Source organism: Equus caballus, chromosome 11, assembly GCF_041296265.1.
Source record: "Equus caballus isolate H_3958 breed thoroughbred chromosome 11, TB-T2T, whole genome shotgun sequence".
Lineage (NCBI taxonomy): Eukaryota > Metazoa > Chordata > Mammalia > Perissodactyla > Equidae > Equus > Equus caballus.
In genome coordinates this window covers 37,173,018-37,245,106 of record NC_091694.1, presented here as the reverse complement: position 1 = coordinate 37,245,106, position 72,089 = coordinate 37,173,018, and the positions used below count along the sequence as shown (strand labels likewise).

Sequence of the window (72,089 nt, the reverse complement as noted above, 5' to 3'; positions counted from 1 at the left end):
GCACATGCCTGGCACTGTGCTGAGGGCTGGAGGTAATTAAGGAGAGGTCTACGATCCTTAAAGATCTCACAGTAATAGTAATCAGTGCCTTTCCAGTTGATTCCAACCCCTCACGAACCTATGCACAACAGAGCAGAACCCTGCCCGGTGTTTTCGCACCATCCTCTCACCTTCCAGCGCTGACTGAAACAGTGCTCCACTGCTATTCCTGGCCGACTTTTTGGAAGTGGGTGGCCATGTCCTTCTTCCTGGTCTGTCTAGTCTGGAAGCTCTGCTGAAACCTGTCCACCATGGGTGACCCTGTGGGTAGTTGAAATGCCATTGGCATGGCTTTCAGCATCACAGCAACACACACCAGCACAGTATGACAACCGACAGAAGGGTGGTGTGGTTCCCTGCCCACGAAACAAACCTGGGCCACAGTGGGGAAATCCTCGAATCTTTACCACTAGACCACCACACGGTAATACTGGTAAACAGATAAACCAACAATGATGTAGGAAAACAGCGTATGTATGTGATTTTACAAACATGGTGTCATGACATCATCCCTAATCAATAAATAGAACTCTACCACACGTTTTAAATGGCTCACTGCTTTCCAGTAGAGGGATATGCCTTATTTTCCACACCTTCTTCTCCTCTTACAGATTGAGATAACCTGTCATGTTGGGACACTTTTTAATAACTAGTACAAGATAAATGTCCTTGTGCTAAATCATATTTCTTTAGGATAAATTCCTAAAAATGGAATGGCCAAATATGCATTTGAAAGCTTCTGATGTGTATTGCTAAACTGCTTCACGAAGATTTCTTTCAACACGAAAACAAGGCATAGCCTCACCCCACATAACTGTAATTTAGTAGACAAACATCTACTAACATTTTATGAAAACGTATGTGTGTTAATGATGTGCTTGTACTTATATTTGTAAAGCACAGAGAAAATTCCAGAAGGAGCCACAGGAAATAGAAGCTACCTCCTGGGAAGTGGACTTGATGGGTTGAGGAAAAGGGAGAGTTACTTTTTACTTTATATAGTTGAGTACTGTGTATCTCTTAAAAATAAAAATGTAGTACATTTTTAATCATGAAAACTATGTAGATATCCTAGCTACATATTTTGAATTGGACAAAAGGCTAAAACAAATAAGCCCCGTCACAACCTTCCCCTGCTATCCTGCCAGGATTAACAGTTTTCAGCTGAACTTTTCTAGTGGCAGATGTCTGTGTGGATCGATGCTGAACACACCAGGACTGTGCTGTAGGACGTCTGTGTGTCGGCAATGGATGCGGCCATGTCTGCCGGCCAGCCCAAGACCAAGGTAAAAGCTTCAAGTTCCGCCTTCTGCATCCCTGACCCACTGAATGCTTAGCCCTGCCGGGACATGGCCACCAGGCCCCCTGCACAGAAAGAGAGAGAAGGTGGCTACAGCTGGGGCCAGTGGTAGCCTCTGTGAGAATTAGAAAAGATGCTCCTTCCTCCCTGTCTAGAAGGTCATGAAGACAGATTAATAACACTTGTTTTGGAAGAATTTGTAAACTTGAAAAGCTGGAAATACTATTAAAACACCAAATTATTCCTCTGCAAGGGCTGGAAAGAACGTGTTTATGGACAAGTTAGCCTGTTTCTTGTACCCAAACACACGTTCACACTGCTGTGACACGATAGTCTGTTCATTCATTCCACCAATATTTACGCCTGCCCAGGCTGCTGCTTGCAGCAGTGGCTGACAGCTGCTGTTTCACCACAGAACCTTCATTTCCTTACTTTCCTGACTGAAAGGTAGCGATTGATTGAAACCACCACAAGTTTGGTGGGTGCATGAAAGTGGACTGGGAAGGAGGGGGATGTAGAGGAGTTAGGACTGTGTGTATCAGCCAAAGAACAGCTTGCTAACACACCTATACATTACCTGAGGCTCCAGGGCCACCATCAGACATTTTGGGAAGTGAGGTATGGGAGGTGGAGGAGTGCGTAAGGGAATCCCACAGAGGGAGGAGGTCTCTTCCCGCATAGAGTAGAAAATCATCACCCACCAGATCTACTTCACTTGCCTCACAAATGTAAGAGCCAGCCTGCATTTGCCGTGCCCCAACTTGATAGGGTAGTCCTTTTTGGTGGTGCTGTATAACAGGGGTTCTCCAACGTCAACATGCATAAGAATCACCTGGGAGTCTTATGAAACTCAGATGGCTAGAACACAGCCCCAGAGGTCCTGTGTCAGTAAGCCTGTGGTGGGGCTCAGGGATCTGAGTTTCTAGCAAGCTCCCAGGGGATTCTGAAGCTGCTGATTCATAAAACCCACTTTGAGTAGCACTAGGTGCAGGACTGAGGTTCTCTTTCAGGCAGGGAGCAGGGGCAGGATGTGGGAGTCAGTTTTAATTGGCACCTGAAGGCAGATACATTGGTGGGAGGTTGGCTGTTTGTGATCTGAGATTTAATTGTCTAGTCCCAGAAGAAACAAAAGAAGTGTGTTAGCAGCAATGCGATCTCCTCTTCTCCCAGGATGCTGCAGCTGCTGGCCATCAGTTCATTATCCCATGAACAAAACAGTACTGTGTGCCTTCAAAGTTGAGAAGGGAGAAAGATGGGGGGTGTCAAGGAGGGAAGAGGTTAAAGGTCCACCAGGGAGCAAGGCACTTCTGCCCTCTCTCTCTCAACACCAGGTCCCACTCCCTCTACAGAGGCAGTCTGGGTTCTGAAAACACTGTTTTGTTTTTCAGTTGGAATAAGACCCAGAAGTTGTCCAAGGCTGCCTCCAGGAATTTTTGGGCTTTGTGTTGAACTGTGTCCAGGAGACTTGTCTTGTCCCAGGGGACAAAAATGTTGCAGCAATGGTTGTGGCCACTCCTGCCAAACCACTGTTCAAGACGTGAGTATAAGATAGAGAGCTGTGTATGGGAAACATGGGGCCCTATGGCCTTTACAGCACAGGAGGGACCCAAATCACCTCTCTCCTCACTGAAGCCTGGGTGGCAGGTGAAGAAAGCTGGTTGGGAGCAAAGAGCAGGCATTTCTGGAAAGTGTCATGATTACCTTTCTTTTTTAGGAGGACTTCCCTATCCCTTCCGGTGATCAATGAAGCTTAGCCTCCTTCAGTGACCATTCACAAATGTCATCTTTCTTCCAATACCTGGTAATGGGTTTTCCCACTATGTTTTCCTGGCCGCTCTCCCTTCCTGGAACCCCAGTACCACAGGATGAGGATCTCAATCAACTTTGGCTTGAGTGCTCAGTTCTGGCAATTGTTGGAGGTATCATGGGGTACCTGCTTCCAAAATTATTCTTCTTCTGAATAAAATTATTTCTGTGGCATTATCCAGCCAGAGTCATGATTTCTATGTGAGATTCTAGCTCACTTACAGTACCTCCATCTCCAACAAGTATTTAAACCCAACCCGTGGAACATGTCTCATTTCCATTATCCCTCACCCCTCATATCCTCTCTGTCCCCCTCATCCTAACTCCTTATATCAGATATTTATAGTCACAAAAACAATGTATAACAAGCTACTGAAAAACTCTTGGCCTAAAATAACAATCATTCTCCCAGATCTGTGTGTTGGCTAGGGAGTCGGTGTATCTAGGCTGGGCTCAACTGGGCAACTCTGCTGATCTTGGCTGGACTCACTCATGCATCTGAGGTTGACTGATTCAACTGGGGTTGGCTGGGGCGACTTGGCTGTTTCATCCTTCTCCAAGCCAAAGACCAATCCAGGCACTCCATCTGCTTAGAAATCTCACCACATAACCCTATAAAATTCACTTCCGATTCTCCAAGATGACTCTTCCATACTTCTCTTTCCTCAAATCTCCATCCCATCTACGTGTCACTCCAGCCTCCACCATGCAGGTCTCACTGACTATCTCGCTACATCCTTCATTGAGAAAATACTTGCAAGTCTGAAAAAATTCCCTCCTCTTTTATCTCTATTTGTACCAATTGACCCTAGTTCATCCTCTGTAATAATGGGAAAAATGATCCCTCTTCCTACTTCAGTCCAACCCCGCCAATTATATTTTGAATGTTTCTTATCTAATCAAGGACTTCACTCCTCTAATTATACCCTCCAGGGTCATAGTTGTCTCCCTTGTTCCTGGATCACTCCATAATTGTCATCCAACTATGCCTGGACTCCATTCTTCAATCCAGGTACCATCCACTCCACAGCTGAAATCCCAGTCACCACTAGGTGTCAGGACTTGCTTCTCTGCTTCCTCACCTCTGCCCACCCCAACTCTCTCCTCAGGGAGCAGCCTCCCTCTTCCCTGTGATTGGCTCCAACCACTACCTCCCCTCACTCCAGCACTCCAGTCAAGCCTCCTCTGGCCTTCCACACCCTGGAACTTGGCTAATGCCACTCATGTAGCCTGAATGTCACCTCATAGTGGAGCCCTCCACGCAGGGCATAAGGAATGGGGTGCTAGCACACCTCAACACAAATGATCTCAGGATCTAGTAGAGTACCTGAGGGCCCTGTTGGGCCTCTGGTCTGGAGGACGGTGCCCAAGGTAGGGACAAATACATTGCAGCTCTATTCACCGTACCAGCGCTCCATAGAGGGTGTAAAGAATAGCCTGTTACCTTTGGGAGTTTAAAACCTAACTGAGAATAAGGAACATATCTGAAGGAGAAAGAAAATATTTATCTGATACATCATTAGGTGTTAGACACTTTCCCTACATTACTTCCTTATTCTTACAACAGCCCAGGAGTTGAGCATTCTGAGCCTCTAATTCTTGATGAAGAAACCTAGGGAGATTAACTGTCAAGGTCACATTGCCAGGATGTAGTAGAACCTGATTTTACATCCAGATATTTGTGGCTCCAAAACCCACTGCTTTTCCTACACTCTGCTACCTCCAGCCATGAAAATGCAGGACGTATATTTATCTGGGAATTTAATTCCAGTCCACCACTTTGAGAGCAGTTGTACTCACAACTCTCCCACAGTGTGAAGCACATGTAGCGTTGGGGCCTTGAGAACTGACACTAAAGGGTTTCCTAACACTTGTTTAGTGACTAGTTACAGGACCTTGGTTAATGTTTGCGGGACTAAGAGCTTGAAAGACTTGGATCAATGATACAGTCTCTGTGCCAAGCTGATTGAATGGTCCTTGAAATAGAGGCTATGGGTCTTGGCTACTCCTGTAACTTTGAGAGGTAAAGAGGAGACCTCTAAGGGGGCATTGTGAGAATAGCACCATCTCCCATGACAGTGGGTTGCAATGTCCCCGGAGTCTAGAGGCTAAGTGATGCTGCTTGGGGAGGCAGCTGAATTCTGACTGGTGTATTTGGATCCATGCAATGAAAAGTCACTGGCAGCCCCAAAATCTGTGCTTATTTCAAGCTAGTCCAAACCAAGATATTCGTCCATCCTCCACTTTTTCTTCCTCTTCATTGAGCTTCACTTTCTCAGTCTCATGCTGAAATCCCAGGGCTCTCAAACATTCCCTCTCCTATGCCAATCAAATGCACAGTGCTGTAACCCCAAAGTCCTCGAGCCTCATCAGCCTGTAAAGAAGGAACAAAGTTACATCTGAATCACTGCATGGGCTGGCTCTCCTTAAAGAATAAGAATGTAGAATTCCATAACAGCTGCACCACCATCATTATTCAGGAAAAATTAATGCTAACTTCAAGAAATTAGAATTCCCAAAAAGGACCCACTCCCTTTAGGAGGGCAGTGTTGGGGTGTGTGTGTGTGTGTCTGTGTGTGTGTTTGTGTGTGTGTGTGTGTGTGTGTGTGTGCGGCAAGGTATGGGCATGATGGATAGGAGGAAGAGATAAAAAGGGTTTGTCAAAAGTGATGGGACTAATTAGAGTTCACACTGTATGAAGTAGTTGATGCAACAAATCACCCCCCCCAAATCTTACTGACTTAATCTTTGAGGTTTATTCCTCTCCGGTATGAAATCCAAAATGGGTCTTCTTGAACACCAAGCAGCTTTCCTGCAGTGGAAATTTGGGGTCTGCGCTCCAATCTTGTATTCACCAACTTCAGCACTTGGCTTCCAGGACCATCTGCCTATGTATGTGATCAGCCTGGCAATAGGAAGAAGGGAATGGAGGAATGTGCAGGGGTGGGGGAGGGCAGTTAGGGTCTTCGACCCAGAAGTGGTGCACAGCGCTTCTGCTCACATTCCATTGCCTAGAACTCAGTCTCACGGCCATAGGTACCTGCAGGGAAAGCTGGGACCTGTAACCTGCTGTGCTCTCAGGAAGAAGAAAAGAGTTTGGTCAGTCAGTCTGACACCCATATGGAGGCTGGCCTTCCCGATTGTGGCCAAGGTTGAATAGACCTGTCCTTAGTGACCAACATTCCACAGAGTCATCCTTGTAAAATGATTGTTCTCCCAAACAGCTTTGCAAAAGGAACAATGAAAACTTATACCAAAAGCTGGATCAATGTTTCTGAGAACCTGTAATAAAGAAGGCTTGAGGATTCAGCACAAGGCGGAAGGAGGAAAGAAAGATGTGATACTCAGATATGGGGTTTACCCCACATCAGAACTTGGCAGGAGGCTTATTCACCCAAGGGAATCTCTCTTTGTTTGAATTTCAGGTAGTGTGACCAAACGAGGAATTCTAGATCATTCTATGAAGATTAGGGGGAGAAAAAGAGAGGATGCTAGTCCCTGTCCTAGACCAAGCCCTGAGCCCTGTACTATTAATGTTTGGATGTGAAATCTGGAGAAAGAGAGTGTGGAAGGAAAAGATGTAAACAGTGTCATGTGCAGGCATGGGATTTGTGGTCAAAAAGACTTGGGTAATTAAGAAGCTGTGTAACCTGGGGAGTTACTATCTCCTCCTGTGTGAAGAGGAGATAATGCCTGAGAAGACCTTAATCTTTAAAAGGGGTGTAGATAATATATATTTTTATATGAAAGATTTGTGTGTGTGTGTATGTGTGCGTGTGTGCCGTAAAATCTGGCACACAAAGTGCACAATAAATGCCAGGTCCCTGTCTCCTCACCCCATTTCCCCTGTCATTCACAGTGTCCTCCAGTCTTCAGTAGCCTTAAGTATTAGGAGGAAGAACCTATTTCTCTTAGCTCAGAGACTTGATTGAAAATACATCATTACTCAATGGTAAACACTGGTCCATGTCATCCAGAAAGGTCAGCTGCCTGTCAGGACTCAAGTTGCCAAATATACATGACTTCACCCCAGTTCCACATGCTGCCCAGCTCACTGCAGGGAAGATAGAATCGCAGCCCATCTCTTTCATCTGTGTTGTCACCAATGGAGACCCCACTCAGCAACATGACATGGGGGCTTCCTCCTCCTTACAGACCTCTCCACTCAGCACAGAGCTCAGGGGCCGCCCTCAAAACTCACAAGGTGATTGGTGAGTCCAGGCAGCAAATGGCCTGTTAGTGTCAGGAGAAGGAACTAGATAGAAGGAAGTCAGGGCCCAGTGTGTACAAAAATGGGAAGAAGCGGAAGGGAGTGGGAAGGGCAGGGGACACAAGACATTCCACATGAACAAGGGCAGGGGGACATCTCCAGTGCCACCTCCGCATCTGCTCCCAGGCTCTCCTCTTCTTTTCCAAAGCTTGTCCTTCCAGCTGCACTCCCCACCCTGCCCTGGGCCTTCTCTACTCCTGCACTCGCTGTATTCACTATGGTGCCTTCTGAACATGTAAGCAGAGCTGAATAATACAGAGTTCATTTCCTTTCAAGGAAAAACATCCTCTCTCATGTCCATGTGAAGGGAAACCTACACATCAGTGCAGTTTTACTCTAATAACTCTTCTTAGAGATGAGGAAACTTGAGTCCTATTCATAGAGAGGGCATGACTTACCCAAGGTCACACAGTGGTTAGTCTGAGGCTTAAACTTGGTGCATTTAATTGTAAGTAAGACTTCTTTTTTTAAATAATGTTGTCATTAATCCTGAAAACAGCAACATTTGTTGGGTGCTTGCTCCCTCCCAGGCATTGTGCTGAGTTCTGAATATAATTATCTCATTGAATTCTCACCCCAACACTGGGGAGCAGGTACTATTCTTATCTTTATCTTACAGGGGAGGACACAGAGCCTCACAAGGTTCAGTGACTTGTCCAGTGTCACACTGCTACTAAGCTGGAGTCGGGGTCTGATCCGCTGGTTGGGCTCCTGAGTTCAGACTCTTGCTACATTCTCTAGGTCTAGTTCAGCACAGAGAGGTCTAGGTGGGAGGGCACACGCTTATCGTTTTCATGGTGTCCAGATCTTACCCTGTGGTCCCTTCTTGTCACTTCAACTTTGGACTCACGCTCTAGTCTCAGAGCACAGGGAGCAGCAGAGCTGGTATTTGGGGCAGCTGGTTATTCACTAGTCATTCTGAGAATGAGCCCCTCACCTTGTAAAGGCTTTCAGTGGGAGTGGGAATGTTATAAACCAGTGTCACCTCAAGAAGGAAGGAAGGAAGGAAGAATGCAAGGAAAGAAGGAAGGAAGGAAGAAGGGGCTCTGAAGACCCCGCTCAGCCCTGAGTAACGCAAAGGACTAACTAAGCACGTTCTTAGGACTCCAGCAGAACAGGGCACCCAAAATAAGATGAGAAAAGAGGATAGCAAAAAAGAAACAAACTGAATTTCAACATCCCTGTGAGTTTTGTGCAATTTCAAAAAATAGTTAGCATTTTTTTGAAAGTTTGTAATTATATATTAAGAATATTACTACAATACTCTTTTTAGCGTTTCGGATCTCTAAAAATTTCTTTCTGGCTCTGACCCTGTTACAGAAATGAGACACCAACCATCTCAGCTTTGGGATAGGCAGGCTGGAGTTAAGGCAGTCTTTAAAAGTGCTTTATGAATAACGTGTAACTGTACCCTTAAGCCCACCTGGGGGAATTAGCAATTTATGAAGTCAGTCGTTTGCCCAAGGGACCTCTAACTGGTAGCATTTCAGGGACTGTGACAAATGAAGCATAACAGGGAGAGTCTCTTCCTGTAGCTCCAGAATCAGGAACCAAGGCCCTTGGTAATGCATCAAGTCCTCCACTTTCAAAGAAAAGTCAACCATCTCCCCAGGGCCTTATTAAGAGGCTGCAAACAGGTCCTGCCATTCCCAACCAATCCTGCCATCTTTCTCTCACATGAAGTAAGACATCTTATGGGACATACTACTCATGGTAAAAAGTTATACATGCCTCCCCCTATTCCTGCTGCCACTTGGGAGGGAAAAGGGCATATTCCTAAAAAAAAATCAAGGGGAGCGTGTGATTCAGAAAATCGCTAATCTAGATGAGAAGTGCTAAATGAAGAGGGGGAATGAAATCTCACTCCCCAGCTGGTTGGCTTCTGCAGCCCCGCCCCACTCCCACCCCAGTGCTGCACGAAGACAGACATCCTGGAAGAGCTTAACATGTATCTGGAGTTTGGGTTCTCAGAAATGAAGGTGGACACAATTAAGTGCAACTCCATCCCCAGAAACTTACGTGTGTCTTATAGGCAAAGACCACCACACCTGCTAAGTCCCAGGCATAGAAAGAAACAGACCAGCCAGAAGGAGCCCAAGGTCGCCTCTGCATCACCAGAAGGTGACTTGGGAGCACCCCTGCTGGCTCTCCTACTGCCTCTTCCTGCCCCCAGTACCAGAGGCGCTGGGGCCCACGGCAGGGAGGGAGGAGGTGAAAGAGGGCTCTGCATCCTCCTCAGCCAGCACCCAGTTCCTAGATTGTGATGTCAGTAAGGACGTATTCCTGATGCCTACCACATTGTTGACCTAGAGAAAACATTTGTTACTTGTGTTGAAAAATGAATGAGTGAATGAAAGTACATAATTAGAGGTAGAGCCCACGCACACCTCCTTTCTCAGTCATTCAAGGCTTTCCTAGTTTAGGAGTCTTATTTGTCTGTCAGAGGAGCTGGGGGTCCTTTGGCTCAGACACCTGCTTAGGAAACAACACAGCAGTACCCAGGGTTCACACAGTGTGCAGTGTGAGTTCTCCTCATGTCAGTTTCTGGTCAGGGCTTAGACTCCTAGAGTCCCTAGTCCCTCCCAGCCCTGGCCTTGCATTGCAGCTCAGTGGGTGGAAGAGCATAAATTTCCACTGCTCTCAGCCCTGCTGTATTTTTACTGAAGACTTATGACAGCAACATTAAGTTGAGAAATTCCTCCTCCTTGCGACCCTCATCACCGTCAGCTTAGAGGTACAGGAGCTTCAGGCTGCACTGAGACCCTTTCAACATTTGGGTGAGTCCAGCAGAAGGCAGCTCCTTTCCTCTTTGAATGAGGGAGCCAGAAAGTAGGACATCACGGACCAGTGTGTGCAGGGGCAGGAGGGGAAGAAAGGAGCGAAGGAAAGATATTCTAGTTAAGGAGCCATTGCAGGGACCCACCTTGATGGCAGAATCTCTCTTCTTCTGCCTCCGCTTTCTCTCTTCCTTTCCCTGGGTCACCTCTCCATCTGGACTCTCCACTCTTCCCTTTGCCCCCTCATCATCGACTCTTTATCTCCCCTGCATCTCCCTCTCCACCAGCTTCTTTGTCTCTTGCTAAAAGTACATTGGATCACCTAGAGAAAACATTGCCTTAATCATGTGAAACACAAATCATTTGAATCTCTTTTATTCCTTTTACCACCAACATTCTCAAAGGAGTAATCTGAGTTCTCTGCTCTTACTTCCCCATAACTCATTCCTTAACCCCGTGAAGACTGATGATAGTCATTCCTGCCCCCAGCCCTCTCCTGAAACTTCACTCCCACGTCCTGTTGACAAATCTCTTGACTCTCTTCAGGAGCCAAAGGCTTTATCCTCTGCAGCATCTGACATTGTTTCCCACTTCATCAATCTTCAAACTTTCCTATCCTAGATTCTCTTCACTGTATCTTTCTCTTCTCCCTAAAGATTATTGCATTCAACTGCTACTTCTCTCCCTACTTTACTCTTTCCCCTACACTAAACTGGTTGCTAAATTCTGTCCATTCCAGAAATTGTCTCTTGCATGTGTTCCTTCCTCTCCACCCTCGTGGCCGGACTGTATTTCCAGCCCTGACTTCCCCATCTTGGACAGCACAATGGCTTCCCAGCAGCTCTCCCTTCCCCTCCCTTCCTTCTGAAGTTTGCCTGCTTGTTGAATCCTGGTCCATTCTCTGCTCTCCCACCAGAATAATCTTCATAAGTAAACTGCAACCATATCCCTCTCTTGTTCTCCCAAAGGAAATCCACACTCCTCAGGTCCTCAAGATCTGCCCAATGTAACTTTACCTCCTGCCTACATTTTCTGCTCAGCTTCCAACTCTTCCCTAACACTTATCCAGCCTTCCATTTTCCACTCCTCCTGGATTCCTTGTATTTCAGGGTGTGGAGTGACAAGGTGAGGCACCTCGGGTGCAAAATTGAAGGAGTTCACTCTCAGTGCTGTACAAGTACCTCCTTAAACTTTGTGCCCTATGTGCTTCATGCGCCTCTCCCTGGTCCTGCCCTGTTGCATTTTCCCCTTGTGAACTTTTGCTAGGAGTTCTTTTCTGTCTCACAACACTCTACCACCCCCGGTCAATTCTGCCTTGTAGAAATCCTTGTACTTCAAGACCCAGCTTTTCTAATTAATCCCATTGGAAGTAACATCTTCTCTCCTCTGTGCCCCTCAGTCCTTTGGATGTACCTCTCTTGGGACACTTATCACAAATTGGTTTGTTTCTAGTACTTTAAACATAAGTCTTATCTCCATTGTTAGACTCTAAGCTTCTTGAAGGTAACGACCCTCTCTTACATCTTTGTATTTCCTGAATAACATACCTCTATACTTTATATATAGTAAGGAATCAATAGATGTAATACGTGACTAAATTGCTATGAGTGGGGACAAGAAGTCTTCAACCCTCTCACCATAAACTAATGGCAGCTAACAGAAACATGGCTGATTGTGCTAACCTTCTCTCAGGTCAGCAGGTACATTGTAGACATCACCCGGCTGGAGACACTGGAGAACAAACTTCATTTCCCGTGCTGGATCCAAGGCCTCCACTTTACATATGAGGAAACAAAGCCTCAGAGAGGTCCCTGGACAGAATCAGAGAAACTCCTGGTAACAGTTGAGCAGCCAACCAAAGCGCATCACACATTTCTCCAGAGTCTTCCTGTGTTTTGCTAGAAGCCCCTGTGGGGTCTTGATCAGTTTCTTGGATCTACTTCATTGATCCTCAAAGACTAACTTTGATGCTTTGGGAACCTGGGGAGCCTCCAGTCAGGTCAGGAGTGACTCCTTGAAATTTGGAGATGTGCTCTTCATTTCAGGGTCAGTTTCACCATGTGGGGACTGCAGAGGGAGCCTGGGCCTAGGGGCCAGGCAGCTTCCTCAAAAATAGCAAGCCGATCCCGAGAGCTCTTGACGTAATGGTATCTCTTTAGACTGATCACCAATGTTAGTCACACTAATGAAATTAAACCAGATGGCATGAATAATACATTACTTGCACCAATCAATATTATGATGTTACAAGCTAGTGGAAAATAAATATTCAGAGTGAAAACGGAGGAAGAAATTCCAAATGCAAGTACAATACAGCAATCCATCTAATATCTTCTCGGATCTGGATGTGGGAGAATGTTGTTGCATCTCTGCCAAAGGAATGCAAACTTGGTAGCAACTGTTGCTTTCTACTGCCCAATTGTCTTCTACCAATGGTGTGTCAGAGCAAAGACAGTATACGGATGACTGCGATTGAAGGTAAATTACTGGTGAATAGACCCGTGTTTCATGTTATTACGTGTGTCTATCAACAAGGACACATGGTGATGCTAGGAAGGGCAAATTTTTAATTGCCTATCTCCACAATTAATATAAAATTATATGGTATATGTTAAAACAAGGAACAGATATAAAAGAGTTATAAAATGAAGAGATCAGAAAACAACCCAAATATGTATCCTGAATTCAACCAAATATGTATCAGGCCAAAACATAGTCAAATGATCTTGACATTAATCCAAATATTAAGTTAAAAGAATCAGATTATTATCAGAACACACACACATAGGTGATAGATAGATAGAAGGATAGATAGATAAATATAGAGACTATCTTTAGAAGGAAACCCAAGAAATTATAATAGGGGCTCCTTGTGGAGAGGGAACAGGGTGGGAGGGAACTGAAGTCAGGAATGGGGAGAACAACTACAGGATTGGGGTTCTCTTTCAGACGGGGAGCATGGGCAGGCTGTGGGACTCAGTGTTAACTGGCATCTGAAGGCACATGGAACTGGTGGGAGTCTAGTTCTGTTGTGATCTGAGATTTAATTATTTAGTCCCAGAAGAAACAAAAAGAAGGGAGTTAGCAGCAATGCAATCTCCTCTCCTCCCAGGATGCTGCAGCTGCGGGCCATCAGTTCGTTATCCCATGAACAAAACAGTACTGTGTGCCTTCAAGGTTGAGAGGGGAGAAGATGGGGGGTGTCAAGAAGGGAACAGGCTAAAGGTCCACAAGGGACAGAGGCAATTCAGCCCTCTCTCTCTCTCAACACCAGGTCCCACTCCCTTCTACAAAGGTGGTCTGGTTCTGAAAAGAATATTTTGTTTTTCAGATGGAGCAAGACCTAGAAGTTGTCCAAGGCTGCCTCCAGGACAGCCTTGGACTTTGTGCTGAACTGTGTTCAGGAAATGGATCTTGTCCCAGGGGACAAAAATGCTGCAGCCATGGTTGAGGCCACTCCTGCCAAACCACTGTTGAAGCTGTGAGTATAAGATAGAGAGCTGTGTAAGGGAAACATGGGTCCCTGGCGGCCTTTACAGCACAGAAGGGACCCCAACCACCCCTGTGTTAACTGAAGTCTGGGTGGCAGGTGGAGAAAGCTGATTGGTAGCAAAGAGCAGGCATTTCTGGAAAGTGACATAATTCCCTTTGTGTTGTAGGAGGAAGACTTCCTTATTCCTTTGGATGATCAATGAGTCTTAAATTGACTCATTGACTATTCCCAAAAGTCATGTTTATTCTAATACCAAGGAGGAGAACACTCTTTCCTACTACCTTTCTTGGCTCCTCTCTGTTCCTGGAGGCCCAGTACCACAGAATGAGGATCTAAATTAACTTTGGCTTCAGTGTTCAGTTCTGGCAATTGCTTGGGGTATCATGGGGTGACTGCTTCCAAGATTATCCTTTTTCTTTTTTTTTTTTTAAAGATTGGAACCTGAGCTAACAACTGTTGCCAATCTTCCTTTTTTCCCCCTGCTTTTCTTCTCCTCAAATCCCCCCAGTATATAGTTGTATATTTTTTAGTTACGGGTCCTTCTAGCTGTGGCATGTGGGATGCCGCCTCAGCATGGCCTGACAAGGGGTGCCACGTCTGCGCCCAGGATCCAAACCAGTGAAATCCTGTTATGCTGAAGGGGAGTGTGCAAAGCTAACCACTTGGCCACCGGGCAGCCCCTTCTGAATAAAATTATTTCTGTGGCATTATCCAAACTGAGTCATTATTTCTATGTAAGATTCTAGCTCACCTACATTAGTACCTCCACCTCCAACAAGTATGTAACCCCAATCCATTGAACCTGTCTCTTTTCCATTATCCATCACCCCTCATATCAACTCTGTCCCCTTATGCTTATCCTTACCCTATTTATATCAGATATTTATAGTCACAGTAAGAATGTATATATAACAAGCTTCCCCAAGACTCATTGACTTAAAATAACAATCATTCTCCTGGATTTGTGAGTTGGCTCGGGGGTCAACGGTTCTACGTTGGACTCAACTGGGCAATTCTGATGATCTTGGCTGAACTCAATCATGCATCTGAGGTTGGCTGATTCAACTGGGGTTGGCTGGGATGACTTGGCTCCACCCTACCTGTTTCATCCTTCTCCTAAGCCAAAGTCCAGCCCAGGCACTCAATACTGCCTCGAAATCTCACCACATTTCCCTTGAAAATTGACTTCTGACCCTCCAGTATGACTATTTCATACTTCTTCCGTTTCCTCAAATCTCCATCTCATCTATTTCTCACTCCAACCTCCACCATGCGGGTCTCACTGGCTACCTCACCACATCCTTCCTCTGGAAAATAGTTGCAAGTCTACAAAAATTCCCTCCTCTTCTACCCCGTCTACTTGTACCCACTGCTTCTGCTTTATCCTCTATAACAATGGAAAAAATGATCCCTCCTCCTATTTAAGTCCAACCCCTCCATGTGCATTTCCCTGTGATTGGCTCCAACCTCCACCTTCCCTCACTCCAGCCAAGGCTCCTCTGGTCTACCGCACACTGGAACTTGGCTAATGCCACTTGTGTAGCCTGAATGTCACCTCATACTGGAACCCTCTGTGCAGGGCACAAGGAACGGAACCTTAGCTCGCCCCAACACAAATGATCTCAGGAGCTAGTAGAGTGGCTGAGGGCCCTGTTGGGCCTCTGGTCTGAAGGAAGGTACCCAAGGTAGTGACAACTAAATTGTAGTTCTATTCATAGTACTGGCATTCTGTAGAGGTTGTAAAGAATAACCTGTTACCTTTGAGAGTTTAAAACCTAACTGAGGATAAGGAACACATCTGAAGGAGAAGGAAAATATTTTATTTGATATAATATTAGATATTAGATATTTTCTCTACATTATATCCTTACCCTTACAACAGACCCAGGAGTTGAGTTTTCTTTGCCTCTAATTCTTGAAGAACAAACCTAGAGAGATTAATTGTCAAGGTCACATTGCCAGAATGTAGAAGAACGTGCATTTAAACACAGATCTTCATGGCTGCAAAACCTCCTCTTTTTCCTGTACCACCTGCAACAATAAAAACGCAGGATGTATATTTATCTGGGTGTATAACTCCAGTCAACCAGTATGAAAGTGACTGCATTCATCACTCTCCCGCAGTGGGAAGCATGTGTAGTGTTGGGGCCTTAGGAATCGACACTAAACAGTTTCTGAACACTTGGTGAGTGACTTGTTACAGGATCTTGGTTATCGTTTGTGGCACCAAGAGCTTGAAGGACCTGGATCAATGATACAGTCTCTGTGCCAAGCTGATTGAACAGTCCCTAAAATAGAGGCTATGGGTCTTGGCTCCTCCTGAAACTTTGAGACATAAAGAAGGGACTTCTAAGGGAGGGTTGGGAGAATAGCACCAGTTCCCCTGACAGTGAGTTGCAATGTCCCTGGAGCCTAAAGGCTACCTGATGCCGCCTGGGGAGGCAGTTGCTTTCTGAGTTGTACCTTTGGATCCATGCAATGAAAAGTCACTGGTGGCCCCGAAATCTATACTTATTTCAAGCTGGTCCAAACTAAGACATTGGTCCACCGTCCCCTTTTTCTCCTCTTCCATGAGCTTCTCTTTCTCTGTCTCATGGTGAAATCCCAGGACTCTCCGATATTCCCTCTCCTGTGCCAATCAAATGCACAGTGCTGTAACCCCAAAGTCCTGAGCCTCACCAGCCTTTAAGGAAGGAATAAAGCTACATCTGAGTTACAGCGTTGCCCGGCACTCCTTAAACCGAAAAGAATGTAGTATTCTATAACACCTGCACTAAAATTAATAGTGACTTCAAGAAATTAGATTCCCAGAAAGTACCTACTCTAGGAGGTCAGCGGTGGGGTACGGTGGGGGGGCGAGGTGGATGGGGACAAGAGATCAAACAGATTTGTGAAAAGTGATGTGACTAATTAGAGTTTACATTGTATGAATTAGCTGCTGCAAAAGTAACCCCCTCCCCCCATATCTTACTGGCTTAATCCATTGAGGTTTATTCCTCTCTAGGATGAAATCCAAAATAGGTCTCTTGAACAGCTGCCAGTCTTCTTTCAGGCGGAAACTTGAGGACCAGGCTCTTTCTATCTTGCGGCATTCACCCGCTTTGACACTTGGCTTCCAGGACCATTTGCCAGTGTGCTTCAGCCTAGTACTGGAAGAAGAGAATGGAGGACTGTGCAGGGGTTGGGGAGGACAGTTAGGGTCTTCGCGCCAGAAGTGGTGCACAGCACTTCTGCTCACATTCCATTGCCTAGAACCCAGTCTCACGGCCATAGTTACCTGCAAGGAAAGCTGGGACCTGTAATCTGCTGTGTTCTCAGGAAGAAGAAATGAGTTTGGTCAGTCAGTCTCTGCTCATATAGAGGCTGGCCTTCCTGATTGTGACCAAGGTTGAATAGACCTGTCCTTAGTGACCAACATTCCACAGAGTCATCCTTATAAAATGAATGTTCTTCCAAACAGCTTCGCAAAAGAAACAATGAAACTTATGCTAAAAGCTGGATCACTATTTCTGAGAACATGTAATAAAGGCTGAAGGAATCTGTACAAAGCAGAAGAAGGAAAGAAGGTTGTGATACTCAGATGTGGGGTTTTCCTCGCATCGGAACATGGCTGGAGGCTTATTTACCCAAGAGAATGTCTCCTTGTTTGGATTTCAGGTAGTGTGACCAAACAAGGAATTCTGGATAGTTCTATGGAGATTGGGGGGAGAGGAAAGAAAAGAGGATGCCTTTCTCTGTTCCTAGACCAGCACTGAGCCCTGTAATATTAATGTTTGGATGTGAAGTCTGGAGAATGAGAGTGTGGAAGGAAAAGGCATAAACAAGGTCATGTGGAGGAGAGAGCTTCAGATTTGGAGTCAGAAAACCTTGGGTAAATTAAGAAGCTGTGTAACCTGGAGAGTGACTCTCTCTTCTGGTGTGAAGTGGAGATGACCCCTGAGAAGACTTTTGATCTCTATAGGGGGTGGAAATATATATACACACACGTGTATGTATATACGTACATATATATGTATTTATATACATAATATTATTTAAAAGTAAATATATAAAAGATTTGTTTATGTGTGTGTTGTAAAATCTGGCACACAAAAGTGCTCAATGAATGCCAGTTCCCTGTCTCCTCACCCCATTGCCCCTGTCATTCAAAGTGCCCTCCAGTCTTCAGTAGTCTTGAGAATTAGGTGAAGAAGCTATTTCTCTTGGCTCAGAGACCTCTTTGAAAATACATCATTACTCAATGGTAAACACAGGCCCATGTCATCCAGAAAGGTCAGCTGCCTGTCAGGGCTTAAGCTTCCAAATCCGTGTGTCTTGACCCAGGTTCCACATGCTGCCCAGCTCAGTGGGAGGAAGATAGAATCACGGCCCATCTCTTGCATCTGTGTTGTCACCAAAGGAGACTCCACTCAGCAACGTGACATGGGGGTCTTCCTCCTCCTTGCAGCCCTCCCCACTCAGCACAGAGCTCAGGGGCCGCCCTCAAAACTCACAAGGTGATTGGTGAGTTCAGGCAGCAATGGCGTGTTAATGTCAGGAGAAGGAACTAGATAGAATGAAGTCAGGACCCAATGTGTACAAAGATGGGAAGAAGGGGGGGCTGGCCCCGTGGCCGAGTGGTTAAGTTCTTGCACTCCGCTGCAGGCAGCCCAGTGTTTCGTCAGTTCCAATCCTGGGCGCGGACATGGCACTGCTCATCAAACCACGCTGAGGCAGCGTCCCACATGCCACAACTAGAAGGACCCACAACGAAGAATATACAACTATGTACCAAGGGGCTTTGGGGAGAAAAAGGAAAAAAATAAAATCTTTAAAAAAAAAAAAAAGATGGGAAGAAGGGGAAGGGAGTGGGAAGGGCAGGGGACACAAGACATTCCACATGAAGGAGGGCAGGGGGGCATTTCCAGTGCCACCTCCACATCTGCTCCCAGGCTCTCCTCTTCTTCTCCAGAGCTCGTGTCTCAGCTGCACTCCCCACCCTGTCGTGGGCCTCCTCTGCTCCTGCACTTGCTGTATTCACCATGGTGCCTTCTGCACATGTAAGAGGAGCTCAATAATACAGAGTTCATTTCCTTTCAAGGAGAAGCTTCCTTTCTCATGTCCATGTGAAGGGAAAGCTCTCACATTAGTCAGATTTTTTTTTCTTTGCTGAGGAAGATTCTCCCTGAGCTAACATCTATGCCAATCTCCCTCTATTTTTATATGTGGGTCACCACCACAGCATGAGCAGCAACAGGTGGTGTGGGTCCACATACATCCACACCTGGGAACTGAACTCAGGCTGCCAAAGTGGACCATACAGACCTTAACCACTAGCCCATGGAGCCGCCCCTCACATCAGTCAGTTTTAAACTAACAACTCTTCTTGGAAAGGAGGAAGATTGAGTACCATGCATAGAGACGACATGACTTATCCAAGGTCACACAGTGGTGACTCTGAGGCTAAAACCTGGTACATTTAGTTACAAATAGGATTTCCTTTTAAAAATAATACTATCAATAAGCCTGAAAACAGCAACGTTTGTTGGGTGCTTGCTCCCTCCCAGGCATTGTGCTGAGTTCTGAACATAATTATCTCATTGAATTCTCACCCCAACACTGGGGGGCAGGTACTATTCTTATCTTTATCTTACAGGGGAGGACACAGAGCTTCGCAAGGTTCAGTGACTTGTCCAGGGTCCCACAGCTACTATCTTGGAGTTGGGATCTGACCCAGGGGTTGGGCTCCTGAGCTCAGACTCTTGCTACATTCTCTAGGTCTGGTTCAGCACACAGAGGTCTAGGTGAGAGGACACACGCTTAACGTCTTCATGGTGTCCAGATCTTACCCTCCGGTCCCCGCCAGTCACCTCAACCTTGGACTCATGCTCTAGTCTCAGAGCACAGGGAGCAGCAGAGCTGGTGTTTGGGGCAGCTGATTATTCACTAGTCATTCTGAGAATGAGCCCGTCACCTTGCAAAGGCTCTCAGGGGGAGCAGAAACCCTTTGGCTGGAGCAGTCCCCTCTAGACAATTGGTATGCTCTTTCCCACCTTGTGGAGAAGTGATGTAAGATTGTTTGTCACTTAATTGAACCTCCTCTGGCCAATGACTACACCGAAACTGGCCACATACTAAACTTCCTGACCTCCTTATGGGATCACGAACCCACCACAGTCGTTGAGGTGACAAGAATGCCAGCTTAAGCCCTGGAGTCTCTTTGTGGCTCAGTGTATAATTTCCAGCAATAAAATAAAATAAAATCAGGACAGGTTCTGATTCATTTTTCTTTTGTGATATTTCCTTAATGAACTGATAAACTTTTCCACGAGCCGTCTATAAGTGCCCTGCTACAGAAGATAGAAGGACATACATTCCCTTTCACAGAAATTAATTATAGTAGCAGCACCGGTTTTGAGGACACTGCCAGGAGGAGGTGTGTGTACATACAGGTTCACTTAGTCTGCCTGACAACCCTGTGAGCTAGGAATCATGATGCCCACTTAACAGGTGAGGAAGTGAGGCTGAGAAAAGGACACTAATTTTCCCAAGGTCACACAGGGGGCAAGTAGTGGAGCCGCATGGAAATCGGATCTGTTACACTCTAGAGCCTCACTCCTATCCACGGTGCCATACTGGCATCGGGCTTAGTCTCACAGCCCTGGAGTGGCCCGAGTAAACAGCCAGAACTAGGGGCCACACATTGTTCCTCAACTCTCTGAAACCCAAAGGTGCACTTTTGGGTGGATGAGTCCTGCCTTTGATCAGACTGAGTTCTCTGAATCCTCTATACTATCAATGCAAAATAACCATAGAGAAGAGAAATGAGGGGAGTTTTACTTGAGCCAGAGTGAGGATTATAACCCAGTAAGGCCTTAGAAAACATTCCAGAGAAGCATGATTTTCAGTACAGTCTTATATCTTTTTAGAACAAAGAACGTACGTTAAACATGCCCAGGTTACATATTCATCAAAGTTTCAACGAGGCATTCAGTTGCAAATTAGCAGGTCGACGTGACCCTAATGTCCAAAGAGGGACTAATCCAACAGAACATACGAGGGTATGTATTCTTAAGAGAGGGCGTTCTTTACTTTCATGGTTAAGCAGATGTACAACGCACATTTGATAGGCCATGAGCCAAGCTTTTTAGTTCAAACCAAATCAGTTTGGAACCCAAGTAGATACCCCATATACCTCAATAAGTGAAAATCTCTTGTCAGTAGCAAGCAGCTTGCCTGAAAGCAGTTGTGCTCTGCTGAGATCTTGACAATGAGTGCCAGGCCAGACAAAGCCCAAGTCTGCGTCCTCAAAAGCTCATTTCTCGGTGCCCCAGAGAGAAGTCAACACGATGCTCTGAGAATGTGGACTCAGCCTGACAGTACTGGGTTCTAGTGAAGAGCACTGTCTTTGGCGTCTGACCTTGTTCTGCCATTTAATTATTATTTTGGGTGTGTCACGAAACCTCTCTGTGACTTAGTTTTCTCATCTGTAAAAGGCAGTAACAATGCCTGTCTGTACTGGAAACCATGTGGGATGTCTTCCTAACTACAACAGCTCCCTGAATGTGCCTCCAAAAGACACACACAGGGCCCTTGGCAGTCAGGAGCGAGGAGTAGGTGAGGTGACATCTGACTCAAACCAGGCCTGGGAAGTTCCTCCTCCAGCATTTTAGATTTGCGGCTGAGAAAATCTAGCACTTTCTGCACTGATCCTGGACTTGGGGGCTCAGGGCTGGTCACATTCCCCCTACCATATGGTTTGAGAAACAGAGGAAGGTGGTCAGCAGACAGAGAGAGAAAGATGAAATAGATGCGAAAGTGAAGTAGAGATGACACCCTTGTATCTTCACATTAAATCCTCCTTTTCAACAATGGGAGTCCTAGCCGACAAACAACCTCATAGCCTTATATGATTAAAGGGATGTCTGTAAAGAGCTCAGCCTGGAACAAAGCAAATGCTCAAGAAATGGTGGTCATGACTTGGTATGCCCTCAGCTCATGTCTGGGCTGGGCTTCTATTCAGACACAGGTCTTGTTGAGTTTTTTTGTCACAAGTCAAAATTAATTTTCTGTAGACTTCATAGACCCAGAACACTTAAAAATCTATTTAACTGGCAGCACAAAATAGCTGCACGCCAATTCAAATCCAGGGAAGACAATCTTACACCAACAACAGGGAGCCCTCCGAGGGTTATTTATTCTTTCCTGGGCAGGCTGGGAGCCCCATCAAGTTTAGATGAAAATGGGATTCCCCTTGGGAGGCCCTGGGCAGCCGGATGACATTTGGTTTCCACCGAACGGTTTCTTTGTACTGGCACAACAGTGTCTTTTTCTCCTATACCAATGTGGGGGCTGTAGCATGTTTATTTGTTTACCTCCTCCATCAAAGCACACCTGCCTTGTTCACACCACATCCCCAGCATTTAGCACAGGGTGTGGTACATAATAGGACATCAATAAGTCCTTTTCTGAAAACTGAATGCAATTTTATATTCACTCACATTAATAATTGCCCACTGCCCCATACCCAGCAAGTGGCCACCTGGAAGGATTCAATTAGGGGTTTATCCAGCTCCAAACCAGATCCTTTCTGCTGTTAGTGCATTTATGGAGCTTCCACTCTGGCAACTGAAAGATCTCACAATGGGTCCAATCAGATATATCCTCAACCCTGAGCTCCACTCGTTCTCTCTGCACCCTCCTCAGTCAAAACTCCAACTTATTTATCACTCTGTCCACCACATGTTCACTTAATAATTATTGAGCACAGTACTTATTATTACAATGATTATCATATAATTAAAACTATTATAATTAGAATTATTGGGATAGGCAGAATTGAGTCAAGGCAGTTTGTAAAACTGCTTTACAAATACTGTATAACTGTATCCCTTACCCCACTTGGGGGAATTAGCAACGTGTGAGGTCAGTTGTTTGCCAAAAGGACTTCTAAGTGGTGGCATTAGAGGGACTGTGGCAAATGAAGCAGAACAGGAAGAGCCTCTTTCTGTGGCTCCAGAATTAGGAACCAGGGCCCCTGGTGAAACACTAAGTCCTCCACTTTCTAAAGGGAAGTCAACCATCTCCCCAGGGCCTTATTAAGAGGCTGCAAATTGGTCTTACCATTCCCAACCAGCCCTGTCATCCTTATCTCACATGAAGGAAGACATCTTATGGGACACAGCATACATGGCCAAAAGTTATATATGCCTCCCCCTATTCCTGCTGCCATTGTGGAGCGAAGACCGCACATTCCTCAAAAAAAACCCATGGGAATATGTGCTTCAGTAAAGCGCTCATCTAGATGGGGAACACCTACAAGAAGGGGGAAATGAAATCTCACTCCCCAGCTGGTTGGTTACTGCAGCCCCGCCCCACTCCCACCCCAGTGCTGCACGAAGACAGACATCCTGGAAGAGCTTAACGTATATCATGAGTTTGGGTTCTCAGAAATGAAGGTGGACGAGACGATGTACAACTCCATCCCCAGAAACCTACACGTGTCCTATAGACAAAGACCACTGTACCTGCTAGGTCAACAGGGGTAGAGAGAATCAGACCAAGCCAGGAGGAGACCAAGGTCACCTCCTCACCACCAGGAAGTGACCTGGGAGCACCCTTGCTGGCTCTCCTACTGCCTCTTCCTGCCCTCAGTACCGGACGTGCTGGGGCCCAGAGAAGGGAGGGGAGAAATGGAAGAGTGAACAGCACTCTCACCAGCCAGCACCCACTTCCTAGATTTTAACTTCTACAAGGAGGTATTCCTCGTGCTTACCATGTGCCCGGCCCAGAGAAAACATTTGTTTGAAAATGAATGAATGAATGAAAGTGCATAATAAGAGTTAGTGCCCACCCACACCCCGTTTCTCAGTCATTCAAGGCTTTCCTAGTTTAGGAGTCTTATTTGTCTGTCAGAAGAGGTGGGGTTCCTTGGCTCAGAGACTTGCTTAGATAACAACATGGCATTTCCCAGGGTACACACGGGTGGGGTGTGCATTCTCCACATGTCAGTCTCTGAGCAGGTCTGAGACTCCCACAGTCCCTAGTCCCTCCCAGCCCTGGCCTTGCATTGCAGCTCAGTGGGTGGAAGAGCATAAATTTCCAGTGTCCTCAGTCCTGCTTCATCTTTACCAAAGACTTCCAACAGCAACGTGAAGTTGGGAGGCCTCCTCCTCCTTTTGACCCTCATCACCGTCAGCTTAGAGGTACAGGAGCTTCAGGCTGCACTGAGACCCTTTCAACATTTGGGTGAGTCCAGGCAGAAGACAGCCCCTTTCTTCTTTGAATGAGGGAGCCAGAAAGTAGGACATCACGGACCATTGTGGGCAGGGGCAGGAAGGGACGAAAGGAGGGAAGAAAAGACATTCTAGTCAAGGAGCCATTGCAGGGACCCACCTTGACTGCAGAATCTCTCTTCCTCTGCCTCTGCTTTCTCCCCTCCTTTTCCTGGGTCACCACTCCACTCTGAACTCTCCACTCTTCACTTTGCCCCCTCACCAGCCAACTCCATCTCTCCTGCATCTCTGTCTCCACCAACTACTTTGTCTTTGGCTACAGATTGGATCACCTAGAGAAAATATATTCTTAATCATGTGAAACATGAATCATCTCAATCTCTTTTTTTCCTTTTACCACCAACATTCTGAAGGAGTAACCTGAATTCTCTTTCCTTACCTCTCCATACTCATTCGTTAACCCCTTGAAGACTGACTATAGTCATTCTTGCCCCCATCATTCTCCTGAAACTTCCTCTCCCAGGTCCTGTTGACAAATCTCTTGAGTCTCCTCAGGAGCCAAAGTCTTTATCCTCTGCAGCATCCAACATTGTCTGCTACTTCATCAAACCTCAAACTTCCTTCTCTTCTTGATTCTCTTCACTGGATATTGTCTTCTCCCTAAAGATTATTCCGGTTAACTCTTACTCTTCTCACTTCTTTGCTCTCCGTCCCTTACATTAAGCCGGTTGTCAAATGCATCCATACTGTGAAATTGTCTCTTGCAGGTGTTCTTTGCTGTCCACCCCCATAGCCACACTGTCTTTCAGCCTTGATTTCCCCATCTTGGTCCAGCACAATCGCTTCCCAGCAGCTCTCCCTCCTCCTCTCTTTCTCCTGATTTTGCCTGCTTGTTAAATTCTGGTCCATTCTCTGCTCTCCTACCAGAGTAATCTTCATAAGTAAACTGCAACCATATCCCTCTCTTGTCCTCCCAAATGAAATCCACACTCCTCAGGTCCTCAAGATCTGCCTGCTGTAAGCTTGTCTCCTGCCTACTTTTCCTGCTCAACTTCCAACTCTTCCCTAATACTTATCCAGCCTTCCATTTTCTACTCCTCCCAGATTTCTTTTTTTCAGGATGTGGAGTGACAAGATGAGGCACCTAAGGTATACAATTGAAGGACGCGTTCATTCTCCAGGTTGTGCAAGCGCCTCCTTAAACTTTGTGCCCTACGTGCCTCCTGTGCCCCTCCCTGGTCCCGCCCTGTTGCATTTTCCCCTGTGGACTTTTGCTAGGAATTCTTTTCTGTCCTCGCAGCACTCTACCACCTCCCTCAATTCGGCCTTTAAAAAATCCCTGTGCTTTAAGACTCACCTTTTCTGATTAATCCCATTTGAAGTAATGTCTTCTCTCCTCTGAGCCCTAGTCCTTTGGATGTACCTCTCTCAGGACACTTCTCACAAATGCTTTATTTCTAGTACTTTAAACATAAGTCTTATCTCCATTCTAAGACTTTAAACTTCTTGAAGGTAATGACCCTCTCTTACATCCTCCTATTTTCTGAATAACTTTCCTCTGTGCTTTATTCATACTAAGAAATCTACAGATATAGTGAGTGACCAAACTGCTGTCAGCAGGGACAAGAAGTCTTCAACCCTCTCACCATAAACTAACAACAGCTAATAGAAATAGTCTAGTTTCTCCTTATGACGATGCTTATTATCACCACCATTTTACATGGACACTGAGGTCTGGAGAAATGAAGTAATTTGCTCAACATCATATAGCAGATAAGTGTCAGGGCCTTAACTATAATCTCATGTCAAACTCTAATGCCTATGCCTTATGGCATAATGTATGGGATCTTCAACTCTGAATTTCAAACCCAGGCCCAGCACAGGCCTGTCTGACCTTCAGCAAGTGTCCTAATCTTTCTGTGCTTCAGTTTCCTCATCTGTGTAATAGTATATACTTCGTAGAGCTGGAAGGATAAAAGAGGTTAGTTCATGTGAAGTGTTCGGCATAGTGTTTGTCACATAGAAAACATTCAATAATTATTAACTGCAATAATTATTATTATTATGAAATAGATGGGCTAATGGCCCTTAGTCCCAATTTTCTAAGACTCTGGAACAGAACCCAAGGCCAATCCTCTGTCCTAGGCTTATCTGGTGGAGAGCCTCAAGATCCTGCAGGCTGATGCTGCGCTTAAACTCTGGCCCAGTTCACTGTGCAGTCAGGAAGAAATCTCAGTTCCTTTGGCTTTGTTGCACAATCACCAAATGAAGTCTTCAACAAGCAACATTGAGTTGAGTGGCCTCTTCCTCCTTGCCATCCTCCTCACCATTGACACAGGTCTCCAGGTTGTCAGTGAGTCCAGGCAAAGACCAGCCCCATCTTTTTCAGAATGAGAGAGTCATAAAGTTGGAAATCAAGGACTGGGCATGTGCTGTATAAAAGAGGGGTGGAGGGGAAGACGGGTAAACATGGAGAACAGTCTCCACAAGGAGACACTGTCACCACCCATCACCACGCCAGCATCTCTCTGTGTCTGCCTCCATCCTCTCTTTTCACCAACGCCAACCTCTCCATCTGCACTCTCCAGCCCTCAGCTCTTGCTCTGAAGCTGCTCCATCAGCTCCTGGGTCTCTGCTCAGACTCTCCAACCCTTTTCTCTCCATTAGTTTCTACCTACAAACAGATAAATCTCCACATTCTTGAGAAAACATTTTTCTGAACCCTGCTTCTGTCTTCTCTGTCTCTTTCTTCCCAGCCGCCAATCACTCTCGAGCCCTTACATATAGCTTCAGCCACCACCACCACCACCACTACCACCATTACAATCACCACCAGTACCCCTGACTCCCACTCTCCAATAGCACCAGTAATTTCATGGTTAACAATCTAATCATGTTCTTCAATTTTCAACTGCCTTGACATTGTTCAGGATCCTTTCATTTCCGAAACCCTCTTCTCCTGTGGCTTCTCTAAATCTGTCTCTGCTCTTCCTTCTTCTGTGTCTTTTGCTTTCTCTTTTCCCTAAGCCTTATGGACTCATAGCTCACGATGAGTGCTCTGGCTGCCTTACCATATAATCAACTACCAGACTTTGTCAACTTTGCTTTGAAAATTTCTCTTACATCCTTTCCAAACCCACTGCCACCACTCTGATTACATGCCAGACCATTGCAATACTCTTTTAACTCTCTCTCTTCTAAAATCCCTGTTGTGTATTAAATCCGGCCAGTTCTATGCATGAAAGTGCAGCTCCAATCAGGCTACTGATTTCCTGGAAATGCAGATGCGTTCTCTCATCTGACAACCTCCCACCTCTGGCTATGGAAAGGTCATTAATCCTTAAAAGCCTCATTTTAATGGTTATTTCCACCATAATATACTCGACATACTTGTTTCTTCTAGATGACAGCAGTGTGTCTCACACTTTAATAACAAAAGAATCACCAGAGCATCCTGTTAAAATGCAGGTTCTAATTCAGTTAATTTGGGGAGTGGCTTGAGAGTCTGCGTTTTTAATGAGCTTTCAGGTGTTGCTCATTTTGGGTGGGAAGGTTTCCGCCTGCACATTAAAATCTCCTGAGAAGCTTTTTAAACTTACCACTGCCGGGACCCTATGCCAGACTAAGTAAATCAGGCTCTCTGGAGCTCTCTAGCTGTGTGTGTTCCTTGAGATAAAATTCACCCTTTTAGCGATTTTAAAGTGTATGATTCACTGGTGTTTAGTATATTCACAACGCTGTGCATCCGTCACCACTATCTCTTGCAGAACGTTTCCATCACTCCACAAAAACCCCATACCCGTTAAGTAGTCCTCCCCTTCCCCTCCTTCCCTCACCCTCTGTCAAACTTTAATCTGCCTTCTATCTCTAAGCAGTTTCCTGTTCTGGATATTTCATATCAATGGAATCATACAAGATGTGGCCTTTTGTGTCTGCTTCTTTCAATATTTTCAAGGTTCATCTAAGTTGTAGTTTCTATGAGAACTTCATTCCTTTTTATGGCCGAATAATATTCCACTGTATAGCTATACCACATGTTATCTATGCATTCATCAGTCAATGGGCATTTGAGTGTTTCCATTTTGTGGCCATTATGAAATATGCCTGCTATGAACATTTATGTAAACATTTTTGTCTGAACATGTTTTTAATTCTCTTGAGTATATGTCTAGGATGTTTAAGTTTTTGAAGAACTGCCAAACTGTTTTCCACAGAGGCTACACCACTTTATATCCCCATCAGCAATGCATGAGGGTTCCAATTTCTCCACATCCTTGTCAACACTTGTTGTTACCTGGGGTTTTGATGATAGCCATCCTAGTGGGTGTGAAGTGGTATCTCATTGTGGTTTTGATTTGCATTTCTTAATGACTAATGATGTTGAGCATTTATTCATGTGGTTATTTGCCATTTGTATGTCTTCTTTGGAGAAATATCTATTCAATTCCTTCTTTTCAAAATTGCAGTGCTTGCCTTTTTGTTGTTGAGTGGTAGGAATTTTTTATACATTCTGTATACTAGTCCCTTATCCGATATGATTTGCAAATATTTTCCCCCACTCTGTGGATTGTCTTTTCACTGTCTTGATTGTGTCCTTTGATGCACAAAAGTTTTTAATTTGATGAAGTCCAATTCATCCACTTCTTCTTTTATTGCTTGTGTTTTTCATGTCATATTTTAAAAACCATTGCTGAGTCCAAGGTCACAAAGATTTACACCTATGTTTCATTCTAAGAGTTTTATAGTTTTAGTTCTTATGTTTAGGTCTTTCATCCCTTTTGAGCAAATTTTTGTATATATATGGCTTGAGGTAGTAGTCAAAATTCATTCTTTTGTATGTTTTTCTATTTTTCCCAGCACCATTTGTTAACAGACTATTCTTTTCCCATTGAATGGTCTTGGTACTCTTGTAGGGGTGTGTGTGTGGGGGTGTGGGTGCGTGTGTGTGTGGTAAAATCCCAGGCAATTCTCCAGTGCAGTAGTGGTTAAGCCATTCTTATCCTTTAGCTCTTTGCCGTATCTCTGGCTACAGCTGCAAAGGTTTGAAGTGGAGTTCCATGACAGCAAGTTTTGATTTTCCACCCTAGATTTTCCTGCCTTGCTGACACAGAACATTATTTACATCTTTGTATTTCCTGGAACAGCTAATCCTTTCCCTTACATATAGTGGGCCTTTGTTTTTTAGAATGAGTGAATGATTTAGGGACAAGGGAGTGAATGAATGAGTATATGAAGAACGAATGGTTGGATGCTGGGAGACAGTTATAGCCCCCAACCTTCCTCCACAAATTGGCAACAGCTTATGGAATCTTAAAATGTCAGAGCCACACCGGCTCTTGGAGTTTCTCTAGTCCAGCTCTGCATTAGCATCACATGGAGCACTCACTAGAATACACATCGCTAGGCCCAACTCTGGAGAATTGGTCTCATTGGGTCTGGACAGGGTCCTTTATTCTGTAGTTTCATTCTTTTTAAACCTCCAAGGTCTTCTCATAATCAGCCACATTTAGGAGTTACTGATCTAGCCCAGCCTCTCTCCACTTCCCCAAGACACACACAAGACACCCCACTCTAGAGATGACAAAAGTGAAACTGACAGAGACTGATAGGGATAGTGTTGGAAGCAGGTCAACTACTGGGCAGGCCCCAAAGTGAGAATTCTCTTGTTGGTGGTGTGGTGATTGCTGGTGTGAGTGTTGCTGTTTTGCCAAAGGCTTGAACATTGCTTCCACGGCCTGTCTCCATCTGTAATCTCTGTCTCCACTAGTATCAAGAAGCCACATTGAACCCTTCTTTAGGGGTTAGAACCCAGGAAATTCTATACTTCCATCAGAAATTACTTCTTGACCTTTGGAAACTCAAGTTTGTATTCAAGGTTAATTTCACTGAGTTGTATAGCAAAGGGACATGTGCTTCAGGGACAGATAGCCCTGGATTCAAATCCCAACTCTGCCGTTAACCAGGTAACCTCTCAATGTCCTCATCTATAAAATGCAAATGATAAAACCCACTGATTAAAGCCCATTGGGGTTACCAATAGCTGCTTTCTTTGAAGATTTCTTTCTTGCAAATACTCCAATCCTAAGGAAATACTCTAAACACTCCTACAAATATTTCAGATCTTATTTGTTGAGAGGGTCAGAGGAGATTATACATATGATCATGTTTAAACAGTGAAGTGCTAGATCAAAATGTAAGTGCCTTATACTATGCCATAGTCATTTATAAGCTAAGCGTTTATTTAAGAGTTTTAGCTGAGTCTCTTCTAATAACGAAGGTGTTTGCCTGGGGTAGTGCCAAGGAAACGAGGCCTGTGGAACAGGGGGATGGTGCAGTAGCCATGGTTGTGATTGTGTCTGCTCACCAGCCCTCACAAAAGAGGTAAATGAGAGAGCCCTCCCTGATTTCCTCAGCCAGCGGGAATATGTGCTTGGTCCTGCCCAACCTTTCTGGAAATGCGTTAAATAATAACGAACTCATGAGTATGTTTTTCAAAGTTTTCATTATAAAATGTAAAGAAAACAGGATTCTTTGGACTCACTATTTCCATTGCATTCAATCACTCTCAGCTTTTTTCATTATGATAACTTCTTTTTAAGAGTAACTTTTAATGTTTTTATTCTCCCCAAATGCATATTTTTGGTTGAAATACAACTCTCTATAGACAAAACTATACAAACAAATAAATGAATGGCACCCACAATATCATCACCTAGAGAAAAATCATTGTTAACCTTTCAGCATATATCTTTCCACAGCTGTGTGTGTACAAACATGTTAGTAATTTCACATTTTTTACTCAGTAAAATATTTTGAACATCCATCAACATTTTATTTTTTAATTTTTTATTATGGGAAATTTTAAATGTATACAAGGCAGAAAGAATGGTGTAATGATAGACCACATACCCGTCAGCCAGCTTCAACCATTATCAACATGTAGTCTTTCTTCTTCCTTCTCTAAACCCATATACTTCCCCTCATCCTGTGTTACTTTGAAGCAAATTCCAGACATTATTTCATTACATGCTATCTCTATATGAATCTATAAAAGATAAGAGCTCCTTTTAATTGTATGGTTTAGCCTATCTTTTTGTTATTTCATTACTGTTGTAGCTTTATTCCCTCTTTATTAGATATATGGTCTTCCACTGTGTGATCTATTTTACTTGTGTGATCTCTCTGCCTTTCTCTCTCTCTTACTGTATGTTTTGTACTGAGAAAGATTTATATTTTTGTTTTAGTCATTACCTCGTACTAAGACCTTTAGGTACTACCCTTGATCCCTTCTTTTTTGGACTATTATCTATAGGTGTCCTACGATGAGTAATAGTAATAATAAAATTAGCTAATTTCCTCTTTTCTTTCCTCCCTATTTCACTACTCCAGCAGCTGATTTGAAGTAATATCCTTTCATTCCCACTTAATCATTCTAAGGTGCTCATCAAGCTTATTCTCCTTTTCATACGTTCTTTCCATCCCCCACCACAATTTTTGATAGGTATATCGCGTTCACATTGTCAGAGCATATGGCTATTTCATAGACTCTCTCCATACACCATTATTTGGTCTTAATTCTACTGTAAATATAAATGTAATGGCTGTACTAGTCCCCATTTCAATATCTGCCAGTTACTTTGGTTGGCTGAAGATCAATCTCTAGTAGATTCCTCTGGAAGTTCTCATGGGAGCAAAATCCCCTGTCTTCTCCATCAGTCACCCCGTTGCTTCCCGAAGGTTCCTGCAAGGATGCAGATACCTCCCTGGTCTGGAGGATGTTAGTGGTCTGTCCCCTTCCATCCACCCATATTTTGGTGTTTGAAAGGATACCTTGTTCCCCAGTTTTGTTGTCTACATGTATTGAATTTTGCTATTTTAATTGTTCTGTGTGTTTTGGTGAGGAGATGTTGGAAGATTCAAAAATTATGTCAGCCTACTCTATTAAAACCACCTTCCCAGAATTTGATGTTATTTTTAACAACTTCTGACTTTCTCCTTGGTGAAGTGTCTGTTGGATCCTTTGCCCACTTTTCTATTGGTATCTGTATTTTTCCTATTGATTTGTAATGGATTCTGGATACAAGTTGTTTGTTGTATATACGTATTATAAACATTTTCTCCCAGTGTGGCTTTCCTTTTCACTCTCTTAATGGTTCCATTTAATGAAGAAACATTCATAACTTTAATGAGATCCCATTGATCCACCTATTTTTATGGTCAGTAATGTTTCTGTAATATTTAAGAAGTATGTGCCTATCTCAAGATCATGAATTAACCTACTATAGTATCTTCTAGATACTACTTTTCACTTAGGTCCATGATCCATTTGGACAGATTTCTGTGTGTGATGTGAAGTAGGAGTTAAGGCTCCTTTTTTTTCCATATGGATAATCTGATTAATCCAGCCACATGTATTGAAAAGTCCATTCTTTTCCCCCTTTGTATTACAACGGCTCCTTTGTCATAAATTCAGAGACCGTGTGTGTATATCTGTCCCATTGGTCTCTTGTCTCTTTTGCACCAATACCACACTATCTCATTTACTGCCGTGGTATAATATCTTGATAAATGGTAGCTGAAGTCCTGCAACTTCGTTTAAGACTGCCTTGATTATTCTTTTTATTATGTTAGTGCTATTTTTAAAATTTGAGTTCATAATAGTTTACATCATTGTGACATTTCAGTTGTACAATATTTCTTGTCTGTCCCCACATAGCTGCTCCCCCTCACCCCCTGTACTCACCCCCAATCTCCCTTCCCCTTGTAACCGCTGAACTGTTTTCTTCGTCTATGTGCTTGTTTATATTCCACATATGAGTGAAATCGTCGGGTGTTTGTCTTTCTCAGTCTGGCTTATTTTGCTAAGCATAATTCCCTCAAGGTGCTTCCATGTTGTTGCAAATGGGATTATTTTTGTCTTTTTTTCTGGCTGAGTAGTATTCCATTGTATATATGTATACCACATCTTCTTTATCCAGTCATCAATCAATGGGCACTTGGGTTGCTTCCATGTCTTGGCTATTGCGAATAGTGCTACAATGAACAAAGGAGTACGTAGGTTACTTTGGATTCTTGATTTCAAGTTGTTTGGGTTGATACCCAGTAGTGGGATAGCTGGGTCATATGGTAGTTCTATTTTTAGTTTTTTGAGGAATCTCCATGCCGTTTTCCATAGTGGCTGCACCAGTTTGCATTCCCACCAGCAGTGTGTGAGGGTTCCCTTCTCTCCACACTCTCTCCAACATTTGTTATTTTTTTGTCTTAGTGATTATAGCCATTTTAACAGGTGTCAGGTGGTATCTTATTGTAGTTTTGATTTGCATTTCCCTGATGATTAGTGATGTTGAATATCTTTTCATGTGTTTATTGGCCATCTGTATATCTTCTTTGGAAAAATGTCTGTTCATATCCTCTGCCCATTTTTTGATCAGACTGTTTCTTTTTTTGTTGTTCAGTTGTATGAGTTCCTTATATATTATGGAGATTAACTCCTTATTGGATACATGATTTGCAAAAATTTTCTCTCAGTTAGTGGGTTGTCTTTTGGTTTTGATCCTGGTTTCTTTTGCCTTGCAGAAGCTCTTTAGTCTGATGAACTCCCACTTGTTTATTTTTTGTTTCCCTTGTCTGAGAAGACATGGTGTTCAAAAAGATCCTTTTAAGTTTGATGTCCAAGAGCATACCACCTATATTATCTTCCAGGAGTTTTATGGTTTCAGGACTTATCTTCAAGTTTTTGATCCATTTTGAGTTTATTTTTGTGTATGGTGTGAGATAATGGTCTACTTTAATTCTTTTGCATGTGGCTGTCTAGTTTTCCCAACACCATTTATTGAAGAGACTGTCTTTTCTACATTGTATGTTCTTGGCACCCTTGTCAAAGATTAACTGTCTGTATATGTGCGGTTTTATTTCTGTGCTTTCAGTTCTGTTCCATTGATCTGTGTGTCTGTTTTTGTATCAGTACCATGCTGCTTTGATCACTAAGGCTTTGTAGTACATTTTGAAGTCATGGATTATGATGCCTCCAGCTTTGTTCTTTTTTCTCAGTATTGCTTTAGCAATTCTGGGTCTTTGGTTGCCCCATATGAATTTTATGATCCTTTGCTCTATTTCTGTGCAGAATGTCATTGGGATTCTGATTGGGATTACGTTGAATCTGTAGATAGCTTTGTGTAGTATGGACATTTTATCTATGTTTATTCTTCCAATCCATGTGAATGAAATCTCTTTATGTCCTGATCTATTTCTTTCAATAATATCTTATAGTTTTCGTTGTATAAGTCCTTCACCTCTTTAGTTAAATTTATTCTTAGGTACTTTATTCTTTTTGTTTCCATTGTAAATAGAATTGTATTCTTGAGTTCTCTTCCTGTAAGTTAGTGATTAGAGTACAGAAATGCAACTGATTTTTTTAAGTTGATTTTGTACCCTACAACTTTACTGTAGTTGTTAATTATTTCTAATAGTTTTCCAATGGATTCTTTAGGGTTTTCTATATATAAGATCATGTTGTCTGCAAAGAGCGAGAGTTTCACTTCTTCACTCCCTATTTGGATTCCTTTTATACCTTTCTCCTGCGTAATTGCTGTGACCAAAACCTCCAGTACTATGTTGAATAAGAGTGATGATAGTGGGCATCCTTGTCTTGTTCCTGTTCTCACAGAGATGGCATTCAGTTTTTCCCCATTGAGTATGATGTTGGCTGTGGGTTTGTCATATATGGTCTTTATTATGTTGAGGTAATTTCCTTCTATTCCCATTTTGTTAAGAGTATTTATCATAAATGCCTGTTGGACCTTGTCAAATGCTTTCTCTGCATCTATTGAGATGTTCATGTGGTTTTTATTCCTCATTTTGTTAATGTGGTGTATCACATGGGTTGATTTGCAGATGTTGAACCATCCCTGTGTCCCTGTATAAATCACGCTTGATCATGATGTATGAAATTTTTGGTGTATTGCTGTATTTGGGTTGCCAATATTTTGTCAAGGATTTTTGCATCTATGTTCATCAGTGATGTTGGCCTGTAATTTTCCTTCTTTGCATTGTCTTTGTCTGGCTTTGGTATCAGGGTGATGTTATCCTCATAGAATGTGTTAGGGAGTGCTCCGTCTTCCTCAATTTTGGGGAATAGTTTGAGAAAGATAGGTACTGAATCTTCTTTGAATGTTTGGTAGAATTCTTCAGAGAAGCCATCTGGTCCTGGACTTTTATTTTTGGGGAGGTTTTCAAATACTGTTTCAATCTCTTTACTTGCGATTGGTCTTTACAGATTCTCTATTTCTTCTTGATTCAGTTTTGGGAGGTTGTGTGAGTCTAAGAATTTACCCATTTCTTCTATATTGTCCAATTTGTTGACATAAAGTTTTTCTTAGTATTCTCTTACAATCCTTTGTATTTCTGTGGTATCTGTTGTAGTTTCTCCTCTTTCATTTCAAATTTTACCTATTTGAGCCTTCTCTCTTTTTTTCTTAGTGAGTCTGGTTAAGGGTTTGCCAATTTTTTTTATCTTCTCAAAGAACCAGCTCTTTGTTTTGCTGATCCTTTCTACTGTTTTTGTTTGTTTCAGTTTCATTTATTTCTGCTCTATTTTTTATTATTTCTGTCCTTCTGCTGACTTTGGGCTTTGTTTGTTCTTCTTTTTCTAATTCTGTTAGGTGTGGTTTAAGATTGCTTATTTGAGATTTTTCTTGTCTGTTAAGGTGGGCCTGTATTGCTATTAATTTTCCTCAGGACCACTTCTGCTGCATCCCATATGAGTTGGTATGGTGTATTTTAATTTTCATTTATCTCTAGATATTTTTTGATTTCTCCCTTAATTTCTTCAATGATCCATTTCTTGTTAGGTAGCATGTTGTTTAGTCTCTACATCTTTGTCCCTTTCCCAGCATTTTTCTTGTAGTTGACTTCTAGTTTCATAGCATTCTGGTCAGAAAAGATGCCTGATAGGATTTCAATCTTCTTAAATTTATTGAGGCTTGCCTTGCTTCCCAAAACATAGTCTCTCCTTGAGAATACTTCACGTGCATTGGAGATGAATGTGTATTCTGGTGTTTTGGGGTGGAGTGTTCTATATATATGTATAAAGTCCATCTGCTTTAGTTTTTCATTTAAATCCACTATTTCCTTGTTGACTTTCTGTCTGGATGATCTATCCACTCATGCAAGTAGATTGTGTTGTTGTTGTTATCTGCTTTTACGTTTGTTGATACTTGCTTTATGTACTTTGGTGCTCCTGTGTTGGGTGAACATATATTTATAAGTCTTATGTCTTCTTGGTGGAGTGTACCTTTTATCATTATATCCTGTCCCTCTTTGTCTCTCATTACCTGTTTTATCTGGAAGTCTACTTTGTCTGATATAAGCATGGCAAGCCCCTCTTTCTTTTATTTGCCATTAGCTTCGAGTGTTGTCTTCCATCACTTCACTCTGAGCCTGTGTTTGTCTTTGGAGCTGAGATGTGTTCCCTGGAGGCAGCATATTGTTGGGTCTTGGTTTTTAATCCATCCCACCACTCTGTGTGTTTTGATTGGAGAATTCAATCCATTTACATTTAGAGTGATTATTCATATATAAGGGTTTAATGTTGCCAATTTATCACTCATTTTCTGGTTCTTCTGCATTTCTTTTGTTTCTCATCTTGTGTATTTTGGACTACAAATTCAGTTAGATAGTTTTCTCTTTATTTATCATTTGTGTCCCTGTTCTGATGATTTGTTTAGTGGGTACCATTAGGTTTGTATTAAAAAAAAATCTCATAGATGAGACAGTCCATTTTCTGATAGTCTCTTATATCCTTAGAATAAGCCAGTTCCATCCCTTCCGTCTTCCCCTTAAACTTATTATTGTCACAACTTATTCCATCTTGTGGTGTGAGTTTGTGGTTAAAATGACAAGATTATATCTATTTTTGGTGTTTTCTTCTCTTTATCTTTAATGTTATAATTGTTTGCTAACCTGTTCTGACAAAGAGCTGCAATTTCCTGATTTTGTCTACCTATTTATCTCCTTGCTCAAGGCTTTGTAACACTTTCTTTTTTCTTCAGATTTGAGGGCCTTCTTGAGCATTTCTTGTTTGGAAGGGTGTCTTGTGATGATGAACTCCCTCAGCTCCCTGTTTATCTGGGGAAATTTTTATTTCCCCATCATATCTGAAGGATATTTTTGCTGGATTGAGTATTCTTGGCTGAAAGTTTTTGTCTTTCAGAATTTTCAATATATCATTCCACTGTCTCCTAGCCTGTAAGGTTTCTGCTGAGAAATCTGCTGAAAGCCTGATAGGAGTTCCTTTGTAAGTTATTTTCGTCTGCCTTGCTGCCCTAAATATTTTTTCTGTCACTGGCTTTTGCCAGATTTATCATTATATATCTTGGAGAAGGTCTTTTTACATTGACAAAGTTAAGAGATCTATTGGCTTCTTTCACTTGTATTTCCATCTCCTTCCCCAGGTTTGTGAAGTTCTCAGCTATTATTTCTTTGAGTAAGCTTTCTGCTCCATTCTCCTTCTCTTCTCCTTCTTGAATACTTATAATCCTTATCTTACAGTTCCTAAATGAGCCCATATTTCTTGGAGAATTTCTTCACTTATTTTTAGTCTTAGTTCTCTCTCTTCCTCCATCTGAAGTATTTCTATATTTCTGTCCTCCAGACTGCTGATTTGCTCCTCCATAATATCAGCTCTGTTATTCATGGTGTACAGATTTTTTAAATCTCATCCATTGAGTTTTTCATCTCAAACACTTCTGATTGGTTTTTTTTTATAGTTTCAGTCTCTTTTCTGAAGAAGCTCCTGACTTCATTGAAGCATCTGTATTTTCTTGTAACTTGTTGAGTTTTTTATGATAAAAAACTCAATTTAATTCTCTGTCACTTAGATTACAAATTTCTGTGCTTTCAGGATTAATGTCATTTTCCTTCTGGACTGTAGATTTAATGTATTTTTTTCATACTGTTTGATGATGTGGATTTGTGCCTCTACATAGTGATAGTATCTGAATGCAGTTTCCACCTGCCCCACCTGGGTGGGTTTCAAAAGCTCTGTATTCTGAGCTCACTGTGATCTTTGGCTCAACTGCTCACAGCTGCTGCTTTTCTGCATGTGTGGGCACACTGACTGACCAGCTGAGCTGGAGTGCTGGGCAGTGGGAGGGGTGCTTTCTTTTGTCTGTGTGACCCGGGCGGGGGGGGGCATTCTCCCTCTGCCCTTGCTATCTGCTCTCCTGGGGTGCTAGCCTGATGAAGACACCCCCACAATAGCTTAATCACTTCTGTGAGGGCTTTCTCATGGTCTGTGAGGGATCTTAGAGAGCGAAGGTGTTCCCATGGAGGGTCACCCCTCTGCCCTCACCTCTCAGAGCTACATGGTCTGGAGGCCAGAGTGACATCCATTGGAGGAGGGAAAGGAGATCCCCTTACCTCCTTCCACTTCCTCAGGGGGGTTCAGGACCTCCACCTTCAGATATATGGCTGTAAGTGTCTCTCAGATGTCTTTTGTGTTCTGTGGAAGTGTTCCATTGGTATATGAATGTCCTTTTAGTTGCATCTTAGTGGGGGGAGTCTAATGGGAGCGCTTACTCTGCCATGATGCTGACATCACTGAGACTAAAGTTTTTGATGAATCTTCTCTTACAGGTGTCTGTGAGCTCCAGTGCAAGAGAGACAGGGATGGCAGTGTGTGAAGATGGTGCATCAGGAAGGGCTGTAGCCAGGTCTGCTCCCCTCTCCCTACCCAGGTAAGAAAAGACCAGGAACCCTGCTTGATTCCCCCAACAAGGTGTGCTCAGGGTTAGCCCAGCCTGGCCTTTCCAAAACTGCTGCTGATCAGAAAAGGGACAGAAACCCATCAGTATTCCTGGGGCCTATGGCCCCACTCCTTCCCTCCAGAGGGTAAACAGCTCACAGGGCTGTGGGCCCAGTATCTCATTAATAAATACCCCTTACAAAGACCTGTCATCATTTTCCTTTTCTCACAAGTAATGCTTGTTCTATAAAAATCAAAAACTAGTGATGAGTGCCTCTCTATGTATATGTACACATATATATAAAATCATCAATATTTTGGCTGCCTAGAAAACAACTATTTCCACAGCATTATATTTATTATTTATATTTATATAAATATTAATATTATCGTTATATTTTTAACTGAAAAGTCATTCTGTAAATGCTTTTATGTAACTTAAGTTTTATTGTGAGCATCTTTTGCTGTCAACACTAATTTAATATGTTTAACTTTATTCTATTTAACTATTAAATTTAATGAATATTTCTTCAATTAGTTTAGTTAGCTGTAGCCCACCATCTAGAATACAGTGCAGCCCCTCAGTAAATCACCTTCCAGTGGACATTTCAGGCGGGGTTTTTGTTTTATTTGTTCTCCTGTTTGTTGCCGCTGTTCTAAGCAAGGGCTCAGTGCTGACTCTTCTTGCTCAGTGTGGCATACCTCCTTATTAGGGCCCCGTGAAGAAACTGAGGCTACTTGGGTTTAAGTGATCATGAATTGCTCATGGTTACAAAACTGGAGAGTGGCTAAGTCAGAATTTATCCTTGGTCTGCACTTGGCAGAGTGGGAGGTGCAAGGCGCCAGAGCCTTTGAACCCCACCTCCACAGCTCACCAACCTGGGGTTTAGGGCAAGTTGCTTAACCTTAGTTTCCTCACCTGCAAAGTGGGGTAATACCCACCTCAGAGGATCGTGGTGAGGACTAAATGAGCTAATGCAGTAACAAGTGGGCCCTGACCCTAGCACACAATTTTTTTAAAAAATTAGCAGTCGGGAAAAGAATGAAGTAACAGGAAACACTGTAAGTGGTGGCAACATTACATGGATTAAGACTTTACTTCAAAATGTTGTTCTGACACTTGGGAAACAAATGTAATTTTTTTAACCCTCAGTTTCCTCATCAGTGAAATCCAGAAAATGCTATCTCTGTTACTGTGTTGTGTGAGGATTAAATGAAAGGTATGAACATATACAGTGTAAACATCTGGTGAAACCTAAGTGCCCAGAAAACCAGCGACTCTCATTGCCTGGGCCACTCTGTGGCTGAACTCACGGGAGCTGGGGTGAGCAAGAAGAGAGTGAGGGTCCACTTCTCCTCTGATTTCTGTTTCCCCTGAACAAGGCTAATTTAATCACATCTCCCAGAAGAAGAAAATGAAATAAAAATTGGATCAGAAGTGCCTACAAGAAAGGGGAAATGAAATCTGACGACTCAGGGGTTGGTTACTGCAGCCCATCCCAACTCCTGGCCCAGTGCAGAAGGAAGTGAGACAACATGGAAGAGCTTAACATGTGTATTGGGAGTTTGAGTTCTCAGAAATAAAGGTGTATGAAATGAAATGCAACTCCATCCCCAGAAACTTACATGTATCCTATGGGCAAAGACCACCGTACCTGCTAGGTGCCCAGCAGTGGAGAGAATCAGACAAAGCCAGAAGGAGACCAAAGTCACCTCCTCAAAACCAGCAGGTGACCTAGGAGCACCCCTGCTGGGTCACCCACTGCCCCTTCCTGCCCTCAGTACCAAAGGTTCTGGGCCCAGAGCAGGGAGGGGGGAAGTGAAAGAGCGGACTGCACCCTCGCCAGCCAGCATTCAGTTCCTAGGTTGTAATTTCTATAAGGACATAATCCTCTTGGCTACCACATGCCTGGCCCAGAGAAGACATTTGTTACTTGTGTTGAAAAATGAATGAATGAATGAATGAAAGCACATAATAAAAGTGAGTGCCCACCCCCACCCTTTTCTCAGTCACTCAAGGCTTTCCTGGTTTAAGAGTCTTATTTTTTGGTCAGAGGAGGATGTTTCCTTGACTCAGAGACTTGCTTAGGTAACAACGTGGCATTACCCAGCGTACACATGTTTTTTGTTCTCCAGACGTCAGTTTCTGGGCAGGGCTGAGACTCCCAGAGTCCCTAGTCCCGCCCACCCCTGACTTTGTATTGCAGCTCAGGGAGCAGAAGCACATAAATTTCTGCTGCTGCTCCCAGCCCTGTTGCTTTTTACCAAAGACTTCCAACAGCAACATGAAGTTGGGAGGGCTCCTCCTCCTTGTGAGCCTCATCACCCTCAGCTTAGAGGTACAGGGGCTTCAGGCTGAAGTGAGACCAGTTCAAGATGTGGGTAAGTCCAGGCAGAAGGCAGGCTCCTTCTTCCTTGAAAGAGGGAGCCAGAAGGTAGGACATCTGGGACCAGTGTGTGCAGGTGGAAAAGGGAAGTAAGGAGAGAAGGAAAGATGTTGGAGTCAAGGAGGCATTGCAGAGACCCCCCTTGACTGCAGACTCTCTTCTGCCTCCACTTTCTCCCCTCCTTTCCCTGGGTCACCCCTCCATCTGGGCTCTCCACTCTTCCACTTTGGCCCCTCATCAGTCACCCTCCATCTCCCATGCATCTCCCTCTTCACCAGCTTCTTTGTCTTTTGCTACAAATAGATCGGATGGCCTAGAAAAATATTTTCTTAATCATATTAAACATGAATCATCTCAACCTCTTCTTTCCATTTTATCGCCAACATTCTCAAAGGACTAATATGAATTCTCTGCCCTTACTTCCCCATCACTCATTCCTTATCCCCTTAAACACTGACTGTAGTCATTCTTTCCCCAGCACTCTCCTGAAATTTCTCTCCCGGGTCCTGTTGACAAATCTCTTGACTCTTCTCAGGAGCCAAAGTCTTTATTCTCTACAACATCAGACATTGTTTCCCACTTCATCAATCCTCAAGCTTTCTTCTCTTCTTGATTCTCTTCACTGGATCTTCTTCTTCTCCCTGAAGATTATTGCATTCAACTTTTACCCCTCTACCTTCTTCGCTATCCTTCCCCTACCTCAAACTGGTTGCTAAATTCCATTCTTTGTAATTGCCTCTTGCATGTGTTTCTTCCTCTCCACCCCCATAGCCACACTGTACTTCCAGCCCTGATTTCCCCATCTTAGGTCAGCTCAGTCTTCCCAGCAGCTCTCCCGGCCCCTCTCTTCCTTCTGAAGTTTGTTAGCTTGATGAATCCTGGTCCATTCTCTGCTCTCCCACCAGAATAATCTTCATAAGTAAACTGTAACCATATCCCTCTCTTAGCCTCCCAAATGAAATCCACACTTCCCAGGTCCTCAAGATCCACCCACTGTAACTTTGTTTCCTGCCTACTTTTCCTGCTCAACTTCCCAAAGTGACACTGCCTCCTTGACATTGCTGAGTGATCCAATATAGACCTTTGAGTCAATCTGATTTTCTTTTCCTCCTGGGAATTTGAAATGTGGAATGCAGAGACACAGAGACTAGAAGGCTTTCTGGTTGAGTCACATTAATGACAGCACCCTCAAGAGGAGTTTCATAGAGTTAAGAGAACTGTTACTTATTCCCTCTATGGACAGTAGTGTTCATACAGACTTATCAGGCTCAACAGAACTTATTTGTCTAGGGGAATCCCACAGAATTGGGCAGTATCTTACAGCAGAGAGTGAAAGATTTCACTTATGAATTTCAGTTCCTTAGATCCATATATATGTTCTCTTTCCAAGCCTGTGGGTAGGTTGAGTGGGATTGTGTTGTAACTGGAGTAGTTCGGGACAGAATGAGGATCTCCTCCCATGAGGAGGTATGGGTTTATCTGAGCATTGATTCTAGAACAGTTGTCATGTATTATAAGGACAGAAAGATTGATACCTGCCCAGAAGGGCCACACAGAACCTCTGGTGCTTGCTTGTAATAAGCACTGAGGATAATGAACATCCCATGGGTCAGAAATGCTGCAGCAATGGTGTGGGCTGTACTCACTGTCCAACAAGTGAGTGTAAGAACCCAGTGACCTGCTTGTGAGTAGAGGACAGGCCCCCTCTCATCTTCTCAGGGGAAAGGAATACCCACCTGCCCTCTGCACATGGACTCAATAAGTCCTGGGGTGGAGGGGTTGGTTGCACATGGCAAGAGAACTGGCATTGTCCTACGTAACACAGGGCATGGGAAGAATAAAGGATCCCCACCCCAGCCAAGGAGGCAGCTGCTTCCAGCTGCTCAGCTGAGACACACAGCCATGATCCCGGATTCCCAGCATCAAGGTGTCCCACGGCTTTTCACGCTTTAAAACTCCGATAAAAAATCCTTGAGATGGTTTCTTCTGCATTATTGAGGTAAAAGATGAGATGTAAAAGATACAGGAAGCAAGCATTTATTGATTGCTGGTCAACACCAAGGCACTGTGCTTGGTGCTGGAATAAGAACACATATCAGATGAACTCCGCAGGACACACTCATATGTATAATTATAATATCACCTGCCTGATGCCGCAGCAGAGATTTGTGCAGAGTTCTGCAGGAGCACAAAGGGAATTATTAGCTCTTGTCCAGGCTGTTGGGAAAATGTTTAGGTGGGAGGAACTGTGTGAACTGGAACCTGAGGGGTGAGGTGGAGATCAGCAGGTGGAGGGGGAGCTGGGTGAACCATCCAGGCAGCAGTACTACTAGCTGCACAGCCTTGGGGGTGGGAAAGGTTGGGGGCTGGATCTTGGAGGAGGTGGGGTTCTAGGGTAGTGGGCCTGGAAGAGGCTTTAAGGGGAGATCCAGGGCCAATTTTGGAGGGGCTTCATTGTTTTGTCCAGCAAGGTGGATAGAGATCCACTGGGGATGATCAAGCCCAGGCAGTGCGATGACCAAATGTGTATTTAGAACAGCACCTCTGGTGGCAGTGAGTGATAGATGAGATCCCTCCTACCTTGCCCATTGAGTCACCCTAGAAAAGTCCTCTAGAGTCTGTGTGCCCAGGATGAGGGGAAGCTCATCCATGGTCCTTTCCTGACTCTTTTCTACTCCTGGAACCACAGCTGTGGACGGGAATGACGATGAATGTTGGATTTCTGAGGATTTCGGGAAGCATTGCAGTGTGGTTCCTTTTGTAGAACTTTGATCTCTAGTACCTTTGTTCTTCCTTAACTCTATCCATTCTGGGTCATTGTAAGCAATTAATGTGTGTGCAGGAGTTCCTACAATCAGCGTCACATTAAAGAGAACATACTAACCAAGTGCCACGTGGGCAGGGCTCTTACTCCAGATGATGGAGCTGCTAAGAGGACAAAGTAAACATCCTGCCCTCCAGTCTTTTCTTACTGACATCCTCCAGGCCAGGCCACCTGCACTCACTCATTGGGGTCAACTTCCTCAGCCAAGGGTGAAGAGAACCCTTCTCTCTGGACAGCTATTAGCAACACAGCTCTCCCTAGGCAGCAGGACTGTAGGCTGTATTCTTACCATACATAACTCATCTGATCAGAATAAATCAGTAAATTTTGAGTAAAGGAGATATAATAATGTGGATGGGCTTCATCCAATCAATGGAAGGCCTTAAAAAGACCAAAGTCCCCTAAAAAACAAGGAATTCTGCCTCCAGATTGTCTTCACACTCAAGCTGCAGCATCTACTCTTCCTTATGCCAGAATCTCTCCTCTTCAGCCCAATAAGATGAAAACCTCTCACACCCCAACATGAGTGACTTTAGGATCTGCAGATCATAGCCCATATGATTACTCAGAGTTCTGTAGGATCAGTGCTCTGGAGAAGGAAGTCAATAGGCCATGGCAGAGAGAGTTAAGAATACTTTAACTGAGAGTACAATTTCATTTAGAGTGAAAGGAAACAAGATTTACCTAGCCAGGCTCTCATAAAGTGTAACTTTGCGTGGGCACAGCCATTAAGTGCATTAGCTAAGATCTAAGATCAGACGTCTGTAGTCCTCAGCCCTGGCTCCAGGGTCCCACTGCGGGACATGGAATTGACCCGGAGTCAATGCTTGGAATGCAGCTCTGTTCACCACTCTTCCACCAAGGAAGCCCCAAGAATGCCACAGGCTTAGGGACTGACACCTAACCTGTAGGTAAGGATTCCTCCCTTGTTCTAGGGTTGGACATTTTACAAGGTCGTGTCACAAAAGCAATGGAAGCCAGGGAGTGAATGACCTGCATCAGGTCACTGTCTGTCATTTATGCGTGTCTTTCTGAAAACTTGAGAAGTAGACAGGGAGCTTTAAGCATCTTCTATAAGAATGTGGTCCTGGGATGGAGGTCATCAGCTAAGTATTGGAGCAGGCTCAGCTGGGACTCGCTTCTGGTTTGTTTAGCAGTGCAAACTCAAGTGTGTTCCATCTCTCTTCTCCCTGGGTTTGGCCGTCTAAGCTTGGAGCTTGATGCCCTCAGACCGTGGGTTAGTTCTCCTTACTTTTCTTTCTACAGTGTACAGCTCAGCCACACAGCCTCAGTCTGGTGGGGGAATGAAGGCACATTAGCATTTCTGCCCACATTTTCAGGGTTGCTGCATTGCATAACTCCAGGGGCGACTCCTCACACTGCAGTCCAGGGGAGTAGCGCCCCCTGGTGCTGTGCAGTCTGCAGGCTCTGCAGCACTGTGCATAACTCTGCTCTTTGCCTGTGATGGTTGCTCTGCAGATGACTCCTCCTCCTCTGCCTCCCGACTTCCCAGGAATTTCCAGGAAGGTCCCTCCTTGAACTTGAATAAACCCCTCACCTCCTTCCATTCTGACTTCTCAGTCCTGGTCTGACCCTTGCAAGGTCACATGATTATGGAAACTCACCAACCACTCCTGTCCCCAGGGCACTGTCTCCTGATCACAGTATCTTCCTCAAAATTCATAACACCAGTCCAAGCATGAGAAAGCATCAGAGAAATACAAAGTGAGAGGCATTCTACGAAATATTGGACCCGAGGAGACTATGGCAATGTCAAATTCTAAAGGAAAGTAAGAAGATGTAACTAATAAATGCAGTGTAGTCTCTAGGATTGGATCTTGGAACATAAAAAGGAAATTAGTGGAAAAACAGTGGAAGTCAAATTCTGTATTTTGGTTAATAGTAATATGCCAATATTGATTTCTTAGTTTTGACCACAATACCATGGTTAAATACAATTTTAGCACTAGGAGACTGGGTGAGAGACATACAGGAAGTCTCTGTATTATCTTTGCAAGAAATTTGAAAACTTCAATGAAATGGTGAAATTCCTTGAAAGAAAAAAGCTAATTGCACCTCTTATTGATTTATTGCCTCTCAGCTCCAAATTCACTCTTTTAGACTGTCCTGTGAAAATAGATCTGGGCCCTTTAAATCTATTCTTTCTTGCCAGACGGCGCAGGAGCTCTGTCAGGGGAGGGCCCTGGAGAGGCGTTTCAGGAGGAGGTTTGCCTCCTGCAGCACCTGCAGCTTGGGCAGTGCTCAGCTCTGCAGTGCTGGCAGCCTCTCTGGTGCTCAGCTCCTGCGCTGCGTGGTGGCCAGCAGCACTCAGTGGCCAGCAGTTCCTGCAGCATCGGCCCCCGCCCCAGGGTTTGGGAGCAGAGTGCCTGCAACCCCTGAAGTGCAGGTTCCTCCAGGGCTCGGCTCCTGCAGTGCTCAGCACCCAGGAGCACCCAGCAGCCAGGGTCTTCCCTGACACTCCTTTTGGGCAGCTTTGTAGCAAAGTGCCCCTGCTGAGACACTTCCTGGTGAACACTTTTCCCTGGCACCCTAGAGGTGCATTTCTGGTAGGTTCTGCTGGACCAGCACCAAAGTGACTGCCATTCCATGAACCTGACTGTGCTTCTCCGACAGGGTCTGGATCTCAGCCCTGGGGGCAAGGGGTGGGGTAAGGGGCTCGTCCTTGGGCACTCTATCTCAGTCCTAGGGTTAGTGGCCATTCCTTACATCTGCCACCCTGATACTCTCTAGAGTTCTCCTTACTTCTTACTAGTCAGTCCCTTGTTACTCTAATCCCCTATTGTAGTTAATCATTCTTTATATTAAAATTACCCTGCTCAGATTCCTGTGTGGTACCTTTCTTCCAATTGGACCCAGATTGATACTCTACCAAAGCCAACTCATGGAGACCTAGATAACCTGAATTGCTCTGTATCTATTACAGAGATTAAATTAGTAATTTAAATGCTTTCTCTGTAAAGTAGGAGGCAAGGTCACCTGCTGAGTGTGAGAGACTGAGTTTGAGGAGAATGGGAAGGTTTTCAATAGTCCTTATGAAGAGTGGGAGCTTGTGTTGATGTTGCAGTAAATTGCAGGGCCATGGGGAGGTCCTATGTGACGTTGTTCATCATGAACTTATGATGGAATTCATCCCTTTTGGTGGGACTCAGGTGCAGGGAAGGAGAAGGTGGATAGTTAGGTGCCTCCAACAGTGAGGTTTGGCCTTCAGGTACCATTAAAAGAGAACAGAGTTAGGGTACTTTAGGTATTGAGAAGAGGGTGCGAAAGATGAGGAGGAAAGGCAAAAAATAAGAGAAACTGGAAAGGAAGGGGAGTTTGTCCTGATTTACAAGCAGGTGGCTAATTGGAATGAACATCTGGGTTTTATCTCATCTCCCTAAGGTCCCATCTCTCCAGATACAGTCAAAGTTGAGGCAAATTGACCTCAGTGGTGGTGAATTCTGTACAAGGCAGCGGGGACAAGGGGTGAAAACCAGAGCTTGTTTACACAGAGTTGGATCAGCCATTTTTTTGGACTAATTACACAAGGATGACCATTTTTCTTCTTCTGAATTTGTTAAGGTAGGAAGAGGAAGTAAACGCCTCTCAATGGTACCCAGCCGGAAGAAAGAGTGCCTGGCATCCAGGGACAAATTTTCCCATCTCTCTCCCAGCACCAGGAGGTCACTCACTGGTGGATTCTCAAGTCCTGTGGGGGGGGGAATGGAGTTCAGATAGGTTAGAGGGGATTCCAGCAGTGTGATTCAGTGGGGCAGACCAGCTGGAGGGTGCCAGAACCCTGCAGCACGACATGTTCCATCAGCCCTCCTAACTGCGTTTCCTCACTCCAGTCTTGCAGCTCTGCAGTCCATTCTCCATGTTTCAGGGGTTTTCTTCCTTCTTCTCTTAAGTTTTCATTGTACAAGTAATATATGAATGCCTTCTTACCTCAATCTTATTTCAGATAAGACTAAAGACCTCTTGGCTGCCTAAACCCTCCCCACTCCCCGCACCCCGCCAACTCACTCTGTTGTTCCTGAGAGGTGGTGCTGTTATTATTTGGGAGGTTATTGTTCCAGAATTCTTCTGCATTTTCCTGTATATATATGTAGATATAAATGCACACATATTTATCACTGCCTTAGGGAAGAGGGAGAACAGATATGTCCCTTAACGGCATCATGCAATGCCATATACTATTTAGACCTAGGTCCTGATGCAGAGGTAGAGTATTACAGAAAAAAAGTCAGGAAATCTGATGCCCAAAATATCTGAATTTGATTTGTCAGGGAGGGGAAAATGTCCCCCTACCTCTCTTGCTTCTTTTGGCTGGTCTAATAATCAAATTGACATAAGAGAGATTAACAGGAGACAAAAAACCCAAATTTTATTTCCTATGTACAGAGGCCCCATGGTATGGGACCTAAGAAGCTGGCAAAATAGGCTGTTTGTATACCTTTTTTAGACAAAGAAACAATCACTTGTGAAGGTTTTACAAAACAAAGGAGTTTGGGCTTGGGGTAGCAAATTAATGAAGGAATAGCCAAGTCTGTTTGCACAGCTTTCTCGGCCTTGGGTTCCCTATCTCAGGGGATAAGGATGCCTTCGATCCTGCTGGTGTAGGGAGGAGGCCCTCACAGGTGAGGTTTATTCCCTGCCTTCAGGAGAACAAAGAAGGTTCATAGTGTTCTTCTTGTATTGGCTTTTTCTCAAGCAACTTTAAAAATAATCACTATGCCACCTGGGCATACTTTCAGGTGATCTGCCCTGGCTCCATCCAATCCCATTTCGTAACTTTATAGCCTTGAACAAGATATTTAACCTTGTCACACCTCAGTTGTGATGCCTAGTAGATGAAGCACCTTGTGCACAGATGTTCTTGAGTTATCTTTCCTCCTCCCTGTCTATATCATCTTCTCCCATTCTCTCTCTCTCTTTCAATCTGATAGATTTCTTCATTACCTTAAGGACATATTTCCCTTGACCCAGAGAACTTGTTTGTAAAACTGCCCAACACCACACATGGTCTGTGTTCTTTTTAGCCAAGTCACTTACTTGGAGGAGCCCAAGATTCAAGTTTCCTACATGCTGATGCTGGCCTTGACACTAGCCCAGTTCACTGTCCAGGAGGGTAGAAATCTCAGTTCCTTTGGTTTTGCTGCGTTAGCACCAATGAAGTCTTCAACAAGCAAACCTGAAGTTGGGTGGCTACTTCCTCCTTGCCATCTTCCTCACCCTCAGCACAGAGCTCCAGACGGTCGGCAGCTCTAGGCCAAGACCAGATGCACCTTTCTCAGAATGAGAGCCAGAAAGTGGGAAATCTAAGACAGGACATGTGCAGTATTAAAGAGGGGATGGAGGGGAAGATGGGTAAACATGGAGAACAGTCTCCATAAGGAGACACTGTCGCCACTCATCACCATGCCAGCATCTCTCTGTGTCTGCCTCCATCCTCTCTCACTGTTTTCACCAAGGCCAGCCTCTCCATCTGCACTCTTCAGCCCTCACCTCTTGCTTGCACCCAGCTCTGTCAGCTCCTGGATCTCTCCTCAGAATCTCTAACCCTTTTATCACCTTTTGCTTCTACGTACAAAGAGATAAATCTCCCCATTCTTCTTTTATTGCTTGTGTTTTTCATGTCATATTTTAAAAACCATTGCCTCATCCAAGGTCACAAAAATTTATACCTATGTTTCATTCTAAGGATTTCATAGTTTTAGCTCTTAATTTAGGCCTTTCTCCCTTTTGAGTGAATTTTTGTGTATGCATATGGTTGGAGGTAGCACCCATCTTTGCAGGTGCAGTGGTGGCAAGCATTTGAAATGGTCACCCTGGACTGCAACAAGTACCTAGGAGGTCAGAGATGAGCGTGATTCTTGAAATGTTGATGAGTTTCTGTGCTGAAGGTCAACCATTAAACTCCCTGCAAAATAACCCAGCCGTTGGGCCTCCCAAAAGATACTTAGGATCCTCAGCCATATAAGGCCCTAGGGAACCAATCTGACAGCATACATGCATATGTGCATGTCAGGGCATCACAGAGAAGGTCTCTAATCAATACGGACTCAGGGCCAGGTCTGCCTGGGTTCCAACGCCAGCACCACTGCTACAAGCCCTGTCTGTGGGCAAGTCAGTTACGTTCTCTGAGCTCCCGGCCCCTCATTTCTGAAATGGGAATTACATACCTCTCAACAACAATTTTTGTGCCACTGGCACACACTGGAGCTGCTGTATGAATATGGAAATCTCTCTTCTCCTTCTGTTTTCCTGCTGATCAACAGCTTTGGCCACAAAGCTAAAGCTTATTTCTCTGAATTTTCTTTATTTTTTTAATTTTTATGTTTTTTGTTTATTCAAGTTACACATCTCTTCAAAAGTTAAAATGTCATAGATCTAAACAAAAAGGGCTAAATCTGCCCTCAGTTCCCTCCACTTGAAATAATCACCATTAACAGTTGGATAAACATTATCTTCATTTCCTCTATGAATGTGCTAATAGGTGCTTATTTTTCTATGATGTCCTGTTTCATACGCCGTTCCTCTATGTAATATATACCATGTAGAAGTGGGCCCATTGCCCAATCACCACCACTTCCCGATACCCACACCTGGGGCTTCTTTGTATTCATGCGTCTTTTCTAACGTTAGGAATCTGTGTGGACCGGTGCCGAGGAGACCTGGACTGTGGGGCTGGACAGCGGTGTCTCAGGAGGGGATGTCGTCGAACCTGTGCTCCAGCCCTGGGACCAGGTAAAAGCCCCCCGGCCTGCCCAGGGCTCCAAACCCCACACAACCCAGCGAGACTGTGGCTTAGCTCTGCCCAGACGGCCTCCCTCAGGGGCTTAATCCTATGGTCTCTGCTTCCAGGCTTGTCCTTCCTGAGGGAAGAGCATGTCACAGACCATGTGTCCCGACTTTTGGAGCACAGAACCTTCCTCTCTGATTTTGTTATGCAAGGAATGCCTACTCATTAGAGAAAAGTCAAATACTGATAAAAAGATAAATTATCCATGATTCCACCACCTAGATAACCATTTTAAAGAAACGCTTTCAGTATCCATCCACCCACACAGATATGTACTTTTTCTGAGTTAACAGTGGATAAATGTTTATTCTTGTGGTTACTGCATGCCTGGCTCTGTGCTGAGTGCTGGGCCATATTTAAGGAGAGGTCTATGTCCTTAAAGATCTTACAGTAATAGTTACCAGTGCTGTTGAGTTGATTCCGACTCCTAGCGACCCCATGCACAGCAGAGCGGAACCCGGCCTGGTCTCTTTGTGCCATCCTTTCACCTTCCGGTGCTATATTTGCCATGCCTGCTGCTATTCTTAGGTTTTTCCTGGCCAATTTTTCTGAAGTCGGTGGCCAGGTCCTTCTTCCTGGTCTGTCTTAGTCTGGAAGCTCCACTGAAACCTGTCCACCAAGGGTGACCCTGCTGGTATTTCTGATGCCGGTGGTATGATTTTTAGCATCACAGCAACACACACCATCACAGTACGACAACTGTAGAAGAGGAGTTTGGTACCCTGACTGGGAAACAGACCCAAACATCGTCGTGAGGGCACTGAATTGCAACCACTAGATCATCATCATACAGTAATAAAGATGAGCAGAGAAACCAACAAAAATCTAGGAAAACAGAATATGTGTATGATTTTTACAAACATGGTGTCATGACATCGTCCCTAATCAATAAATGCAATTCTATCACATGTTTTAAATGGCTTCACTGCTCTCCAGTAGAGGGATAGGCCTTATTTTCCACAACTTCTTCTCCTCGTGCAGATTGAGATAATCTGTCACTTTCAGCTACTTTTTAGTAACAAATACAATACAAATGTCCTTAACCTAAATCATATTTCTTTAGGATAAACTCCTAAAAGTGGTATGGCCAAATATACATTTGAAAGCTTCTGATGTATATTGCTAACCTGCCTAATGAAGATGTCTTTGACACCAAAAACATATGTAGCCTCACCCCACATATCTGTAACTTATTGGACAAATACCTACTAACATTTTATGCACATATACGTGCGTGTTATTGATGTGCTTCCACCTATATTTGTAAAAGCACACAGAAAATTCCAGAAGGAGCTACAAGAAATAGGAGATATCTCCTGGGAAGGAGACTTGATACGTCAAGAGAAAGGGAGATTTACTTTTTACTTTATATATTTGACTATTTTTTGTCCTTTAAAAATAAAAATTATTACATTTAAAATAGTGGAAACTGTGTAGAATCCATATGCACATATTTTGAATTGAACAAAAGTTTAAAACAAATAATGCCCTCATAAATCTCCCCTGGTATCCTGCCAGGATTAACAGTTTTCGGCTGAATTTTTTCTAGTGATAGGTATCTGTGTGGAAGAATGCCAGAGACACCGGGACTGTGGCGTAGGACGTCTGTGTGTCAGCAACGGATGCGGCCATGTCTGCCAGCCAGCCAGAGACCAAGGTAAAAGCAGCAAGCCCTGCCTTCTGCCTCCCTGACCCACTGAATGCTTAGCCCTGCTGGGACATGGCTACCAGGCCCCAGCACAGAAAGAAACAGAAGGTGGCTACAGCTGGGGCCAGTGGTAGCCTCTGTGAGAATTAGAAAAGATGCTCCTTCCTCCAGGGCTAGAACACCGTGAAGCTAGATTAACAACATTTTGCTTTAGAAGAATTTGTAAGCTTGAAAAAGATGGAAATACTCTTAAAACAGAAGTTACATATCATTAGGGCACCAAATTATTCCTCAGCAAGGGCTGGAAAGAACATGGTTATGGACAAGTTAGCCTGTGTTTTGCACCCAACCACGTGTCCACACTGATGTGAAACACACAGGTCCATTCATTCATTCCACCAATATCTACACCTGCCCAAGCCTTCTTGCCAACAGTGGGTGGCAGCTGCTATTTCACCACAGAAGCTTCATTTCTTTACTCTCCTGACTGAAAGGCTAGGATCGATTGAAACCACTACAAATTTCATGGGTGCATGCAGTGGACTGGGAAGGAGGCGGGTGTAGAGGGGTTAGGACTGCATGAATAATCCAAATAACAGCTTGCTTACACACCTCTACCTTATCTCAGGCTCAAGGGATAACCTCAGACTTTTAGGGAGGTGGGGTGTGGGGGATGGAGGAGTATGTAAGGGAATCCCACAGATGAAGGCGGTCTCTCCCCCGCATAGAGGAGAGAATTATCATCCACCAGATCTGCTTCACTTGACTCACAAGTGTAAGAGCCAGCCTGCATTTGCCGTGCCCCTAAATGATAAGGTAGGCTGTTTGGGGGTGATGTCTAACAGGGGTTCCCAAACATCAACATGCATAAGAATCACTTGGGGGGGTTGTCAAAATTCATATTGCTGGGCCCCAGCCCCAGAATTCCTGAAGTATGTCTGGGGTAGGGCTCAAGAATCTGAATTTCTAACAAGCTCCAAGGGGATGCAGATGCTGCTGGTATATGGGACCCACTTTGCATAGCAGTAGGAGCAGAACTGGGGTTCTCTTTCAGATGGGGAGCAGGGCCAGACTCTGGGACTCAGTGTTAATTGGCACCTGACGGCACATAGCATTTGTGGGAGGCTGGCTCTGTTTCTGATCTGAGATTTAATTCTCTAGTCCCAGAAGAAGAAAAGGAGGGGGCTAGCAGCAATGTAGTCTCCTCTTCTCCCAGGATGCTGCAGCTGCTGGCTATCGGTACATTTTCCCATAGACAAAACAGCACTGTGTGCCCTCAAGGTTGAGAGGGGAGAAGATTGGGGGTGTTAAGAAGGGAAGAGGCTAAAGTTCCACCAGGGACCAAGGCACTTCAGCCCTCTCTCTCTCTCAACACCAGGTCCCACTCACTCTACAGAGGTAGTCTGGGTTCTGGAAAGACTGTTTGGTTTTTCAGATGGATCAAGACGTGGAAGTTGTCCAAGGCTGCCTCCAGGAACTATAGGAACTTGTGTTGAATTGTGTAGTGGAGATGAATCCTGTCCCAGGGGACAAAAATGCTGCAGCCATGGTTGTGGCCACTCCTGCCAAACTGCTGTTCCAGACGTGAGTATAACATAGAGAGCTGCTCATGGGAAGCATGAGTCCCTGCCAGCCTTCAGAGCACAAAAGGGATCCCACCAACCCCTGTGTTCATCGAAGTCTGGGTGGCATGGGGAGAAAATTGGTTGGTAGCAAAGAACCGGAATTTCTGGAAAGTGTCATGATTACCTTTGTGTTGTAGGAGGAAGACTTCCTTATCCGTTTGGATGATTAATGGACCTCGGCCTTCAGTGACCACTCCCAAGTTTCATCTTTATTCCAATACCCGGCTTCCCACTTTCCTACTGTCTTCTCCTGGCTGCTTTCTATTCCTGGAACCCCAGTACCACAGGATGAGGATCTAAAATAACTTTGTCTTGAGTGTTCAGTTCTGGCGATTGTTGGAGGTATCATGGCATAACTTCTTCCGAAATTATCCTTTTTCTAAATAAAATTACTTCTGTGGCATTATCCAACCTGAGTCGTTTTTTTCTATGTAAGATTTTAGCTCACTTACATTAGTACCTCCATCTTCAAAAAGTATTTAATCCCAACCCTTGGAACCTGTGACGTTTCCATTATCCATAACCCCCCATATCTTCTCTGTCCCCCTTATCCTAACTCCTTATATCAGATATTTATAGTCACAACAACTATGTATAACAAGCTACCCCAAAACTCTTTGGCCTAAAATAACAATCATTCTCCCAGACCTGTGAGTTGGCTATGGGGTCAATGAATCTGTGCTGCACTCAACTGGGCAACTCTGATGTTCTTGGTTGGACTCACTCGTGCCTCTGAGGTTGGCTGATTCAACTGGGGTTGGCTGGGGTGACTTGGTTCCACCCCACCCATTTCATCCTTCTCCTAAGCCAAAGACCAGCCCAAGCACTCAATACTGCCTGGAAATCTCACCATATTTCCCTAGAAAATTCACTTCCTACTTTCCAATATGACTATTTCCTACTTCTTCTCTTTCCTCAAATCTCCATCTCATCTACCTCTCACTCTAGCCTCCACCATTCAGATGTCACCGGCTATCTCACTACATCCTTCATTGATAAAATAGTTGCAAGTCTGCAAAAATTCCCTCCTCTTCTATTCCCATCTATTCGTACCCATTGACTCCACTTTATCCTCTGTTCTAACGGAAACAATGATCCCTACTCATATTTAAATCCAACCCCTCCACTTACTAGTTGGATGCTTCTTGTCTAATCAAAGAATTCACTTCTCTAATTATTACCTTAGTACTGTGGATGTCTCCATTGCTCCTGGATCACTCCACCCTTGTCATACAACTATGTATTGACTCCTTGCTTCAATCCAGGTACCATCCACTCCACAGCTGAAATCCAACACACCACTGTGTATCTGTACTTGCTTTTCTGCTTCCTCACCCCTGCCCACCCCCATTCTCTCCTCAGGGAGCAGTCTCCCTCTTCCCTGTGATTGGTTCCAACCCCCACCTTCCTCACTCCAGCACTCCAGGCAAGCTTCCTCTGGTCTACTACACAATAAAACTGGGCTAATGCCACTGATGTAGCCTTAACTACACCTCATACTGGAGCCCTCCAAGCAGGGCACAAGGAATAGAATCCTAGCACACCGCAAAACGTATGTTCTCAAGAGCTAGTAGAGTGGCTGAGGGCCCTGCTGGCCTCCAGTCTAGATGATGCCCAAGGTACTGACAACTGAATTGTGGTTCTATTCATAGTACCAGCGCTCCATAGAGGTTATAAAGAATAGCCTGTTACCTTTGGGAGTTTAAAACCTAACTGAGAATAAGGAACACATCTAAAGGAGAAATAAAATATTTTATTTGATATATTATTAGGTGTTAAGATATTTTCCCTACATTATTTCCTTATTCTTACAACAGCCCCAGGAGTTGAGCATTCGGAGCCTCTAATTCTTGATGCGGTAACCTAGAGTGATTGATTCTCAAGATCACTTTGCCAGGATGTAGTAGAACCTGTATTTAAATCCAGACCTTCATGGCTCCAAAACTCCCTCTTTTTCCTAAACTCTATTACCTCCCATAATAAAAATGCAGGATGTGTATTTATCTGGAAATTTAATTCCAGCCAACTACTTTGAAAGCGGTTTTACTCACCACTCTCCCACAGTGGGAAGCACGTGTAGTGTTGGGGCCTTAGGAGCTGACACTAAAGGGTTTCCTAACACTCGGTTAGTGACTGGTTACAGGATTCTGGGTAAAGTTTTGGGGACTAAGAGCTTGAAGGACCTGGATCAATGATACAGTCTCTGTGCCAAGCTGGTTGAACAGTCCCTAAAATCGAGGCTATGGGTCTTGGGTCCTCCTGAAACTTTGAGAGGTAGAGAGGGGACCTCTAAGGGTGGGTTGTAAGAATACCACCATCTTCCCTGACAGTGGCTTGCAATGTCCCTGGAGTCTAAAGCCTACACGAGGCAGCGGCATTCTGTCTGGTGTATTTGGATCCATACAATGAAAAGTCACTGGTGGCCCAGAAATCTGTACTCATTTCAAGCTGGTCCAAACCAAGACATTGGTTCACCCTCGTCATTTTCTCCTCTTCATTGAGCTTCACCTTCTCCATCTCATGCTGAGATCCCAGGGCTCTCAAACATTCCCTCTCCTGGGCCAATCAAATGCACAGTGTTGTAACTCCAAAGTCCTGAGCCTCACCAGCCTGTAAGGAAGGAACAAAATTATGTCTGAATTACAGCCTGGGCTGGCATGCCTTAAATCAATAAGAATGCATAATTCCGTAACAGCTGCACTACCACCATTATTCAGGAAAAATAAATACTGACTTCAAGAAATTACAATTCTCAAAAAGTATCCATTCCCCTTAGGAGTGCAGTGTGTGTGTCTGTAGGAGGGAGGTGATGGATATGAGCAAAGGATCAAACAGATTAGTCAAAATTATTCTGATTAATTAGAGTTCACATCGTATGACTTGGCTGCTGCAACAAATAAACCCCTGAAATCTTACTAGCTATTTCAAATTGAGGTTTATTTCTCCCTGGTATGAAATCCAAAATGGGTCTTCTCGAACACCAAAGAGTTTTCCTTCGGGTGGTAATTTGGAGACCAGTCTCCTTCCATCTTGCAGTGTTCACCAACTTCAACACTTGGCTTCAAGGACCGTTTTCCTATGTAGGTGCTTCGGCCTAGCAACAGGAAGAGAATGGAGGAAGGTGCAGGGGTGGGGGAGGGGAGTTAGGGACCTCACCCCAGAAGTGGTGCACAGCACTTCTGCTCACATTCCCCTGCCTAGAACTCAGTCTCACAGCCATAGCTACCTGCAAGGAAAGCTGGGACCTGTAATCTGCTGTGCTCTCAGGAAGAAGAAATGAGTTTGGTCAGTCAGTCTGCTGCTCATATAGAGGCTGGCCTTCCCGATTGTGACCAGGGTTGAATAAACCTATCTTTAGTGACCAGCATTCCATAGAGCCACTCTTGTAATGAAGGTTCCTCCAAATAGCTTTTCACAAAAAGAAAAATGAAAACATATACATAAAAGCTCAATCAAAATTTCTGAGATCTTATGATAAAAGAAGGCCTGAGGATTCTGCACAAGGCAGAAGGGGAAAAGAAAGTTGTTATGATACTCAGATGTGGTGTTTTCCCCGCTTTGGAACATGGCCAGAGGCTTATTTACCCAAGGAATCTCTCCTTGTGTGCATTTCAGGTAGTGTGACCAAACGAGGAGTTCCAGGTAGTTCTGTGGAGACTGGCGGTGGGGGCAGAGAAGAGACAGTTCTCATTCCTGTTCCTAGATAAGCCCTGATCCCTGTAATATTAACGTTGGGATCTGAAATCTGGAGAACAAGAGTGTGGAAGGAAAAGGCATAAACAGTGTCATGTGGAGGCGAGAGCTTGGATTTGAAGTCAGAAATAGTTGGGAAATTAAGAAGCTGTGTAACCCAGGGAGTTACTATCTCCTTCTGTGTAAAGTGAGGATAACCCCTTAAAGCACTTTAGATCTTTAAAAGAGATGGAGATAATACATATTTTTATGTAAAAGATTTGTATATGTGTGTGTTGTAAAATCCGGCACACAGAAGTGCTCGGTAAATGCCAGGTCCCCATCTCCTCACCCCATTTCCCCTGTCATTGAAAGTGCCCTCCAGTCTTCAGTAGTCTTGAGTATTAGGTGAAGAAGCTATTTCTCTTGGCTCAGAGACTTGTTTGAAAACACATGATTACTCAATGGTAAACACAGGCCTGTGTCATCCAGAAAGGTCAGCTGCCTGTCAGGACTTAAGCTGCCAAATCCCCGTGTCTTGACCCAGGTTCCACATGCTGCCCAGCTCAGTGGGAAGAAGATAGAATCGCAGCCCATCTCTTTCATCTGTGTTGTCACCAATGGAGACTCCACTCAGCAACATGACATGGGGACTTCCTGCCCCTTGCAGCCCTCCCTTCTTAGGACAGAGCTCAGGGGCTGCCCTCAAAACTCACAAGGTGATTGGCAAGTCCAGGCAGCAAAGGCGTGTTAGTCAGGAGGAGGAATCAGATAGAAGGAAGTGAGGGCCCAGAGTGTACAAAGATGGGAAGAAGGGCAAGGCAGTGGGTAGGGCAGGGGACACAAGACATTCCACATGAAGAAGGGCAGGGGCCATCTCCAGTGCCACCTCCGCATCTGCTCCCAGGCTCTCCTCTTCTTTTCCAAAGCTCGCCCCTTAGCTGCACTCCCCACCCTGTCCTGGGCCTCCTCTGCTCCTGCACTCGCCTTATTCAACAAGGTGCCTTCTGGGCACAGAAGAAATGCTCAATAATACAGAGTCCATTTCCTTTCAGGAAGAAGCATCCTCTCTCATGTCCATGTGGAGGGAAACCTCTCACATCAGTGTCATTTTAAACCGACAACTCTTCTTAGAGATGAGGAAGATTGAGTCGCACACATAGAGAGGGCATGTCTTCTCCAAGATCATACCGTCGTGACGCTGAGGCTTAAACTTGGTGCATTTAGTTATAAGAAGTATTCCTTTTTTAAATAATATTGCCACTAACCCTGAAAACAGCAATGTTTGTTGGGTGTTTGCTCTCTCCTAGGCGTTGTGCTGAGTTCTGCATATAATTATCTCATTCAATTCTCATCCCAACGATGGGGGGTAGGTACTATTCTTATGTTTGCTTTGCAAGGGAGGAAAAAGATCTTGACAAGATTCAGTGACTTGTCCGGGGTCCCACAGCTACTGTCTTGGAGTCTGGACCTGACCCAGAGGTCGGGCTTCTGAGCTTAGACTCTTTCTGTTACATTCTCCAGGTCTGGTTCAGCACAGGGAGGTCTGGGTGGGAATACACATGCTTAACATTTTCATAGTCCCAGATCTTCCCCTGCGGTCCCTGCCAGTCAACTCAACCTTGGACTCATGCTCTGGTCTCAGAGCACAGGGAGCAGCAGAGCTGGTATTTGGGGCAGCTGATTATTCACTAGTCATTGCTGAGAATGAGCCCCCCACCTTGCAAAGGCTCTCAGGGGTGTGGGAATGTTATAAACCAATGTGACCTCAATAAAAGAATAAATTAAAAATACAGAAATTAATTGCAATATAGTGTGCTAAGGGCTATGACCAGACAAGTACAAAAAGGAAGTTAACTCTCTCAGGGGTGGGAGTTGGAACTTTCAGAGGTGACACTGGTGCTGAGCCTTGTTACATAGGGCAGAGAAAGAAAGGGAAAAGGGATTCCAAGTTCAAGGAGCAGCCTGGACTGTGGTAGAAAGGCATGAAGGCCTTGACGAGGGGCAGCAATAGAGCAGCCCGGAGTGCCTGGGTGGTTGGGGACCTGGAGTGAGGAGCAACGGAGGAGCAGGGAGCTGCTGGACCCCATTGCCAGGGCTCTGAAGGCCCCGCTCAGCCCTGAGTAATCCAAAGGACCAACGAAGCACGTGCTGAGGGCTCCAGCAGAACAGGGACCCAAAATAAGGTGAGAAAAGAGGACATTGACAAAGAACAAACTGAATTTCAACATGCCTGTGAGTTTCTGCAATTTCAAAAAATGTTTATAGCATTTTCAGCATTTTTGAACATTTGGAATTCCATATGGAGAATATCACTATAGCACTCTTTCCAGTGTTTAGGCTCTCTAAAAGTTTCTCTCTGGACCTGACTCTGTTACAGAAATTAGACTCCAACCAACCTCAGCTTTGGGATAGGCAGGATTTAGTTAAGGCGGTTTGCAAAATTCCTTTGTGAATAACCTATAACTGTACCCCTTATCCCACCTGGGATTATTAGCAATTTATGAGGTCAGTTGTTTGCCCAAAGGACCTCTAAGTGGCGGCATTTCAGGGAGAATGACAGTGAAGCACATCATGGGAGTCTCTTCCTGTAGCCCCAGATGTAGGAACCAGGACCCCTGGTGACACATCAAGTCCTTCACTTTCTAAAGAGAAGTCAATCATCTCCCCAGGGCCTGATTAAGAGGCAGCTAACTGGTCTTGCCATTCCCAACCAGCCCAGTCATCCTTACCACACATGAAGGAAGACATCAAATGGGCCACAGCGTACATGGCCAAAAGTTATACATGCCACCCCCATCTCCGCTGTCATTGGGGAGGGAAGAAGGCATATGTCTCCAAAAAACCAAAGGAAGTGTGTGATTCAGAAAAGCACTCATCTACATGAGAAGTGCCTACAAGAAGGGGAAATGAAATCTCCCTCCCCAGCTGCTTGGTTACTGCAGCCCCGCCCCACCCCTACCCCAGCTCTGCATGAAGACAGACATCCTGGAAGAGCTTAACGTATATCATGAGTCTGGGTTCTCAGAAATGAATGTGGAGAAGATGAAGCGCAACTCCATCCCCAGAAACTTAATTCATGTTTTATAGGCAAAGACCACTGCACCTGCCTAGGTGCCCAGCAGTAGAGAGAATCAGACCAAGCCAGAAGGAGACCAAGGTCGCCTCCTCACCACCAGCAAGTGACCTGGGAGCTTGCCTGCTGGCTCTCCTCCTGCCTCTTCCTGCCCTCAGTACCAGAGGTGCTGGGCCCAGGGCAGGGAGGGGGTTAGTGAAAGAGTGGACTATACTCTCGCCAGCCAGCACTCAGTTCCTAGATTGTAATGTCTAGAAGGATGTATTCCTCATGCCTAACACCTTCCTGTCCCTGAGAAGACATTTGTTACTTGTGTTGAAAAATGAATCAGTGAATGAAAGTACACAATGAGTTAGTGCCCGCCCGGACCCCTTTCTCAGTCATTCAAGGATTTCCTAGTTTAGGAGTCATCTGTCTATCAGAAGAGGATGTCCCTTAGCCTCAGAGACTTACTTAGATTACAACACGGCTTACTCAGGGTACACACGGTGTGAGGTATGCATTCTCTAGATGTCATTTTCTGTGCAGGGCTGAGGCTGCCAAGGTCCATAGTTCCTCCCAGGCCTGACTTTGTATTCCAGCTCAGTGGGTGGAAGGGCATAAATTTCTGCTGTTCCCAGCCCTGCTGCATTTTTACATAAGACTTCCAACAACAACATGAAGTTTGGAGGCCTCTTCCTCCTTGTGAGCCTCATCACCCTCAGCTTAGAGGTACAGGAGCTTCAGGCTGCACTGCGACCCTTCCAACATTTGGGTGAAGCCAGACAGAAGGCAGCCCCCTTCTTCTTTGAATGAGGGAGCCAGAAAATAGGACATCACAGACCAGTGTGTGCAGGGGCAGGAGGGGAAGAAAGGAGGGAAGGAAAGATATTCTAGCCAAGGAGCCATTGCAGGGACCCACCTTGACTGCAGAATCTCTCTTCCTCTGCCTCCACTTTCTCCCCTCCTTTCCCTGGGTCACCTCTCCTTCCCCCTGCCCCATCATCAACTACCCTCCATCTCCCCTGTGTCTCCCGCTCCGCCAACTTGTTTGCCTCTTGCTACAAATAGATTGGATCGCGTAGAGGTAATAGTTTCTTAACCATGTGAAACATGAATCATTTCAATCTCTTCTCTTCTTTTACCACCAACATTCTCACATGATTAATCTGAATTCTCTGCTCTTAGCTCCCCATAACTATTCCTTAACCCCTTGAAGACTGACCGTAGTCATTCCTGCCCCCAGCCCTCTCCTGAAACTTCTCTTCCAGGTCCTGTTGATAAATCTCTTGACTCTCCTCAGGAGCCAAAGTCTTTATTCTCTGCAGCATCTGACACTGTTTCCCACTTCATCAATCCTCAAACTTTCTTCTCTCCTGGATTCTTTTCACTGGATCTTTTTCTTCTCCCTAAAGATTATTGCATTCAACTTTTACTCCCCTCACTTCTTTGTTTTCCTTCCCCTGCATTAACTGGTTGCCAAATTCTGTCCATTCTTTGAAATTGTCTCTTGCCTGTGTTCCTTCCTCTCAACCTCCATAGCCGCACTGTATTTCCAGCCCTGACTTCCCTGTCTTGGACAGCACAATGGTTTCCCAGCAGCTCTCCCTGCCCCTCCCTTACTTCTAAAATTTGCCTGCTTGTTGAATCCTGGTCCATTCTCTGCTCTCCTACCAGAATAATCTCCATAAGTAAACTGCAACCATATCCTTCTCTTGGCCTCCCAAAGGAACTCCACACTCCCCAGGTCCTCAAGATCCGCCCACTGTAACTTTACCTCCTGCTGACTTTTCCTGCTCAACTTCCAACTCTTCCCTAATACTTATCCAGCCTTATATTTTCCACTCCTTCTAATTTCTTTATATTTCAGGGTGTGGAGTGACAAGATGAGATGGCTTGGGTGCAAAATTGAAGGAAGTGTTCGCTCTCAGGGTTGTGCAAGCGCCTCCTTCAATTTTGTGCCCTACGTGCCTCATGAGCCTCTCCCTGGTCCCACCCTGTTGCATTTTCCCCTTCTGAACTTTTACTAGGAATTATTTTCTCTCCTCACAACACTCTACCACACCCTCAATTATGTCCTTAAAAAATCCCTGTACTTCAGGGGGCCGCCCTGTGGCTGAGTGGTTAAGTTCATGAGCTCCACTTCTGCGGCCTGGGGTTTTGCCGATTCAGATCCTGGGTTTAGACATGGCACCGCTCATCAGGCCATGCTGAGGTGGTGTCAGACATAGCACAACCAGAGGCACTCACAACTGGAATAGGCAACTATGTACTGGGGGGCTTTGGGGAGAAGAAGAAAAAGAAATCCCTGTACTTCAGGACTCACCTTTTCTCATTAATCCAGTTGGAAATAATGTCTTCTGAGCCCCTCTGAGTCCCTTTAGTCCTTTGGATGTACCTCTCTTGGGACACTTTTCACATGCTGCTTTGTTTCTAGTACTTTAAACGTAAGTCTTATCTTCATTCTTAGACTCTAAGCTTCTTAAAGGTAACGACCCTCTCTGACGTCTTTGTATTTCCTGAATAGCTTTTCTCTGTGTTTTAATCAGAATAAGAAATCAGCAATTATAGTGAGTGATCAAACTGCTGTGAGTGGGGACACGAAGTCTTCAACCCCTCGCCATAAACTAACAACAGCTTACAGACCTGAGGGATCATACTGATTTTGTCCAGGGTCTGCGGGTACATTGCAGACATCTCACCAGGCCCCCTTCTTACACTCTCACACATTGCTAACCAATCCTAGCACTCTTCTCTTGGAGCCTGGACAAAGCTTCCCAGCCTTCTCAACGCAGCATGAGACAGCCATCTCTATGCATTGGAGTTGACACTGGAGAATGAACTTCATTTCCCATCTGGATCTAAGGGCTCCATTTTACATATGAGGAAACAAAGGCCCAGAGAGGTCTAGGGTCAGAATCAGGTAGAGAAACTCCTGATTACAGCTGAGTTGCCGAACAAGCACAGCACACATTCGTCCAGAGCTCTGCATACATTTTGCCAGAAGGTCCTGTGAGAGCTAAACCAGCTTCTTGGACCTACTTCATTGATGCTCAAAGACTAACCTGAGGTCCTAGGAACTTCAGGAGCCTCCACTCAGGTCAGGAGTGACTCCTTGAAATTTGGAGATGTGCTCTTCACCATATGTGTCTGCTTCACCTTATGGGACTGCGGAGGGAGCCTGGGCGTGGGGGCCAGGCAGGTTCTGCAAAACAAGACAAGCTGAGGCAGAGGGCTCTTGACATAACGGTATCTCTTTAGACTGAATACTAATGCTGACAGCACTAATGCTACTAAACCAGATGGCATGAATAATACATTACTTCACCAACTAATGTTATGATGTTACAAGCTGATGGAAAATAAACACTCAGAGCAAAAACAGAGGGAAGAAATTCCAAAAGCAAGTACAATACAGCAATCCATCTAATATCTCTCCTGGATTAGGACGTGGGACAATATTCTTGCAACTCTGCCAAAAGAATGCAAAATCAACAACAATTGTTGCTTTCTCATTGCCAAATTGTGTTCTACCCATGATGTGTCAGAGCAAAGACATTATACAGACGACTGTGATTCAAGGTAAAGAACCGATGAATAGACCTGCGTTTCAGGTAACTAGGTGTGCCCATCAACAATGACTCATTGTGATGCTAGGAAATGCAAATTTTTAATTATCAAATTCTGCAATTAGTATAAAATTATATGCCATATGTTAAAACAAGTAACAGAAATAAAACAGATATAAAAGACATACAATGAGGATATCAGAAAACAGCTCAAATATGTATCTTGAACTGAACCAAATACGTATCAGTCCAAATGATCTTGATATTTCTCCAAGCATTAAGCTAAAATATTTTCAGAATATTACCCAAATACCCACAGATTTAGAATGATGGATAGAAAGACAGATATAGAGACTATCTCTAAATATGATAATACTGGCTGCTTTCGGAGAGGAAACAGGGCGGGAAGGATTGGAGGTCAGAGATGGGGAGGAATATAACTTTTCATTGTAAATCTTTATACTTAAATTCATGCATTTACATTTTTCAAAAATCACAAATACAACCTACAGAGGTCCTACTCCACTTACATCAGAAAGGATATTATCAAGAGAGAAGGTAGACTCTGACCCTCCTTTTTCTTCCTGAAAGCAGGAGATAAACCTCTCACATGAAAGGTGCCCTCACTGTACCAGGAGAAAGGAAGACATTCTTGTCATTAGAGTTGGAAATTCTGGAAAATGTGTACAAACAAATCTTGTTAACTAGTCCTGATCTTCCCTGTCACTGCTCCACAGTTTACTACCCCTAGCCCAAACCCCTCTGCCTTGTCAACGCTTCATAAATTATTGTTTCTTATTTATTGTTTCTAAAAGCTATAAAAGCTTCTGCTTGGATCACTTCTTTGGGTCTTCATTCTCCTGTGAAGGCTCCCATGTACATGTAAAAATTTAGCAAAATTTGCATACTTTTCTCCTATTAATCTGTTTTATGTCAGTTTCATTCTTAAGCCAAGGCCTAAGACCCTAAGAGGGTAGAGGAGAATTTTTCCTCCCCTACGTGCCTCATGTACAGCCCCTCATCTCCCCAGCCCCAGACAGGGTTGAAGTGACCTAAGCTTCACGGACACACTTTTCACAAAGTCAGCCTCCCAAGATATGAATATTCCCACCACCAGCTATGCAAAAGGAAACAGAAGTCCATAGCTAAGAGCTAGCTGAAGAAGACTGTAAAATAATTGTGAAACTTGGATTTTTAAATTCATTTTGTGTATATTTTATAAAAGAAGGCAAAGGCGAAGGAAAACCATTCATATCTGGGTATGGTCCCCTTGCCCCCATACAAAGTATAGCAAGAGACTGATTCGCCAAAAAGGACTGCTGACTGGTGGTTTGGCCAAGTGAAGGACTTCAGACAGGTGGGTGGAGTTCAGGAATCTGGGAGGGAGTGGAAGAGAATGCCCATCTCCTCCTTACCCTGGCCCGTTCCATATCACAGGTACACCTGAGCCCTGGTGGGGATGGGCAGTAGAGGAAAAGTCAGGGTAGGTGGTGTGGAGGAAAGAGCATGAGCTGAGGCGTTGGGAGAATTGGGTTAATCTCCTACCCACCCACACAACTAAGTTGCTCAATAAATCTGAACAGGTTACTCTGGGTCAGATTCCTCATCTGTGCATCGGAGACACTCAGTATGATGACTTTGTTGAGTTGGCACAATGAGGTGATGCCCAAGAACTTCTGGGTGTGGAGAAGGTGCTCACTAAATGTGAGCTCTGTCTCCCTACTCCACTTTCTTTCATTTGCTCACATGGCAAAAAGCAGTCATCTTTAGTGGACTTGTCTGCTGAATGGGGAAGGCTGCTGCTGCTGCTGTTGCGCAGGGAGCTTGTCTGGGAAAGCAGCACACACAGGTGTGTGTTATCCTTGGCCAGCTGCCTAAGGGCTTCATCTTCCACATACACACTCTGGCCCGGCTCGGTACGGGTGAGGGAGGTCAGATTCCCTCAGCCCTGCTTCACCTTCACAGAACTGAGGCTCCAACAACAACATGGATTGGGCATCTCCTCATGGCCCGCTTCTCTAAGAGTGGAACTAGAGACTCCCTGAGGCCTGAGAGGTCACAGGTGACACTCATCAATCTCAGGAGGATGGAAGTGAGAAAAGAGAATAAGAGGCTCAGTGTTTTATGTGTGTTTCCTTGCAGCCTCGTAGCCCTCAGCTCAGACGTCATCTATAAGGACTGGGGACAAATCCAGGTGACAGTCCCCAAGCCCTATGGAGCCCACCCCCTCTGACAACCACAACCTTGTTACTGGGCTGAAATCTTCTACTCCAGTCTCCCTTTCCCTCAGGGTGAGCCTGTCCCAGGCTGCTGCTCACTCTCTCAATGCAGAGCACACTTGGCACAGTCACCTGACTGCCCAGTCTGACAAGCCCCAGACATGCTTTCCTGTGAGTGAGTTCACATGAATTGGGTGGTAAGAAGCTGCCGGGAAGTCTGGGGTGTCCACGTCAGAGACAGAGGCAGGAGAGATGGGGGAACTGACTTCCTACCTGTCTTCTCTAGCCAATCCCTCACAGGACTTCTGAGCCCTGTGAAGTGAGAGGTAGTCTCCCCATTGCTGTGCAGAACATGGTGTAACCAATGATATGAGGACTAATGGGGACATGGCACCATCTTAGCACTTGGAGGGACTTTAGCTTTGGGATGACCTGGAGAGAGTGCCCTGCTGCAGAGGGCAGCATGCCCCTGAGGACACTGATGATGGGGGCAGTGATGGGCCTCCAGGCTCAAGTGGCTTTACAGAGAGAAGACCACACCACAGAGGCCATATGAGAAGGACACGAGCGGGCTTGTTTGTGAGCACGTGTGGACACTTTGGGGACTCCTAGAAATATGTGGATGTGACTAGGGAGATGGGGTGGGAGTAAACGGGTATGAGATAGGAGCAGCGAGGCAGCCAGGTGTGGATATAAACACAATATGACCTCTTCCTCTCCCCAGGATGGTTAAGTCTCGGAACCTTGGGGTTCAAGATACGTGACACATTAGGAATAGGAGAGGGAGGGAGAGAGCTTTTGGAAAAAGTGTTGCCGGTCATATGGGCACTGGAGGGAGCATGGAGGGAACCCAGCTGTGTCCCTGGAATCCTTTTTTAGATCACCACAAGTCGAGGTAGAATTTAGCGGAAGACCGCTGCAACCCTCCGAGGCAGTCCTCCAACGCTCCGGCTCCTGGAAGCTAAGCTTTGGGTCACCTCACCTGGCAACAATTCTGCCCCACTGAGATGCTTGCTTAAGGCCAGGAGAACTCGGACTGGATGTTGGAGTTAGCCTCCTAACAATTTGCAGTATAAAGATGGCATCTTCCCCCATGTTTTTGTTCATACTGCTAAACTATAATGCATAGGAGATATTTTTCCTTTTCACAGAGAATCTTATTTTCAATAATATTTATTTTCTCTTTCTTAAACCCTCTATGATAGAAAGGCAGCACTTTTTATTTTAATCCAGGATTAGTATTGCTCTCTGTGTAAGGACAAGTAGAATGTCTAATTAATTAGCTCTTAGGTTGGATTACTTTCTACCCAAAAAGAACCTTTCAAATCTACCAAGGCAGACTCAGAGCCTAGTCTATATCCCTAATTACATAAATGCATTTATTATGACAATGGGAATGGTGAGTGAGCCATCCTAGGGACATGAAATGGAAAATCCAAGTGTGTGTGTATCATTTATAAAATGCTGAAACAAACTCTTTTGGGTTCATGATACTATATAGCTTAGCTCTTCACTTTTGACACACATGAGAAATTCCTAGAACGTAATTCTCAAAGGTACCAGGAAATTTTGTATCAGAGACAGTAAACTGATGAGTAAATTAGCTGAGAACCTTTCCAACTATAAATCAATTGGCTTTTTCTATCTCCAAAAAGCCATCTGAACCAGACAGAAAATTCTCCCTCCACAGCAGAACAGAATAATGGAGCCACCTTACCATGTGGATATTAGAAGGTATTCAATATTACTTCTTCCTCTAGCCCAGTCCTGCTGCCTTCCCTCGTGATGGAAGGATGCAAACTCTCTGGTTTCTGTGTGTGCATCACACTGTCTGCCGACAGGAAGCTCAGCACCACCTTCATCCTGGCAGCTCTCCTTACTTTGGGGATGGAGGGACTGGGCATACAGACTAAGTACCACAGGTCAGTCTGCTGAGGGCTTTCTGTCAGCCAGAACTTGGAGAGATTAATAAACTCTAGTATTTGACCTGGAACCACCTTGTCCACAGAATCCCACAGAATTAGGCAATATTCCTATAGCAGAGAGTGAAATATTTTCAATTATGAGTTTGAGAGTCCACGTGAGTGTTCTCTTTCCAAGCCTCTGTGTAGGTTGAGTGGTATTTTGTTGCAACTGGAGTAGTTGGGGACAGAATGGGGATCTCCTCCCATGAGGAGGTATGGATTTATTTGAGCGTTGACTCTAGAACAATCGTTGTGTATTACACAGACACCAAGATGGAGACCTGTCCAGAGGGCCAGAAAGCACCTCTGGTGCTCGCTTCCTATTATACACGGAGGATAATGAATGTCCCACAGATCTGAAATGCTGCGGCAATGCTGTGGGCTGTGCTGCAGGGTCGCTGTCCAAGAAGTGAGTGTGAGGAGTCCGGTGACCTGCTTGTGAGTGAAGGACAGGCCCCCTCTCATCTTCTCGGGGAAAAGGAATACCCACCTGCCCTCTGCACATGGAAGTCTCAATAAGTCCTGAGGTAGAGGGGTTAGTTGCACATGGCAAGAGAACTGGCATTGTCCTACATAACACAGGACATGGGAAGAATAAAGGATCCCCACTCCAGCCAAGGAGGCAGCTGCTTCCAGCTGCTCAGCTGAGACACACAACCATGCTCCTGGATTCCCAGCATCAAGGTGTCTCAGGGCTTTTCACACTTCAAAACTCTGATCAAAAATCCTTGAGATGGTTCCTTCTGCATGATTGAGGTAAAAGACGGGATGTAAAAGATACAGGAAGTAAGCATTTATTGATTCCTGGTCAACACCAAGGCACTGTCCTTGGTGCTAGAATAAGAACACATGTCAGAGGAGCTCTGCAGGACACACTCATATGTATAATTATAATATCACCTGCCTGATGCCACAGCAGAGATTTGTGCAAAGTTCTGCAGGAGCACGAAGGGGAATTACTAGCTCTTTCCCAGGCTGTTGGGGAAATGTTTAGGTGGGAGGAACTGTGTGAGCTGGAACCTGAGGGGTGAGGTGGAGATCAGCAGGTGGAGGGGGAGCCTGGTGAACTGTCCAGGCAGCAAGATCAGCGTGTGCACAGCCTTGGGGGTGGGAAGGGCTGGGAGCTGGATCTCAGGGGAGGCAGGGTGCTGGGGCTGTGGGACTGGAGGAGCCTTTAAAGGGAGATCCATGGCCAATTCTAGAGGGCCTTCATTGTCATGACCAGCAAGGTGAATAGAAATCCCCTGAGGACAAGCCCAGGAAGTACGATGATAAAATGTGTATTTTAGAACAGCACCTCTGGTGGCAGTGAGTGATAGATGAGATCCCTCCTACCTTGCCCAGTGACTCATCTCAGAAAAGTCCTCTGGACTCTCTGTGCCCAGGATAAGGGAAAGTTCATCCATGGTCCTTTCCTGGCTGTTTTCTACTTCTGGAACCACAGCCATGGATGGGAATTGACGATGAATGATTTCTGAGGATTTCAGGTAGCACTGCAGGCTGGTTCCTTTTATAGAAGCTTTATTCTGAATAAACTCTTGTTTAACCCTATCCGTTCTGGGTCACTGTAACCATATAAGGTGTGTGCAAGAGTTCCTGCAATCAGCATCATCTTAGCGAGGACATAAGAACCAAGTACCACATGGGCAGGGCTCTCACTCCAGGTGATGGAGATGCCAAGAGGGCAAAGAAGATAAGCTGCCCTCCAGGCCTTTCTTACTGACATCCTCCAGGCTGGACCACCTGCACTTATTCATTTGTGTCTACTTCGTTGACTAACAGCAGAGACAACCCTTCTCTCTGCCCAGCCGTTGACAAGATAGCTCCTCCTAGGTCATGGGACTGTAAGCCATGTTCTTATTATATGTAACTCATCTGGTCAGAATAAATCAGTAAACTTTGAGTAAAGCAGATATAATGATGTGGATGGGCCTCAACCAATCAGTTGAAGGCCTTAAACAAAAAAAGACTGAGTTCCCCTGAAAAACAAGGAATTCTGCCTCCAGTCTGCCTTTGCACTCAAGCTACAACATCGACTCTTCCTTATGCCAGAAACTTTCCTCTTGAGCCCAAGATGATGAAAACCTCTCACACCCCAACAGGGATGACTTTAGGATCTACAGATCAGTAGACCATATACCTGCTTGCAGTTCTGTAGGGTCAATGCTCTGGAGGAGAAGGAAGTCAATAGGCTATAGCAGAGAGATACCTAGCATATATACTTAGCTATAGCAGATATAGCAGAGAATACTTTAACTGAGAGTACAATTTCACTTGTGTGAAAGGAAACAAGATTTGCCTAGCCAGGCTCTCACAAGGTGTAACTTTGCACGGGCACAGCCATTAAGTGCATTAGCTAAGATCTAAGATCAGACGTCTGTAGTCCTCAGCCCTGGCTCCAGGGTCCCCCTGCGGGACATGGAATTGACCCTGAGTCAACACTGGGAATGCAGCTCTGTTCACCACTCTTCCACCAAAGAAGCCCCAAGAATGCCACAGGCTTAGGGACTGACACCTAACCTGTAGGTAAGGATTCCTCCCTTGTTCTAGGGTTGGATGTTTTACAAGGTCGTGTCAAAAAAGCAATGGAGGCCAGGGAGTGAATGACCTGCATCAGGTCACTGTCTGTCATTTATGCGTGTCTTTCTGAAAACTTGAGAGGTAGACAGGGAGCTTTAAGCAACTTCTATAAGAATGTGGTCCTGGGATGGAGGTCATCAGCTAGTGATTGGAGCAGGCTCAGCTGGGACTCGCTTCTGGTTTGTTTAGCAGTGCAAACTCAAGTGTGTTCCATCTCTCTTCTCCTCCCTGGGTTTGGCCATCTAAGCTTGGAGCTTGATGCCCTCAGACCGTGGGATAGTTCTCCTTACTTTTCTTTCTACAGTGTACAGCTCAACTGCACAACCTCAGTCTGGTGCGAGAATAAAGGCACTTAGCATTTCTGCCCACATTTTCAGGGTTACCACATTGCATAACTCCAGGGGCGATTCCTCATGCTGGAGTCTTAGGGAAATAGCGCCCCCTGGTGCTGTGCAGTCTGCAAGCTCTGCAGCACTGTCCATAACTGGTCTTTGCCTGCTGATGGTTCCTCTCAGATGACTCCTCCTCCTCTGCCTCCCTTCTTCCCAGGTATTTCCAGGAAGGTCCCTCCTTGAACATGAATAAACCCCTCATCTTCTTCCATTCCGACTTCTCAGTCCTGGCCCAACCCTTGCAAGGCCACTTGAGTATGGAAACCCACTAACCATTCCTGGCCCCACAGCACTATCTCCTGTTTGTAGCGTCTTCTTCAAAACTCATAATATCAGACCAAGCATGAGAAAAACATCAGACAAATACAAGTTGAGAGACATTCCACAAAACATCGGACCAGAGGAGAATCATATTCCAGAGGAGAGTAAGGAAACATAACAATTGCAATGTGGTATCCAGAATTGAATACTGGAACATAAAAAAGAAATTAGGGGAAAAATTAGTGAAAGTCAAATAAATTCTGTACATTGGGTTAATAGGAACATGCCAATATTGATTTCTTAGTTTTGACAGAAGTACCACGGTTATGTGTAATATTTACTATAGGAAACCAGATGAGAGGCATACAGGAATTCGCTGTATTATCCTTGCAATAAATTTGACAGCTTCAATGAAATGTTCAAATTCCTTGAAAGACATCAACTCT

The 72,089-nt window shown here is 44.6% G+C and overlaps 1 protein-coding gene across 1 annotated transcript; it reads left to right on the top strand.

The window, feature by feature from the left end:
• Positions 1–40,735: 40,735 nt before the first annotated feature.
• Positions 40,736–54,337, top strand: LOC102148710 (WAP four-disulfide core domain protein 3). The gene is made up of 5 exons (XM_005597558.4): positions 40,736–41,024; positions 50,502–50,603; positions 52,208–52,315; positions 53,742–53,890; positions 54,069–54,337. The coding sequence occupies exons 1-5, from the start codon at positions 40,928–40,930 to the stop codon at positions 54,099–54,101; spliced, it is 489 nt and encodes a 162-aa protein (XP_005597615.1). The 5' UTR covers positions 40,736–40,927; the 3' UTR covers positions 54,102–54,337.
• The last annotated feature ends 17,752 nt before the right edge of the window (positions 54,338–72,089 follow it).

Bases quoted from the DNA above. Each gene is read 5' to 3' on its own strand.
- LOC102148710 (XM_005597558.4), top strand. From the start codon at position 40,928: ATGAAGTTGGGAGGGCTCCTCCTCCTTGTGAGCCTCATCACCCTCAGC. The intron at 41,025-50,501 runs GTAAGTCCAGGC...TTCTAACGTTAG, and splicing joins GAGACCAGTTCAAGATGTGG to GAATCTGTGTGGACCGGTGC. The intron at 50,604-52,207 runs GTAAAAGCCCCC...AATTTTTTCTAG, and splicing joins TGCTCCAGCCCTGGGACCAG to TGATAGGTATCTGTGTGGAA.